The sequence below is a fragment of the Moschus berezovskii genome, chromosome 10, assembly GCF_049115385.1.
Source record: "Moschus berezovskii isolate FMDL1 chromosome 10, NW_MosBer_1.0, whole genome shotgun sequence".
NCBI classification, from domain to species: Eukaryota; Metazoa; Chordata; class Mammalia; order Artiodactyla; family Moschidae; genus Moschus; species Moschus berezovskii.
In genome coordinates this window covers 106,574,262-106,646,350 of record NC_142469.1, presented here as the reverse complement: position 1 = coordinate 106,646,350, position 72,089 = coordinate 106,574,262, and the positions used below count along the sequence as shown (strand labels likewise).

The following is a 72,089-nucleotide window of genomic DNA, read 5'->3' as shown; positions in this document are numbered from 1 at the left end:
AGATGCTACAGAGGAGATGCACCAAAAAGATGCAGAAAGCGACTTCTGATCCCCAGGTTCCAGCTTAGCATCCCATGTCCTAGGTGACAATACCACCCACTGCAGCGGCCGCAACTCTCATACCCCAGGGACTGTCTCTTCTTCCTCAAAGAGTTGGCTCCTGACTCTTGGTTCCCTGAGCACTTGTTTCCTGGTGACTTTGAAACTCACCTGGAAGATCCTTCCAACCTCTTAGATCTGTGATCCACTCTCAGATGACCTTCATTAGTACACTCTAGCCAACTTAGTTCCTTTGCCAACCCCCAGGCTTTGTCCTGACAGCAACAGCCATCTTTCTACATTCTAAATATCAAGCACCCTACTCCCCAGACACCCTCACGTTTTAAAATCAATCTCTACACCAGAGAGAGCCCTACCCGATGTGTTCACCTTTTCCAACCAAGACCCACAAGCCATCATTTTTATGTTCCCTCTTCCTCCCGCCCTTCTGCTTTTTTTCTGGCTCTTTCAGCTTTAATTTCATAAGCAATTATTATTGTTGTTCAGTTGCTTAGTTGTGTCCAACTTTTGAGACCCCATAAACTGCAATAAACCAGGCTCCCCTGTCCTTCACTGTCTTCTGAGTTTGCTCAAGTTCATGTCCACTGAGTCAGGGACGCCACCCAACCATCTCATCTTCTCTTGCAATTATTATAGTTCACCCTCAATCCCCTTCTTCTCTAGGTTAAACCCACCCTGTGCCCTACTGCACCCACGCATCGGCCATTGAATGCAGCTGCAGGAAAATATACCTCTACGCTGACTAATATTTGAAATCCATGATCACTAACCTCAGGTGTGCCCTTAATAAAGGCTGGTTGACCCTGATGCTGGGAGAGATTGAGGGCAGGAGGAGAAGGGGACGATGGAGGATGAGATGGCTGGATGGTATCGCTGACTCGATGGACATGAGTTTGGGTAAACTCTGGGAGTTGGTGATGGACAGGGAGGCCTGGCGTGCTGTGATTCATGGGGTCGCAAAGAGTCAGACATGACTGAGCGACAGAACTGAACTGAACTGAACTGATACCATTATATTCCATATCCACTCCCTTTTCCACTCTTCCAGATTATTGCTTCATATCTTACTGTGTCTCCTCGAATCTCACTGGCTCTCACACCCTCCTTCTAATCCAATAGTCTTAATTCTTGCTTCAGTGGGAAAATTGACTAAGAAGATTTCCACAGGCTCCACCATCGCACAGACCCATCTCTCTTCCCGGGAATCGTGCTATGCTGGTTGCAGGGTCCAGACTCAAGCTAACCTGCCTACTTCTATCCTGCCCCCGTCTGATAGGGAAGTCTTACTCCAAGTATTTAATTACTCTGCACCTAACTTCTCATTTGTAAAATGGAGAGAACAGTATCTTCTATTCAGGGGTTGGACAGGGAGAATTAACGCAGTTAATATGTGTAAAACACATAATAGCACCTGGCAGAGAGCACACAACGTTTGTATCTGCTGTGATTTTCTTTCCTGCATGCCTCACGTGTCCTCTGTCTCGGCCCCTGTTCTTGTGAAGGAGCAATCACCCTCCTCTGAGCACAGGGTGACCCCTCCCACTAAGCACGGGCTTTCACCCTCCCACCTACGTGAGGACAGTGCTCCCGCAATTCACTGCTTCCCACTGAATTCGCCCCCAAATACGTAAAATGCTGGTATTTTCCTATATCCAAATCCTTTGCAAGGGATGCAATGTCTGCCTGCCCCGGGGGTGCTGTGTTCACCAGGGCTCCCTTTCCGTTTACTCGCAACAGAGTGCCAAAGGGTCATGATTCATGCTTCATTCAAAGTCACATTTTTTTTTAATTTGCTTTTCTATATTGGAGTATATTTGACTTGGAATGCTGTGTCAGTTTCAGGTGAACAGAAGAATAATTTAGTTATGCATGCATGTACTTCTATCCTGTTTCAGACTCTTTTCCCGTATAGAGTATTGAGCACAGTTCCACATGCTGCACAGTAGGTCTCTGTTGATTATGTTGTATAGATAGGGTCTATATGTTACTCCCAAACTCCTTATTTATGCCTTCCCCCATCTTTCCCCTTTGATCACCATTATCTTGTTTTCTAAGTCTGTGAGTCTGTTTTGTAAGTAAGTTCACCCGTGTGAATTTTCAAAGATTCCATGTGTAACTGATATCATATGTCTTTCTGACTTACTTCACTTAGTACGGTCATCTCTCGATCCATCCATGTTGCTGCAAATGGCATGATTCCATCCTTATCTGTGGCTGAGTAATATTCCATTGAATATACGTACCACTACTTTATCCATTTATCAGTCAGCGGGCATTTAGGTTGCTTGCATGGCCTGGCTATTGTAAACTGCTGCAGTGAACATTGGGCTGCATGTATCTTGGAGTGTCTCACTTCTTAAAGCCCTCTCGTGGTTTCCTGTATCACTTGGGCCAAATGACAATGGCCTGTGAGATGCCACAATTTGGCTTCCACACATCTGACTTTGTTTCCCAGACCCTCCTTCTCACCGTATTTCTGAGGTGCTGTTCCCAGAACATGCAGGCATGTTTCTGACTCGGTGCTTTTCAAGGCTGCCCTCCCTGCCTGGGCTGTCCTTTCCAGGCGCCTGATGTCCAGCTGGCTCTGACTCTCCTCTTCACCCGCTTCAGGTATGTGTCACATATTTTCTTCTCATGGAGGGCTGTCTTGGATCTAAATGTAACCATTCGCCACCTCAATATTCTCTGCCTCCTCTCCCTTCTCTGTTTTTCCCTTTACTGACTAATGTGTACAGAGGTACAGTATATTTTTCCTACTTGACTTACTGTGTGTCTCCAGCAAAGTGGGCACTCCATGTGAGCTGGAACTTTGATTTGTTTATTGCTGTCTCTGCAGCCAGGTGAAAAGGACAAAGAAAGGCCTGGTCTTACCACCCAGTCCCTTGGTAGTAACCTCTAATCCCTTCCGAATTCTTGAGTGATAGAAATGTCTTAGTCATTCAGAGGGACCCCTTGGTCCACTACTTTATTTCACGCTAATAAGGTAGCTCCTGCTGGCCCCTCAGAGAGAGCAACCAAATGCTAGCTCTGCCTGCGTGCTCAGTTGTGTCTGACTCTTCATAACTCCATGGACTGTAGCCCACAAAGCTCCTCTGTCCATGGAAATCTCCAGGCAAGAATACTGGAGAGGCTTGCAGTTTCCTCCTCCAGGGGATCCTCCCAACACAGGGATCGAATCTGTGTCTTCTGTGTCTCTTGCACTGCAGGCAGATTCTTTCTTGGCTGAGCCATCGGGGAAGCTGATGCTGGCCCCTCAAACCTCCTCCAAAAAGGAGAGATGCTGGAGACTGAGTTTAATCATACCAGCAACTGATCAGTCAATCATGCGCACGTAATGAAGACCCATTGAAAACCCTGGACAGTAAAGCTCAGGTGGCTTTCCTGGTTGCCAGACTCCCAGGTATACTGTCACAAGTCCATGCAGGGAGTCACACATTCTGAGGACAATGGAAGCTTTGCATTTGGAACCTCACTAAACTGCTCTGTGCATCCCTTCCTTGCTGCTAAGTCACTTCAGTCGTGTCCGACTTTGTGTGACCCCATAGACGGAAGCCCACCTGGCTCCCCCATCCCTGGGGTTCTCCAGGCAAGAACACTGGAGTGGGTTGCCATTTCCTTCTCCAATGTGTGAAAGTGAAGTCGCTCAGTCGTGCCCGACTCCTAGCAACCCCATGGACTGCAGCCCACCAGGCTCCTCCATCCATGGGATTTTCCAGGCAAGAGTACTGGAGTGGCTTGGGCTGATTCCTTCCTTGGGCTGATTTTAACATACCCGTTCTTATAATAAACATCGCCATGAGCACAACAGGTTCCAATGAGTCCTGTGAATCTTTTCAAACTACTGAATGTGGGGGTGTTCTGGGGAACCCCAAATTTGCTGTTGGTTTCAGAAGTAGGCAAGACTTTTGTGAACTCTTACCCCTAACTTTTCGGTTGAAACTTCACTCCTTGCAGTTGGGTCAGAAGTTCTGGGCAGACTTGGCTGCAGCCTTAATCATGTTGTTGTTTAGTCACTAAGTTGTGTCCTGGTGAACTGTAGCCCACCAGGCTCCTCTGTCCATGGGACTTCTCAGGCAAGAATACTGGGGAGGGTTGTCATTTCCTTCTCCAGGGGATTTTTCTGACTCGGGGCTAGGACCCGTGTTTCTTGCATTGGCAGGTAGATTCTTCACCACTGCGCCACCTGGGAAGCCCACCCTTAGCCTTACGTGCTGGTTAATTCTGGGCTCCGGTACTGAGGCCTGCTGCTGCCACCCCACAGACATCCATAAACAGGTGCTGGATGAAGACAAGCATGGAACAATAACAAGACGAGCTATAACCAAGCTTCAAATTCGAAGCATTCAAAACATACGTTATTGAGCTCATCCCACATTCAGCACAGTTTTCTTCATGATTTCATTTGTTCCTTACCGCCTCCCCACCCCCATGGACTCTCAGGACCTGTGAGGCGAAATACTAACCTTCACCCTTGACATATAAAATTAAAAACTACATCTTTTTTATTCAAAATTGTCATGTGGTTATGGGCAACATATGGACTAAACAGTTTCAGGTATAAAAGGATTAATGCATGCGAGTGTGAAATCGAACAGGCCCAAGAATTGTAGCAGCGTCTTACTCTGTAAGACAGCGGCGCAGACGCGGGGGACGCCGGCCCCGGCGCAACGAACCACGCAAAGAGGCGCGGCCGTGAGGAGCTACCCCACGCCTGAGGCCAGGGCCAGCGGCCGAGAGGAGCTACCCCACGTCCAACAGGCGGTGGCTGTGCAGGCGCAGGAGGGCCGAGAGGAGCTACTCCTCGTTCAAGGTCAGGAGGGGCGGCCTTGAGGAGATACCCCTCGTCCAAGGTAAGGTACAGCGGCTGCACTTTGCTGGAGCAGCTGTGAAGAGATTTTCCACGACCAAGGTAAGAGAAACCCAAATAAGACGGTAGGTATTGCTAGGGGGCACCAGAGAGCAGACACACTGAAATCATAATCACAGAAAACTAGCCGATCTGATCACATGGACCACAGCCGAATGTGGTCCACTGGAGAAGGGAATGGCAACCACTTCAGTATACTTGCCTTGAGAACCCCATGAACAGTATCAAAGGGCAAAATGATAGGATACTGAGTGAGGAATTCCCCAGGTCGGTAGGTGCCCAGTATGCTGCTGGAGCTCAGTGGAGAAATAACTCTAGAAGGAATAAAGGGATGGAGCAAAAGCAAAACCAATACCCAGTTGTGGATGTGACCAGTGCTAGAAGCAAGGTCCGGTGCTGTAAAGAGCAATATTGCATAGGAACCTGGAATGTTAGGTCCATGAATCAAGGCAAATTGGAAGTGGTCAAACAGGAGATGGCAAGAGTGAACGTTGACATTCTAGGAATCAGTGAATTAAAATGGACTGGAATGGGTGAATTTAACTCGGATGACCATTATATCTACTACTGTGGGCAGGAATCCCTTAGAAGAAATGGAGTAGCCATCATGGTCAACAAGAGTCCGAAATGCAGTACTTGGATGCAATCTTAAAAACGACAGAATGATCTCTGTTCGTTTCCAAGGCAAACCATTCAATATTACAGTAATCCAGGCCTATGCCCCAACCAGTAATGCTGAAGAAGCCGAAGTTAATCGGTTCTATGAAGACCTACAAGACCTTTTAGAATGAACACCCAAAAAAGATGTCCTTTTCATTATAGGGGACTGGAATGCAAAAGTAGGAAGTCAAGAAACACCTGGAGTAACAGGCAAATTTGGCCTTGGAGCACGGAATGAAGCAGGGCAAAGGCTAATAGAGTTTTGTCAAGAGAATGCACTGGTCATAGCAAACACCCTCTTCCAACAACACAAGCGAAGACTCTACACATGGACATCACCAGATGGTCAACACCGAAATAAAGATTGATCATATTCTTTGCAATCAAAGATGGAGAAGCTGTATACAGTTAGCGAAAACAAGACCAGGAGCTGACTGGTCATGAACTCCTTATTGCGAAAAATACAGTTTTTCGCTAGCTGTATACAGTTAGCGAAAACAAGACCAGGAGCTCAGATCATGAACTGTGAAGCTATATACAGTTAGCGAAAACAAGATGGAGAAGCTGTATACAGTTAGCGAAAACAAGACCAGGAGCTGACTGGTCATGAACTCCTTATTGCGAAAAATACAGTTTTTCGCTAGCTGTATACAGTTAGCGAAAACAAGACCAGGAGCTCAGATCATGAACTCCTTATTGCGAAAAATACCTTCAATGTATAAATGCTATTAAGTTTTTAAAGGACTCTGGAGTATAAGTAAGTTTGTTTAAAGAAATTTAGTCTGTTCAAATTGCATCAGCTCTGTCAAACATTAATTAAAAGCCTCATTTAAAAAAAAAAATCTATACAGTGAAAAAAAATAAAAAAAATAAATTGTAAAAAAAAAAAAAGAAAGTAGGGAAAACCACTAGACCATTCAGATATGACCTAAATCAAATCCCTTATGATTATACAGTGGAAGTGAGAAATAGATTTAAGGGACTAGATCTGATTGATAGAACTCTGGACAGAGGTTCGTGACATTGTATAGGAGACAGGGACCAAGACCATCCCCATGGATAAGAAATGCAGAAGAGCGAAATGGCTGTCTGAGGAGGCCTTACAAATAGCTGTGAAAAGAAGAGAGGCGAAAAGCAAAGGAGAAAAGGAAAGATATAAGCAACTGAATGCAGAGTTCCAAAGAATAGCAAGGAGAGATAAGAAAGACTTCCTCAGCGATCAATGCAAAGAAATAGAGGAAAACAACAGAATAGGAAAAACAAGAGATCTCTTCAAGAAAATTAGAGATTCCAAGGGAACATTTCATGCAAAGATGGGCTCGATAAAGGACAGAAATGGTATGGACCTAACAGAAGCAGAAGATACTAAGAAGAGGTGGCAGGAATACACAGAAGAACTATACAAAAAAGATCTTCACGACCAAGATAGTCACGATAACGTGATCACTGACCTAGAGCCAGACATCTTGGAATGTGAAGTCAAGTGGGCCTTAGAAAGCATCACTACTAACAAAGCTAGTGGAGGTGATGGAATTCCAGTTGAGCTATTTCAAGTCTTGAAAGATGATGCTGTGAAAGTGCTGCACTCAATATGCCAGCAGATTTGGAAAACTCAGCAGTGGCCACAGGACTGGAAGAGGTCAGTCCTCATTCGAATCCCAAAGAAAGGCAATGCCAAAGAATGCTCAAACTACCGCACAATTGCACTCCTCTCACACGCTAGTAAAGTCATGCTCAAAATTCTCCAAGCCAGGCTTCAGCAGTATGTAAACCGTGAACTCCCAGATGTTCAAGCAGGTTTTAGAAAAGGCAGAGGCACCAGAGATCAAATTGCCAACATCCGCTGGATCATGGAGAAAGCAAGAGAGTTTCAGAAAAACATCTATTTCTCTTTCATTGACTATGCCAAAGCCTTTGACTGTGTGGATCACAATAAACTGTGGAACATTCTGAAAGAGATGGGAATCCCAGACCACCTGACCTGCCTCTTGAGAAACCTGGATGCAGGTCAGGAAGCAACAGTCAGAACTGGACATGGAACAACAGACTGGTTCCAAATAGGAAAAGGTGTACGTCAAGGTTGTATATTGTCACCTTGCTTATTTAACTTCTATACAGAGTACATCATGAGGAACGCTTGGCTGGAAGAAGCACAAGCTGGAATCAAGATTGGTGGGAGAAATATCAATAACCTCAGATATGCAGATGACACTACCCTTATGGCAGAAAGTGAAGAGGAACTCAAAAGCCTCTTGATGAAAGTGAAAGAGGAGAGTGAAAAGGTGGGCTTGTAGCTCAACATTCAGAAAACAAAGATCATGGCATCTGGTCCCATCACTTCATGGGAAATAGATGGAAAAACAGTGGAAACAGTGTCAGACTTTATTTTTTTGGGCTCCAAAATCACTGCAGATGCTGATTGCAGCCATGAAATTAAAAGACGCTTACTCCTTGGATGGAAAGTTATGACCAACCTTGATAGTATATTGAAAAGCAGAGACATTACTTTGCCAACCAAGGTCCGTCTAGTCAAGGCTATGGTTTTTCCTGTGGTCATGTATGGATGTGAGAGTTGGACTGTGAAGAAAGCTGATCGCCGAAGAATCGATGCTTTTGAACTGTGGTGTTGGAGAAGACTCTTGAGAGTCCCTTATACTGCAAGGAGATCCAACCAGTCCATTCTAAAGGAGATCAATCCTGGATGTTCATTGGAGAGACTGATGCTAAAGCTGAAACTGCAATACTTTGGCCACCTCATGCGATGAGTTGACTCACTGGAAAAGACTCTGATGCTGGGAAAGATTGGGGGCGGGAGGAGAAGGGGACGACAGAGAATGAGATGGCTGGATGGCATCACCGACTCTGTGGACATGAGTTTGAGTGTACTCCGGGAGTTGGTGATGGACAGGGAGGCCTGGCGTGCTGTGATTCATGAGGTCGCGGAGAGTCGGGCACGACTGAGCGACTGAACTGAACTGAACTACTCTGTAATGGGTATACACAAGGAAACAAATGTACAGGTAACCTAAGACACTACCAACACCAACACGAAAATACCAGTTCTAATTTTTAGCTTTCTTTTAAACCCGAATTACTCTAATCCCTTTGAATTATAAATTATAAATTATTGCTATCAATATATGCTATCTTTCCGTTTTATCTATTAAACCTTTATGTTCTTAGAGAAAATACATCTTAACCTCACACAGAGAGGAATACAAGAGGGTGACAATTTAAAAAAAAAATCATAATAAACCCTCTGTTCAAGTGTGGAGGGCTTGTAAGAATCGCATGAGACCTTCCAGTGAGAAGATGGCCTTTGCACTTTTAAAAAGGTTACAAAATGTTTATCTGCTGATTAAGAAAATGGAGTGAACTTCTTTTTAAACTAATGGCAAATAAAGTCTTCTGCTTCCACTCTGATTTGCCTTCTGCTTGACAATCCAGCAAGGAAACAAGGGGAGGGGAGTGACAGACCACCCAATTGGAGATTCAGTGCAAGTCGAGTAGGGATTTACAAGAATTTCTGGCAGAAGCTTGAAACACCATTTATACCCCATGTGATACAAGCACAGGCTCCATTGAAACTGTGGTGTCAGTAATCAACAGTGAAATATTAAATTATGGCTTGGGGCTGAACAGAGTCCCTTTATCAATTTTATTCCTTTGGGAAATGTACAGACACATTAATATTTTTCAAGTCCTTTCCCAAAACTGCCCAGCAATGAGAAATGCATTAAAATCAAAAACAACTTTGACACAGGGTATTTTGGGGTGACAGAATCTACAGGATCGGGTCTCTTTGAACTTACCATTCAGCATGGGTCATTCATCTACATTAGAAATATGAGCTGGGATAATGAGATATTCCCACCATGAGATGCGCGCTGAGTAAATCACATTCAAGATGTAATTTAAATTTAATGCCTGGTTCATAAAAGAAACAAAGCATCATAAAACGTTTAATGGTACACAGTGAATCAAGAAAATGCAAAATAGGGCCAGAAAACTTAAAACTCACCAAGAACCTTCCTCTGTTCACTGCAGCATGGTCTCAGCAGCACTGAGTTTGTCACGCCACCTCCATGCATCCCTCCAGCGTGGACTTTCTCTGAACTTGCTGGGCCGCTTTGAGCTGCTTTTTCTCATCAGTTTTAAAATCATTTTAGCAAGTATCCTTACTTTAGAGTTGACGCTTCCATCTTTATTGGGGAATCTGTCCACCCTGGGCACAAGGTCTGGGATTTCAAAATAAGGGAGTTTATTACTCAAGACAGAAATTCCTGAGGAACATTCTTATGCCCCCATTTGGACAGAGAAAAAGACGAAAATCCTCACTACCCCAGTTTGCTGAGGTGAACTACGAGGCTGGTTAGATCTGTTAATCATGGTGAAGGAATCTCACTCTTGAACCAAGCTACAGGTGCGTCTTCTTCTTCATATATATTTATAACAAATCATATATGCATGGATATGTATAATCGTGTATATATAATCATACAATCATATATATATATATATATGGCTTCCCTAGTGGCTCAAATGGTAAAGAATCTGCCTGCAATGTGAGAGACCTGGGTTCCATCATTGGGTCGGGAAGATCTCTAGAGAAGGAAATGGCAATCCACTCCAGTATTCTTGCCTGGAGAATCCCATGGACAGAGGAGCCTGGAGGATTATGGTTCATGGGGTTGCAAAGAGTCAGACAGGACAGTAACTAACACTGGCACCTTCACGTTCATATATAAATGAGCCCACAGCGTGTGGGCTTTTAAAATTGTGCCTGCCACCATGGACTCCCCTTGCAGAGGCAAGCCATGCAAACCCTAGGAACAAATGAGGTACAGGAACGTTCAGTGAGTACAGTATTGTAAGAAGCGGGGCAAGCTCTGGAATCCTAAGATTTGAATCTCAAGATTCAATCTGCTGCACACTAGATGGACAGGTGCAGGGTATATAAATTTTAGGGCTTCGGCTTTCTTGCCCCTGAATGGCAATTATAATATCTGCCCCCAGGCATGCTATGGGGCTTCCCTGGTGGCTCAGCGGTAAAGAATCCACCTGCCAATGCAGGAGATGCTGGTTTGATCCCTGGGTCAGGAAGAGCCCCTGGAGGAGGAAATGGCAACCCACTCCAGTATTCTTGCCTGGAGAATCCCATGGACAGAGGGGCCTGGTGGGCTACAGTCCCTGTGGGCCCAAAGAGTCAGACATGACTGAGCGACTGAGCATGCACGCACATGGCAATGCTACAGAGGTGAAAGGATATTATATTTAAAGGGTCAGAGCTGTGCCTGAAATGCAGTTCTCAACAAATGGTGAACAACTATGAGCATTAACATACACACAGGGCAAGTTCACATATTTCCAGTCATAACTTGGAAGTCAGTTGGGTGTGTGTATATCAGCTCATCTTTTAGAATTCAGGGATCATAAGAAATGTTAATAGCTATTCCAGCCTTTGCAAGTAAGAAGTGTTCACCAGATAGAAAACCTGAATCTCAGAGATGTAACTTTTCCAGTATCACAAAAGGAAGTCTTTTTTTAAAAAAGGTTTTACTGACATAAGGAGGTTCCAGGTAAAGTTAGAAAAACTGTAACTTCTCTCTCAACTGAGCAGACCCCCTGGGGTTGCAGCTTCCTCCACAGGGTCCTTGAGTCTGCTCTTTTGATGACAAGGCATCTTTCTGATTTGCTGAGATCCAAAACCTGCCAGGCTCTTTCCTGAAACAAAGTGGAGTAGCGGAGCCAGATTGTGAAAGAAAAATCACCAGGAGGCAACCTAACTCGATGGTCTATAAACGCACAAGCCCTAAACTCTTAGCTGAGAAAGTGGGGTTCCTTCTCTCAGATGAATGAATGTGCCTGCTTCATCGCAGTCTATTTTTCTATAAATTCGAGCAGGAGCGGGGGGTGTCTCGGGGGTCGGAAGTGTGGGGCCTCGGTGTGCCCCTGTTCTTCCCCTCGCTTCCTCTCTGGCTGGGTGCCCCCGGACCCGCGGAGGGGTGTCCTGGCTGCCTCCCACCTCCCTTCCCCCTGACGCTTCAGTGTTTCTGCTGAAATCCCTCTATTTAAAGGTAAGATAATCAGCTTTTGTTCCATTGGCTTGGATCAAAGACAAATCTCTGAGCTACAAAACAAAGCCTCGCTACGCTGGGGGCGGCCAGCTTGCTGGCAAAGCAGAGGACTGGGGTTTATTCCTTTTCCAGGACTGGAAATTCTCATGCCCTGGAAACCCCAGCAGGAGAACCCAAAGTGTTTCCCAAAGACAAACACCCCCATTATGCACGGGACTGGGCCTTGGCAGACACCTCCAGCCTCGGCGGGCACTCTGGCACCGGCCCCTCCGAGGGGAGCGGACGGTCCCCCGGTCCCGACCCTCCTTGGGGCGGGATTGGGCGCCACAGTACCGCCCCGGCGCTCGGTCAAAGCCTCCTTTCTCCATTTAGAGCTTTCCTCATTGTATTATCCGACTCCTCTAAGAAAGGGCCTGCCTGTGCGGTTCATCGCCCTGTGGAGCGCCAAGCTGCTCTGTGCCCGCCTGGCACATAATGGGAAGCACAAGGCCATCACCCCTCGGAGGTGCCTTGGCTGAAAGCAGCCCAAGGAGGTACAGGTACAGGGAGGAAGACAAGCAAAAGTAGATTTAACTTTACACGAAACCGCCGCAAAGGCGCGCATAAAATCTCCATGTGTGCCTGCAGACTAAGTCGCTGCAGTCGTATCCAACTCTTTGTGACCCTATGGACCATAGCCCACCAGGCTCTTCTGTCCATGGGATTCTCCAGGCAAGAAAACGTGGGTTGCCATAGCCTCCTCCAGAGGATCTTCTGGACCCAAGGATCAAACCTGTGTCTCAGGTCTCCTGCCCTCGCAGGCATGTTCTTTACCACCAGCGCCACCTGGGAAGCCCTAAAATGGCGATATTTTGCATATTCCCTAAAAATACAAATTGGGGAACCTGGTGAGGTGATGGCGGCCTTGGGCTCCGGTTTGAGGGCCAGACCACCTCCGCTTTGTCAGGTCCCGCCTGGAGTAAGGCCTGAGCTGCGCGGCTCCCTTTTGACTTCAGCGCAGTGGGAGTGTTAGTGGGGCAGTCGTGTCTGACTGTGACCTCATGGACTGCAGCCCTCCAGGCTCCTCTGTCCATGGGAGTCTCCAGGCAAGAGTACTGGAGTGGGCTGCCATTTCCTTCTCCAGGGATCTTCCCGACCCAGGGATGGAACCCTGGTCTCCTGCACCACAGGCAGATTCCTTACCGCTGAGCCACCTGGGAAGCCCTCTTCTGAGTTAAAAAGAGCACGAAAGCCCCAGCCCCGACCCAGTGAGCTTTGAGAGACCCCTGGCAGACGCCCACCCACCAGGTACCCCGGGCTTCCCCTGGAAAGACGGCATGGACATGTACAAGGCCAGTTTTTGAGAATTCCTCTCTTCTATGTCAAAGGGAAAGAGGAAGGAAGGTCTACAAAATTTCTTAAGAAAAGGACCATCTGAGTATTTTCATGTCTAAGCAGTATTCCGCAAACCCACTCACTGCTGATTAGCCCCTGAGGTGAGATTTTCTAAAAATCATTTACTGGCCCCAGATCCTCCTTCTCAGGCTAGCCTGGGTCCTGCTGATTACCAAGCAGGCTGAGGGTCCTCGTTCAGACCCTCCCCAGTCACCGAGTTCTCTGAGGCGCCCTGATTCTGCAGGCCAGCCCCTGCCACTGCAGGCTCTGATTTTCTTAAAACAAGCGCCCCATTCTGTGTTGTGCCTCATTTAAAAATAAGATTTAAAGGCTTCCTCTTCCGTTCAGCCCTGCGCTCTCATTCAGCTCCTGGCATCTGTTCCTTACTTCAGTCTGGGAACACAAAGATTGCCCTTTGCTCTCTGAGAATCCTTTCACATTTTCCCAAGTCAGCTGAAAACATCTGACATGTATACCACAGACAGACAGCCAGAGACAGCCAGAGAGAGCTCACTGAAAAGGTACAGATTTCTATAAGAAATAACGACCATATTTCTAATAGCTTAACCTTCCTGCTTTGCCAAATGCTCATTATATTTGCCAATTGATCATAAATGTCATATCTAATTAAACCTAAACAACAGCCCACAGGCTGTAGAGTAAGAATCTTATGGCTTTAGGGTTTTTTTTTTAATAAACATAAATCAATTTATTAAAATATTACTTTAAAATCATCTAAGTTGACTCTAGAATTGTATATACTCTTAATGAGTACCATGTTCTAAGTGTCATGATATCTACACTTTCTCAGAAATTTCTGGGTGGTTTTTAGTCAAAAAAAAGCAGATACAAGCAGCACCTTCACCAGTATCATTAAGTTAAGATGAACGATCTTGGAGGAAATTTTTAGCAGTCTGTAAAAAAATTTTTATGGCCCCTTAGAATACCTACAGCAATATATGGTTGGAAATCACCTCAGATCTTTCTATTTTACTGCCTTCTTTTCCCCTCATGGCAAACACAGGACCTGGCTGTTCTGTTTTTCATTTTCCTGCTGTAATCCAGGTGGGAACACGTTTGCTGAAATTTAATCACAACACGGGCTCTTTTGGCCATCACTACCCATCAGTTAGATGAATAAGAACATCTCATTGTCCCAGACGGTGAGAAGCGGATGCAGCCTGTGGACAAGTTATACTCATCCTCTGGGCTGTACTGGTCATTGTCCCAGAATAAATGTGCAGACAAACAGACGCATCCCTCTGCACCAATTCTTTTCTGTCAGTTATGACCTTGTCACAGATTCTCAGGAAGTAAAAATAGCAACATTCCTCAAAACTGAGTTATTTCTACTTTCTCGGAATATTCCAAGTACCACGAATAGACCTCAAGTACAATTCCATTTCTTCTCCATTACAGAAAATTCTTCTCTCTTCATAAACTTGTATCTGTGCAATTAATGGATGGACCAAAAAAAATCATTTTTAATTTGGAAAATTCAGAATAGATCGATGGACCAAGAGAACACACCCATGCACATGTCTGATTCTAAACAAAAGCACTTTTGTAGGGCAGTGAGGTGGGGAAAGTTCTCTCCAGCAAACAGTGCTGGGTTCCTGGGCTACCTGCACGAGAGACGAAATGGATTTGAACACCATCCACAAAACCCAATATCTGATAGATTTCACATCTCATTGGGAGAGATTAAAAAATAAAGCTTCTAGGGAAAATAAAGGGAGGTTTTGGTGATACTGAACTGGGAAAAAAAATTAAACAGTACATAAGTAATAACAATAGAAGAAAAAATGATAAGTGACTTCATGTTAAAATTAAGAAGCTGTATTCTTCAAAAGACAACATTATGAGAGTGAAAAGGCAAGGCACATTCATAGCACAAATGTCTGACAAAGGATTTATATCTAAAATACATAATGAGCTCCTGCAAGTCGATTGAAAAAGCAAAAAATACAGGCAGTCCAAGAGAAAAAAAATAAGTATAAAAATAAAACAAATTCGTCATAAAAGAGGACCTCCAAATGGCCAAAAAGCAACTGAAAAGGTAAGCAATTTTATCGGTGTCGACAAAAAGGTAATCAATAGTCAATCAAAGAAAGAAATGGAAATTTTTATGCCAGCCAAACTAAAGATTGTAACCTGAGAGACAGTCTCAGAGGTCTCTGAGGACTGTTGCCCAGAGGTAAGGTGGAGGCCAGCGTATATGTGATTTTGGTGAAGAGAGGAAGTGTGATCACGCACACACCTCAGTAGAAGGTTGCTGCTGGTCACAGGGACAGGCATTTTAGTAAATGGTTTTGGTGCTTTTGTAGGTATGGAAGATGTAAGAATCCAGGTTCATAGAATTCTTCTCCTAAGAATATCGAGCTGTAATCTGAGGTCTGCCTCTGCCAGTTCCCCCAGAGTCCAGGGGGCCTCATGTCCTTTGCCCTGGCTTCCTTTCAGGGTGCAGTGAAGGTCAGCAACTGCGGTGGCCAAAGACTTAATTCTTCTAGAACTGGATGGTGGGCAGCATTCTTTAGTTTGCAATCCATTCCCTTTTGATTTTGATCTCAACAGAGGTTTGGGAGGCCTTTCAGGACTCATTTGCCCCAAGGCAGTATGAATGCCCATCTCCAGGTCAGGTGAGGGTTTTGCTGAGAGGCTCTGCTGATAGCAGCCCAAAGCCTGTGGACCACCTGCCTTACTCATCTGCTATGGTCCAGGAAATATGGTCCAGCAGCCTCTTGCGGCTTCTTCCCTTATCTAGTGTTACACTGTTACAATCACTGATCTTATAAGGCTGTCATTGATCAGTCATTTCAGTCACCATAATCATCATTCGTTTTATCTGAGGCTCAGTCACCTAGTAGGTAATGCAGGAACCAATCATCTTGTGAAAGAGGCAGAAAACAAGCACTAATCAGGTCCTAAGCAAGTATTTCAGCTAAGAATTCCCGTTAGGTGGGACCCCAGGTCTACCCAGGTTGCCCAGCCCACATGCTCTGCACCAGTCACTATCTCTAAAGAAAGTGATGTATTGGCATTTGACATTAAAGCCCACCAAAAATGTCTGTAGGTACAAGGCTATTGGTGGGTGATAGTGACCCCTTATAGGACTGAGAAAGGCGTGTTATCTTCTATGGAGCCATATAGTTGATGCCAGAAAGATCAAAACTGATCCTGATGTTTGAGCAGGTATTTCTGCAATGGGGAGGTCTGGTTTTTTTCTTTCATCATCAGTCATCATGGAAATGAAAATTAAGGCCAAAATGCTATAGGCTGCATAACCAACAGAATGGCTAAAATGAGTCGATGTAAGCACCCACGTTCGCAAGGGCATGGAATAACCAGAACTCTCACACACTGCTCCCGTGAGGGTCCAGTGGCACAACTGTGTTGGAAAATCCTAGCAGTTTTAGGCAGACTAAGTTTACAGCTACACTCTAACCCAGCAACGGCACTCCTAGGTCTTTATATCCAACAGAAATTCTTGCACACACACTCACCAAAAGTCATGAATTAGAATTTTCACAACAGTATTTCTCATGATAAATCAAAACTGGCAGCTATCCAGGTAGTCATCAGTCAGAGACTAGGCAGAGAAATTGTGCGACATACACTTATTGGAACATTATACAGGACTGGAAATAAACAAGATTCAACTACATGCAACTCTATGAATAAAACATAACATTATAGAAAGAAGCCAGACACTAAAGAGTACACACAGTGCATCCATCTGTATAAAGCAATAAGTCAGGCCCCTCACTCTATGCCGATAGGGGTAAGAAGGGTGGGAGGGCCAGCAGAGACTGGAAGGGGGGACAGGGAAGTTTCTGGAATGAAGTTCATGGTTTCCTTATCTGGATGGTAGCTGCCCAGGTGTTTGATTTACGGATATCCATTGATGTGTATACTTTTCTTTATATTCATGTGTGATGCTTTTTAAAAGTAGAATGTACCCATTTACAGTAATCGCTCAGTCATGTCTGACTCTGCAACCCCATGGACTGTAGCCCACCAGGCTCCTCTGTCCGTGGGATTGCCCAGGCAAGAGTACTGGAGTGAACTGCCATTTCTTCCTCCAGGGGATCTTCTCAACCCAGAGATCAAAACCACATCTCCTGTGTCTCCTGCATTGCAGGCAGATTCTTTACCACTGAGCCACAGGGGAAGCCCCATTTACAGTAGCGTATTTAATAAAAAGAAACGACGCAGTCACAACATCAGTGATGAGCCTCATATGTCCAGAGCTTATGAAATAGGTATAACCACATTTCACTGCACTTTAAAATTTCACAATAGACGAAATTGAAGGGAAGGCCTTTCCAGGGGAATCTGCTATGACCCAGCTGGAGAGGTTTTCTTCTTAAAATGGGGTCAGGAGGTCATCCTCCCCTAGCCTCACCTTCTCTGTGCAAACGTCTTTCTGCCCCAGCCTCCGTCTGATGCTGAAGACACTGTGTCCACCCCTGGGACAGACCTAAGTTCCAGAGCACTAACCACTCTTGGGACCCATCCTCTAGATGACTGACCCAGCTTCCTGGTCCCTCACTTGAGCTTAGGGGTGGATGCCCACAAGGCTGCCTGCCTTCCTCACCTCACCTCCCCACACCCCTAGCAGGTAGCCATCATCTTCCCAAGCTCCTTCCTGTAACAGTCCTTGTCTGAGGATCTGCTTTCGGCAGCAACTCAAATTAGTACAATGTGACTGCAAACGAAGACTTCATCTATTTACACTCAAGGACTAACCAGATGTAAAAACGGTAGGAAGGGATGTCCAAGATGAAGAGGAAAATGGGTACATTGAGAATCTAAATGTGAATTATAGGCCAAATAAACAGCAGCTGGGAGCAAAACAGACTGGAGAACCCAGCTGAGGTTATGAGGGGATCTGTAAAGCTCTCTGACAGTTGCGGAAGAAAGAGAAGCGAGATTCCACTTAAGGATAAGAAGTGTTCCCAAGGAATTCAGGGCAATTTGGAAAAAGCAATAATCACATAAATTACTAAAGAAAATGCTTCAGAGATGCGAAAAGGCAAGAGGAATGGAGAAAAGTTTTGATCTTTATCTGAATTGAGAAGAAAGCTGTGTGTCTTCCTTTTCTGGCACATTTTATGGTTTAGAATTATGCAGAAAAAAAGTGTTACAAACACCCAAGAAAAAACAAACAAGCTTCTCTCCAAATGGAAAAGGAAAAGACATTTTTTACAAGATGAAATGCAATAAGAGATCTTCAGACTTGCCAGACAGAGGTTTCTCAGAAAAAGTTCATGATGTAGGAATGCTTTTAATTCTGCTGTTACCCAAGTGAAAAGGCAACAGAAAGCTTTTCCCTAGAAATGCATGGGGTCAGAAATATTCAACAAATATGCCCTTCCAAGATAATCTATTGAAGATAAGTTCCAGAAACCAGGTAAAAAAATGTTTGTTTGTTTGTTTTAATTGAAAACACAAAAACAGAGATGCCATTGAATAAAGTGGTGCTTGATTTTCTTGTTGAAGGTTCATTGTTTAATGAACAAGCTTTCATAAATGGCCATAGTGGAATTCCCCGCAATAAACCAGAAGATGCTGCAGGAAAATGGAAGGATTCCTATGGTCCTCGCATCCGGATAGACATTGAGCGTAAATTCTTTCTGGGGAAAGGAGACCTCTGGTTGTCTCTCAAAGCCACCCCCACAAGGACAGAGAAAGGAACTCAGTATGGCATACTGGTCTGCTAGGTCCAGGAAATGGCTCCCTCTTGCTGCTTTTTCCCACAGCTAGAGTTACACTATTACAATCATTGACCTTATAGGACTATATATTTGATCAACCATTTCAATTTGCCTAATCATCATTCATTTTACTGGAGGATCAGTCACACATTTGGTAACGCAAGAACCATTAAATTGTAACATGTGCAGAATTCAAGTAATACAGCTAGTATCACTAATACGATCATGAGTAAATAATCAAGCTAAGAAGCTCCAATCGGTGGGGCCCAGCCTCTCCCCGAGTTGTCTGACCCCTCTGCTCTGCACCAATCTCCATCTTTAAAGGGAGTGATGCATTGGCACTGGACATAAACTTCACCAAAAACGTCTGCAGATTCAAGGCTAGTGGCGGATGACCCCTTACAGGGTTGAGAAAGAAATGTTATCATCTAAGAAGTTATATGGCTGACACAGAAGGGGAAAAATTGATCTCTACGGCTGAGCCAGTATTTCTGGCCTTGGGGAGGTCTGGTTAATGCAAAATGCAGACACACAGTGCAAAATTGAGGGGAAGGTAGAGGCCCAAATGGGCAGAGAAGAATTGTATGCCTTGTCTTGCCTTAACATATGAGTTTTTATTTCATCAGCTTTTAGGTGATAATTAAAGCAAAGAAGATCGAAATGTTCCTATTTCCCATGGGATCTGTGAGGATACCACCTTGGTGATATTTTGCAAAACTTAGACGGAGTAGGATGAAGTCTTATTTTTTAGAAGTAATTTCCAAGCAGCCAATAATCTACATTAACGTATATTACTAAAAAACAAACCATGGAAAATAAAGTGATAAAATGCACATCAGAAGAGGACATTCCCATTTCAATATAGTCACATGAATCAGTTCCAAACAAGCAAAGCTTAGATATTTGAAAAGCTTCCACAAGTCCACTATCCATGCTAGAATTCTCACAAATTAAGCATATTGTAACTTTGTACAACTTTTGCTGTGAAATAATATCAAATACATATAAACTGTTGTTAAATTGTATCATGACATTTAATGTTAAATTTTATATCCTATAACTTCATTTCTCCTCCATATATTAAGTTTTGAGTTCATACCATATGTCCTTGAAACAAGTTACTTTTAAATGTTTCTTTTTTAATGTTTTTCGATCCTTTAGAAATATGATTCAACATTGAATATGATAAATTCAGTGAAATTATTCATTTATGATTTTTAAGAGGTATTATGTTGAAAAAAATCAGTTTAACTAGGTTTGAGTTTTTATTCATATTGTCTTAAAATTATTCTTAGAACATGGGCGCAAAAAAGAAATGGTTCATTTTCATTTTCATAAGTGCTCGCTCCCTGCAGAACTTACCAGCTAAGAATAGCTGTGTAAAACCCCTGAATTTAAGGGTGCCGTGTCTAGTACTGCACTCCTCAAGGACAGAGTTAAGAGATTTCCAAATGAAAGCTGCTTTGTGAAATTCTTGTCAATGAGGGTTATTAGTGTAAAGATAACTAGCTTTTTTGATCACCTATATTGACATTTCACCTTTGGAGAGGAAGAAAAATTCATTTACCTTATTTTGTTTTCAGTTTTACTTATGTTTAATGTTACTATGTCAATAGATACCTTTACAGAATATTGTGTTAAGAGGAGCAACAAAATGTGTCAGAAAATTTGCAGAGACTGAGAGATAAAAATGATAAAATTTGGAGATCACTGAAGTAGGGTCTAAAGTTAACCTTGAAATGCTTCCAAGAGAAAATAAACTCTAGCTTCCCCCACCCCCGGCCTTAATTAACTCATTTCTGCAACAGGAAAAAATCAAGACTTGCTTGAAAGACTTTACATGAAATGCAAGTCTAATGAGAGAAGAGGCACTGTTTTCTCCCAGGCTCTCCACACAGGATCGCAAGGTCAGCTTGCTCTTCCCCTTCACTTCACCACCTAATCACCACTAGACAGTCCTTGGAAAACGCTAAAGGAACCACTTGTCTTCAGGGCACCCTTACTTTCCCTCCCATGGCCTCTTGTTTTATTGTTTTGAGCCAGAGTAGACGAATCCAAATAACTCTCCTAGAGGAGTGAAACAAAGCGGGCCAGGGACTGCGCACAATGCCTAAGGCTTTGCCTCATTCATTCTCACACGTCACTGCGAGGCAGCGCCATTGCTGTTGGCAATGATTTTCCCGACCGTCTCCCAGCAAACCAGGTTTTGCTTGCTCTGCTCGTATCTGTGGATTTGCATGCGGTGTCTTGGAGAAACACTGGGATCATTATTGTTTCAATTTAGTGTCACGTGCCTACACTTCCTCTAACTCACCACCAGCTGACAACTGTTGATCCTTGGCGGCACAGACTAGTGCCAACTATTCTCAGATTTTCACTTGAGTCTGTGACTCTAAAGAAAATTAATTCTTTATCTTTTAAAATGGACTCTTATGACTAATTCTCAATCATTACTGAGACTTAAAATTCAGAGGCATTTTTCGAAGTATCTTTTAAATACCAATCTCAAATAAGAGCAGTTGGTTTTCAAACACTGTAATACACTTTCTGCTCTTTTGTCAAAGAATAGCTTTGACTTCAAATAAAATTGCTTTTCTTATCTGGAGCCTTCTGTGAAGCTTGAACATAGTATGTCAGTGTGTGCTTCTACCTGGAATGAAGACTTATACAGTTTGCCTTCAAATCATCCACCTATCAAAATCATAGCTTTACTTGGAATTCTTCAGATAAAAGCTATCCAATCAAGCTACTTCTGTCTGTCACAATTATTGATACAAACTAGATCCCCTGCTTCTGATGTTCATCTAAACAGCTCATTTCTTGGCTGTGTTATTTACCATCTTCACACTCCATAATACTATTTACCTTACCCAGCTTGGGGAAGAATTAAATAAATAACCGTGTAAAACTCTTAACCTGCATATACCAAGCCCTTAATAACCTCACTGCTCTCAATAGCATTATTAAAGCCATCACTACTGTGTGTATAATATAATCCCATGCCAAGAGATAGAAGGATTCTCTTTATTAATGTCATGATGACACAAAATGAAATGAAATTTGGGCAAAGATAAGATTTGCAATTTCACTCTAGAACCAGAATAGTGTAGTACAAATTTTTACGTTGCTTCTAAACTTCTACGAAATCTTTACTTCCCCCCCCTTTTTTTTTTGAGACAGGAAAATAAAAATGATAAAGCTTAAATGGTCTGATGAACTCTCATTTTAACATTTAATGGGTAGTCAATGAATGGAAAATAATTGTTTCAGTTTTAAGAAACTTGATGATGCTCCTCTGGCCTTCAGATCGCACACTAGCTCTGCCCGTACTTTGCTGCAATGACTCCCATTTTGTCTTCTTTTCGTGTGTTCTGTCTCCCCCAGATTTCCTTTCCTCTTCTTTAGCACCCAGAAGAATCAAAATATAGATAATGTCAAATTCTTTCCAGATCCAATTTGAAATTTTCCAAAAGTTATTCTTTTTAAATCATTGCAATGATTAACCAAAATATTTTCATAGCCCTCATCAGTCTGAAAAGATGTAAAAAGACAGAGTTTAGGGCTTAAGTTTTAACCCTGTGCGCCCATTGTAACTTCATCACAAGCCAGGTTCTGGCCGTAGCAAGCTGAACACTCTTCTGGCAGAACAAAATCTAGTTGCAAATGTCATGATGAAAGGCTGTGCCTTTGTCTCTTTTACTTAAGTCTGAATAACTTCATTCAACTTGGGTTGATTTTATGCTTGTCTCTCCTCCTTAACAAATTAAAAGTTAAGATTCTGCTTCTATTAAAGACATGGTTTTATAATCATAAGATGTAAGAGGCTTTCAGTCTTCATTCAGCTTTTGAGACCTGTAGCATCTAGCAAACTCCTTTAAGCCAATATACTAAGACGAAAATCTTTGAATATAGAAGTGGGTTTTGTTTCGCTTTGTTTTTGTTTAAAGGATGCCAAAAATTCCCATCAAGAAGAAGAAGAGAACATAGTGGTTAGGAATACAGAATGCAGGGCCGAGCTGCCCAGATAACTAGTGGGTGCATCTGTCCTTGCCTCAGTTTCCTTCTCTATAAAGTGGTGAACAGTATTCTTCCCTTCCTCATGGGTTTGCAGAAGAGCTGACATGTTAAAGTTGACATGAAGAGTTGACATGTTAAAGGTACTTAGAATAGTGCCTGATACATAATAAATACCATAGTAAGTGTTAGCCATTACTATTACTTAAAAGAACATATACTGTGCCACAAACCGATGTTGACGTTAAAAGGGTCTTACTTTTGAGTGTCTCAGCATGAGTGGTGATGATGGTTTAAGCACCAGGTCGTGTCCAACTCTATGACCCCGTGGACTGTAGCCCACCAGGCTCCTCTGTCCATGGGATTCTCCAGGCAAGAATACTGGAGTGGGTTGCCATTTTCTCCTCCAGGGGATCTTCCCCACCCGGGATGGGACCCTCAGTTCCCACATTGCAGGCAGATACTTTACCACTGAGTCACCAGAGAGGGGGCAAGCATAAAAGCACCCCAATCAGGCGGCAATAGGAACCAGATTCTGAGAGTTGCAGCTGCACTTTGGCTCCTTCTTGTGTGTTTCATGACACAGACTCCAGTACTTGTACAGACCTTTCAGCAGAGGCAAGTTGATTTTCTGGAGAGACTATTGAGCCTCCCTCAGGTACCTATAGGTGAAGGTGGGATTGACTTCCATCTGAACAGCATGCTTTTTTAAGAGAAAGGTATAATCTGTAGACCTACTTGTGGAATTGGCAATAATATTGGATCTTCAGACACATGAACGTGGCAGACTCCTTCATTTCTTAATTCCTTCTTAATTTCTCACAATCATTTTTAATTTTCACTATAGAGTTCTCGCATACCTTCCATTAGATATAATCATAATATGATTTTCTAAATGGCAATTTAAATAGTATCATTTAAAAACTTTCAGTGTTGCTGGTACATATACAAAAATGAACGTTGTATAGTGACATCCTATCCAGAAAATTTACTGAGTTCATTTTTAAATTTAAATGTATTAATTTTTAATTGGTTGGTGAATGCTTTACAATGTTGTGTTTGTTTTTGCCATATATCAACATGTGAATTCGTTTTCTAAAACTTCTAATAATTTAGAATTATTTAATTGTTTCATTTTTATGAGTTTCTCTTTTCTTACCTATTCCAATGTCTACAATCTCCAGTGCGATTTTATTAATAAATACAAGTAGGCCTGAAAATTTCTTTCCGGAAGGTTTTAAATCACATGTTCAACTTAATTAGTAGAAATGGAATTACTGAAGTTAAATTTTTATTTGTTTCTTTTTTAGCCTTGGTAATTTATATCTTCCAGGAATTTATTCACTTAAAGTTTACTGACATCAGTTCAATTGCTCTTTGTGACCCCATGGACTGCAGCATGCCAGGCTTCCCTGTCCATCACCAACTCCCAGAGCTTGCTCTAACTTACGGCCATGGGGTTGGTGATGCCATCTGACATAAACTTTATTACTGACATAAACTTTGTTTATTGCATCCTCTTAGCATTTTTAAAAATCTGAAGTATTTATACCATGTTTTATTCCTGACATGGGTAAATTATAAATTTATTAGTTTTTTTAAAAGTACAGGCTAGTACATTGTTTTGATCTTTTGCTTTGTTTATTTTCTCTATTGCGGTAAGATTTTCATTTTGTTATATTGTTCTTAAATTATTATTTTCTTCCCTCTATCTTATTTAGGTTTAATTTGCTGTTCTTCTCCTAATTTTTGAAGATGGATACTTATATTCAGATTTCCTTCTGATACATGTTTTAAGGATATAAAAATTTCTTTTAAGTACCACTTATCTGCATCCTACTAATTATTACGTCTTATTTTCCTCTCAAAAGACTTACAAATTTTCATTATTTTGCCTGTCACTTATTTAGCAATTTATTGTCTAATTTCAGGATTTTGAATTTTCTTATTTTATACTATTGCCTTATAACTTAATTTCAATGTGGTTGGAGAGCACATTCTGAATGAATTCAATACTCTGAAGTGTTTGATCATGCTTTATCACCCAATTATAGGTCAGTTTTGATAAATGTCCTTTCTCAGAAATTTTTGACATTTGAAGATTTAGTGTCACATATATGTTAATCTGTAGTTTGTTTACTATTTTGATCAGAACTTCTACATCTATACTGATCCTTTGTCAGGCATATAACCTGCTTTGAAAATGATATTTCTATTATGATTGTGGCTGTGTCTCTCTTGACTCTTCAGTTCAGTTCAGTTCAGTCGCTCAGTCGTGTCCGACTCTTTGCGACCCCATGAATCACAGCACACCAGGCTTCCCTGTCCATCACCAACTCCCAGAGTTCACTCAAACTCACCTCCATCGAGTCGGTGATGCCATCCAGTCATCTCATTTTCTGTCGTCCCCTTCTCCTCCTGCCCCCAATCCCTCCCAGCATCAGAGTCTTTTCCAGGGAGTCAACTCTTCGCATGAGGTGGCCAAAGTATTGGAGTTTCAACTTCAGCATCAGTCCTTCCAATGAACACCCAGGACTGATCTCCTTTAGAATGGACTGGTTGGATCTCCTTGCAGTCCAAGGGACTCTCAAGAGTCTTCTCCAACACCACAGTTCAAAAGCATCAATTCTTAGTTCTATCAATTTTTGCCCTCCATATTTTGCAACTATGTTTGGGGAGCATAGAAATGTACAATGCATATGTTTCCTTGATGGACTGATCCCACTGCAACCTGCAGTCATGGTTCTTGACTCAGATTTTCCTCTCTGATGGGTCTTGATGGCTAATTTTTATCTTCTGGAAAGCACAAAACCATTCCAGGTTTTAGAGATGCTGTCCTAAAATTCGTAGCCCTGACTTGGTGTGGCTTTATTCCAGGGGAGCACAGGTGAAGTGTCAGGCTCTCTGATCCTTTAGGCATCAGTTCAGTTCAGTCTCTCAGTCGTGTCTGACTCTTTGTGACCCCATGGACTGCAGCACGCCAGGCCTCCCTGCCCATTACCAACTCCCAGAGCTTGCTCAAACTCATGGCCATCGAGTCAGTGATGCCATCCAACCATCTCATCCTCTGTCATCCCCTTCTCCTCCTGCCTTCAATCTTTCCCTTTAGTCATAGTGGGATCCTGAAACCTTGCTTTGTGATTAGTTAGTTTTCTTTCAAACATCATAAAGTTGTCAGTCTCTGCTGACTTCTTTGTTTCCTATTTACCACCTTCTGCTGCAGCACTTTGGGTTCTCAGAAACATCCCTGACACTACAGTTGGCAGATACCTCAAGGAAGCCTCTGCTGTAAAATGCTGGCTTACTTCCTGGTAGTAACCTATAAGCCCTGGTTGATGCAGAAGCACTAAAATACCTTTGGGGGAGGATTTTATGTTTTAATTGATTTTTTTACTTGACAGTGAAAATTGTGGTCTACTTCAAGTCTCCCACCTGAGTCAGAAGCAAAATTCTTAAGACCCAAACTTTTTTGAAAATCTGGAACTTTTGTGGTGAAAAAAATGGGTTAGTTGCTCAGTCGTGTCTGACTCTTTGGGACCTTTTGGACTGTAGCCCACTGGGCTCCTCTGTCCATGAAATTCTGTAGTCTAGAATACTGCAGTGAGTAGCCATGCCCTTCTCCAGGGAATCTTCCCAACACGAGTCTCCTGCAAGGCAGGCAGGCAGATTCTTTACCATCTGAGCCAGGAAAACTCCTTTGGGCCATAAAAAGAGAACAGTGTCATTTCTACATGAGGATATCAGCAATCAAACATTCATTATAGTAAAAAAAAAAAAAATCATTGTGTGTTTCAGTTGAGTTCTCTTTTATCTTTGTTAAAGTTTCTGTCCATGCTAGAATACAGCTAAAGATGTAGAAGGTGTGAGTGCTGTTATAGGACTTGTCTCTTGTAGTTAATCTTCTCTCCACATAAATAGTATATGTAGTTCTGCCTTTATTAGATCGGTTGAATTTTAAATGTTTAACTCATTTTACAAAGTGTATTGCTTTCAGGAAATGAACACACATAATGGTGAACAAAACTCCCCAAAGTTATTAAATGAGCATCAAACTTCAAAGAAAAGTCGCAGGAATCAATGGATGTTAAATGAGAGAACTGAACTGGACCTAGGTTATGCATTATTTACAATAGAGCTAATTTCAAAAATGTGTATTTGAAACAGTGCATCAACTAGTCAAAACTAAAGGCTGAATGGGTGTAACATTGAAGAAGGATGTTTATGCATGGAGTTTGGGTTTTTCTCCAAGACGCTACCCAGACTCGAAGAAATTGCATTCAAGAGGATGTATCTTGATGAGAACACTCATAGAGATGGTTATTTGCAACGCAGTCCACAGCAGCACATGACTCATTTTCAATGTGCTGTAATTAGAAACAATACTAGTGTCCTGCACATTCCGTTAGTCACTGGAACTTTCTTTGGTCCCTGTTGAGGCAATCTCTTGTGACCAGAGGCCTGCACACCACTGCAGGAGACTTTTAATTAAAACTACAGATTGCAATAATTGTGAAATGAAATATTAGTGGAATGAAACCCCATGAATTCCCTGAGCATGCCCACTTTAATAAATGTAAACACAGTGATTTCTTAAGCAGTCTCATTCACCCTGGTCACGCTGCCAATCACGTATGTGTATGCTCAGTCACGTCAGTCATGTTTGACTCTTTGGGACCTCACAGACTATAGCCCACCAGGCTCCTTTGTCATGGGATTTTCCAGGCGAGAATACTGGAATGGGTTGCCACTCCCTTTTCTCCAGGGGATCCTCCTGATCCAAGGATCGAACCTGTGTCTCCTGCATTGGCAGGCAGGTTCTTTACCAGTAGCATCACCTGGGAAGCCACAGATGGGAGCCATTTATCTGGGATGGAGTGATGGCAGGAGAATATCCAGTCTCAGGAACTCCAGCAGCATCACAAAATACCTGCATTCATGGCACAGTGACAAGCAATTATCTGCATAGGAGACGTGCCCCTTGATGAAGAGAAAGCTTGCAGTCCACTGGGAGGAAGGCAGGCAGACGAGGAGAAAGGCCTCAAGTTCCTAGGAAAGTCTTAAGAATCAGTGCCCGAATGAAATGTGGGACACAAATGGAATTTTGAATTTTCATTAGCTGCACTAAGAAAGTAAAATATAGTAAAGTTAACTTCAGTAATGGCTCAATAAAGGACAGAAATGGACCTAACAGAAGCAGAAGATATTAAGACGAGGTGGCAAGAATACACATAAGAACTGAAGAAAAAAGATTTTCATGACCCAGATAATCATGATGGTGTGATCACTCACACTCACCTAGAGCCAGACATCCTGGAATGTGAAGTCAAGTGGGCATTAGGAAGCATCACTACAAACAAAGCTAGTGGAGGTGATGGAATTCCAGTTGAGCTATTTCAAATCCTAAAAGATGATGTTGTGAAAGTGCTGCACTAAGTATGTGGGAAATTTGGGAAACTCAGCAGTGGCCACAGGACTGGAAAAGGTCAGTCTTCATTCCAGTCCCAAAGAAAGGCAACACCAAAAAATGGTCAAACTACTGCACAATTGCACTCACACGCTAGCAAAGTAATGCTCAAAATTCTCCAAGCCAGGCTTCAGCAATACATGAACCGTGAACTTTCAGATGTTCAAGAAGGTTTTAGAAAAGGCAGAGGAACCAGAGATCAAATTGCCAACATCCACTGGGTCATAGAAAAAGCATGAGAGTTAAAGGAAAACTTCTACTTCTGCTTTATTGACTATGCCAAAGCCTTTGACTGTGTGGATCACAACAAACTGTGGAAAATTCTGAAAGAGCTGGGAATACCAGACCACCTGACCTGCCTCTTGAGGATTCTGTATGCAGGTCAGGAAGCAACAGTTAGAACTGGACATGGAACAACAGACTGATTCCAAATAGGAAAATGAGTACTGTATATTGTCACCCTGCTTATTTAACTTATATGCAGAGTACACCATGAGAAATGCTGGGTTGGAAGAAGCACAAGCTGGTGTCAAGATAGCTGGGAGAAATATCAATAACCTCAGATATGCAGATGTCACCACCCTTATGGCAGAGAGTGAAGAAGAACTAAAGAGCTTCTTCATGAAGGTGAAAGAGGAGAGTGAAAAAGTTGGCTTAAAGTTCAACATTCAGAAAACTAAGATCATGGCATGTGGTCACATCACTTTGTGGCAAATAGATGTGGAAACAGTGGGAACAGTGGCTGACTTTATTTTTGGGGGCTCTAAAATCACTGCAGATGGTAATTGCAGCCATGACATTAAAAGACGCTTACTCCTTGGAAGGAAAGTTATGACCAAGCTAGACAGCATATTAAAAAGCAGAGACATTACTTTGCCAACAAAGGTCCATCTAGTCAAGGCTATGGTTTTTCCAGTAGTCATGTATGGATGTGAGAGTTGGACTATAAAGAAAGCTGAACACCAAAGAATTGATACTTTTCAAGTGTGGTGTTGGAGAAGACTCTTGAGAGTCCCTTGGACTGCAAGGAGATCCATCCAGTCCATTCTAAAGGAGATCAGTCCTGGGTGTTCATTGGAAGGACTGATGCTGAAGCTGAAACTCCAATACTTTGGCTACCTCATGAGAAGAGCTGACTCATTTGAAAAGACTCTGATGCTGGGAGCAATTGGGGGCAGGAGGAAACGGGGACAACATAGGATGAGATGGCTGGATGGCATCACCGACTCGATAGACATGGCTTTGAGTCAACTCCGGGAGGCTTGGCATGCTGCAGTTCATGGGGTCGCAAAGAGTCGGACATGACTGAGTGACTGAACTGAACTGAACTAAATGTATTTTATTTAACCCAATATGTCAAAATGTTTTTATCTCAACATATAATCAATAAACCTTACTGACATATTTTATGTAATTTCTTTATGCTAAATTTTTACAATCTGGGATCAGTTACCCTGACAGCAGGTCTCATTTTGGATGAGCCACTTTTCAGGAGCTAAACGGCCACATTTGGTTAATATCTCCCGTCTCTGTGTGTGTGCATGCGTGTGTGTGTGTGTGTGTCTGTGTCTGTGTGTGCTCATTCACTCAGCCATGTCTGACTCTTTGCAACCCCATGGACTCTACCCTGCCAGGCCCCTCTGTCCATGGGATTCTCCAGGCAAGAACACTGGAGTGCCATTTCCGTTTCCTGGGGATCTTTCTGACTCAGTGATCGAGTCTGCATTTCCTGTATCTGGTGCAGTAGCAGGTGGATTCTTTACTCCTGAACTACCAGGGAAGCCCTAATATCTCCCATACTGAAAAGCATATATATAAAGCCACACAATTTCTTTTAAAAATTATAGATGTCAATAGATTGAAGTCTTTGGTAAAATAGCTAATGACTATATCCAGGAAACACAACTGAGAAATTATAAGTTATCCAACTTTTTATAATTTCAGCAAGCATGTTAATTTCCTGATTGCTAATACCTTTAACACATGAAGCATAGTAAGCATTCAAGTATGCACAATAACTCTATATACTGTTGATTACTAAGTGAAGTAAAGTCGCTCAGTCGTGTCCGACTCTTTGCGACCCCATGGATTGTAACCCACCAGGCTCCTCCGTGAATGGGATTTCCCAGGCAAGAATACTGGAGTGGGGTTGCCATTTCCTTCTCCATGGGATCTTCCCGACCCAGGGATTGAACCCAGGTCTCCCGCATTGTAGGCAGATGCTTTACCATCTGAGCCACCAGGAAGTTGATAACTAAACATATACTTAATTAAAGCTTGAAAATAGGAGCATGAAGAATACACAGAAATTTCAAAATAGAGTTAGTTCTAGGAAGAGAGGGAAACATATTATTTGAGAAGCAGAAACTGTAAAACTTTTAAAAGATCTTGTTTCAAAAGAAGCCATGTTGTATTTCACATTGCTTAATGTCATGCGTCTTACACATGAGTCCAGACAGCAAAATTTATTTCTTTTCCCCATGGAAATGCGTCTCTTATTAATGCATAAAGTAAAACACCAGAAAATTCACATTTATAAATTGCCTTACTGGTGGCTCAGATGGTAAAAAATCCATCTGCAATGCACGAGACCCAGGTTTGATCCCTGGGTCAGAAAGATCCCCTGGAAAAGGGATAGATAACCCACTCCAGAGTTCCTGCCTGGAGAATTCCACAGACTAGCCTGGCGGCTACAGTACATGGTGTCATAAAGAGTCGGACACAACAGAGTGACTAACACTTTCACTTTCTTAAAATATGAAAATCAGAAGCTTCAGAAGAAAGACTTCACGCATTCCATTAGGTGGACATATGGATTCTCAACAGAAACTGGAGAGTTCAAATACACTGACTGGAAGAGAAGAGCAAAGGGGCCTAGACTTGCCCTGGTGGCTGCAGATACGGCATCATGACACCGCCCTTCACAGAGACCTCATTGCACTGGGCTGCCTTGGCGCTTGTCAGTACAAATCCAGGATCATTTTCATCCTCAGGACCCAAACACATTCTTGATGGCCCTGGAATATTTTCATAGTCTGAACTAACTTAATTTGTCATATTTCCAAGTGTGTTGATGTTCCCCTCATGTGCAATTCATTCTCTGGGCAAAGTGTACTCCAAAAAGGCTGAGGAGTTTCTCAACACTAGCGTCTATTATCTGTTAAGTGACCACAAAACTACAGATAATAAAAGATTAAGAGAGGATCACAGCATTCCTCAAGGAGTGAGAATCCGGCTTTTAATGTCCACTGCCTTTGCTCTTATTCACAGATACAGACTTTCATGTGTGTAAGTTGCCTTTGCAAATCGTTCTCTTGGTGAGAATCTTTTTGTTTGTTTTTTGTTTTGGGGCCAGTGGACAGCTTGTGGTATCTTAGTTCCTGGACTAGGGTTCAAACTCAGGTTCCTGTCAGTGAAAGCATGAAGTCCTAACCACTGGACCACTAGGGAATTCCTGCTAAGCATCTTTTCAATATTATCAGGAATACCTGAGTAGATAACTAGCCATGTTTCCTTTATGAAAATCAATGCTGAATGCTCAGACTCGCTTTTTTCTCACCTCATCTTAGATAGGGGGCATCTTCCACACTTTTGGTACTGAAAACGTCTATAAAAGTTTACAAAGTCAAGCAGTAGATGGGAAGAAGGTGTTGTCATTAATTTTAAGAACTAAAGCCCTTAGGAATGTGGGCATTTATTTACTTATATTCAGAGACACTGAATAGTTATTCTGCTAAATGATTCTTTAATAGTGATCAAAATTTTCATGAATCAAGTAAATAAATTTTTCCTGCATTTTAGGTCTTTCGGCATCATAACCAACACTTCCCAATAACACTTTATGAGCTAAAGTATCCCTGTGTTGTCTCTCCTTATTATGACTGTCCATCAGGGGAGACAGGCTGAGTATCAGAAAAGAAAAGGTAACGGCAGACAGGACAAAAGGCGCAACGCTCAGATGGAGGGTGGAAGACACGTGCTGGTGAATTTCAGGATATCGCTGTGATTGCCTCTTCTCACCTTTTACCTGGGGAATTTATAATCTGTTCTGTGGAATAAAGTGAAACAATCAGATCACTGTGTGCAATTTCTGCTCAAGAAAAAGAAAACTCTCCTATTTTATTGCTTCTCTATCATCCGAGTCCCCTTCAGGAGGCATGAATAAAAATACCTACATTAACCACACGTACTTGCAAACTCAACAAAGCTATGAGCCATGTCAGGCAGGGTCACCCAAGATGGACAGGACCTAGTGAAGAGTTCTGACAAAACGTGGTCCACTGGAGGAGGGAAGGATTATCCACTCCAGTATTCCTGCTGCAAGAACTTCATGAGAGTATGAAAAGGCAAAAAGATCGTATTTCGGGAGATAGTGGAAGATGGAGAAGCCTGGCGAGCTGCAGTCCATGGGTTCACATAGAACATGACTTAGTGACTGAACAACAACAAGAAAACCACACAAGCAGGGGGATCTTGACTCTCTCAGAAGAAGCCCCTACTTTCCCAAAGAAATACTAACTCTAAACTCATTCCAAAAATGAAGAGAGAGAACAAAAGAAGGACAGAAGGAAGAAAACTGTGCATCACCTAAACGCAACACTTATCTTGGGACACCCTGGAAACCTAAGAAGGATAAACAAAACTAAACATGCCTGGAGTGGACCGAGTGAAGCCAGATGGAGCTCAAAATTCATAGGAGGAGCTGCTAGGGACATCGAAGGAAGAGCGTTTGAAATTAATATTGGAAATGTTTAATTGTCAATGAGATAGAGTTTATGGGGAGCAGTTTTCCAGGAATCAGTCAATCAGGATATGGTTCCTTTCATGGATCTGAGACATCAGTTTAGTTCAGTTCAGCGCTCAGTTATGTCTGGCTCTTCGCAACCCCATGGACTGCAGCATGCCAGGCTTCCCTGATGGACGGTCATAATAAGGAGTGAAAACACAAGGATACTTTAGTTCATAAATCGTTACTGGGAAAGATTGGTTATGATGCTGAAAGACCTAAAATGCAGGAAATTATTTACTTGATTTATGAAAACTATTATTGAATCATTAAGTTGTTTCAAAACCAGACAGCATCAGTATTTCCAAAACCAGACAGCACTGGGGCTAGATGAGGACTCATCCTTCTCCCCCACCTGGCTTGCCCCCATGGATCTCCAGGTAGAATTGATAAAGCCACCTTAGGGTACTTTATAACCAACGGCTAACGGCTGCACTCTCCCTTGTTGATTTTCATATCAGAGTTTCTTCTTCTTTGTTTTCTCAGCACCTCCCACGAGAATGGCCGATACAAGAATGACCTCCCATCGGGTGTTACCCATTCTATGTTCAGCTAAATGAACAGGAGGCACTGTTTGTCTCATTTCTTTTATTGCATTCAAAATTCACTTTTCAATTAAGGAGATGGAATGCGGAGGAAGGTTTCTTTTCAATTGGAGGTCAGTTAATGTTCCTATTTCAGAAGATTGCACAGTATTTTAGAAGAGAGCAAAGCCAGTATGATCAGTAATAAGACAGAAAACGATTAACTGGTACTCTAACAAACCAATAGTCACAGTGAGCTGCTTTTGTAGAAAGCTCGTGGAGATAATTGATTTAAGGAAAGGCAACTGTCAACAATTAAAACTGTGTGATTCTTTTGTCTGGGCTTCCAGCTGAGGAACAATTTACATCAACAAACTAATTGTTTTTTCTTGAATTTTTAACAAGTTTATCTATTAATTTATGGGTGTACTAAAAACCACCAAATATTGAAGCAAAAATATTGATCTCTGTTTTGAAGGCAGCAAGCGCACTCTGGGGATTGAGAATGAAAACAGTTCACAGCAATTGTCAGGAGCCTCCCAGGGTCAAGGCTCCGAGTGCAGTTCAGGGCCATTCTGGCTGTGAGAGATTTTCCACTTAGGTGCTATTAGGATTCCCTCATCTCTCAACATCGGAGGGTTGTAGAGAAATCCATCCCTCTCCCTAAAGATTAGACCTCTTGAAAGAAGACAGAAGAGTTCTGTTTGGTATGTGTCTGTCATGACACAAAGCATTATTTATGTCTGAAGCATGGTGTGTGTGTGTGTGTGTGTGTGTGTGTGTGTGTGTGTGTTAAAGACGTCTGGACAACAATTATTTATATGTTCAATGAGTAAAACAAAACAATTGGGTATAATCTCTGTGCCCCTCCCCACATTTCAGAAAGGCAGTGATGAACCAGTTGTTCCTTGTTCACTCTGTCATGTCCAACTCTCTGTGACCCCATGGACTGCAGCATGCCAGACTTCCCTTTCCTTCACTATCTCTAGGAGTTGGCTCAAACTCATGTCTATTGAGTTGGTGATGCCATCCAACCGTCTTATCCTTTGTCACTGCCTTCTCCTCCCGCCCCCTCAATCTTTCCTACATCAAGGTCTTTTTCAGTGAGTTGGTGCTTCACATCAGGTAGCCAAAGTATTGGAGCTTCAGCTTCAGCATCAGTCCTTCCAATGAATATTCAGGGTTGATTTCCTTTAGGATTGACTGGTTTGATATCCTTGCAGTCCAAGGGACTTCAAGAGTTTTGAAGTGAAGTGTCTTCTCCAGCACCACAATTTGAAAGCATCAACTCTTTAGCGCTCAGCCTTCTTTATGGTTCAACTCTCACATCCAGACTTGACTACTGGAAAAATCATAGCTTTGACTATATGGACTTTGGTCAGCAAAGTGATGTCACTGCTTTTTTTTTTTTTAAGGTAAACCATCCAAGCAGTTTTCATTCATTAATATTCATAAATACACACAGCAGCTTCATTAGAGATTTCTATTTTCCTCTTCAGTTTGAATGTGGAGTATTACGAGAGCCTTCTGCATGTCAGGGTGCAGGAAGCAGAGATCACCCCTGCACTGCTACCTACATTTACCTGCTAGAAGTAAAAAATTAGTTAAGTGGAAATGATTATCATATATATTTTTCTCTCTTCCTTTTTGAATGTACACAATGTAACAAGAGTGACAGACCTGAAATTGCAATCACCAAGCAAATGCAAGATAGTTGTCCACTTTCATTGGCAAATACAGCACAGAGGACATTGTCTGAGAATTGGGATGTCATCAAAGAGGAGGTGGTGGAGGCTCATTTCCTTTATTACTCTCTTTTAAATTTAGGTTTTCTCAGTGAAGAGGAACTCAAAAGCCTCTTGATGAAAGTGAAAGAGGAGAGTGAAAAGGTTGGCTTGAAGCTCAACATTCAGAAAACAAAGATCATGGCATCTGGTCCCATCACTTCATGGGAAATAGATGGAAAAACAGTGGAGACAGTGTCAGACTATTTTTTTGGGCTCCCAAATCACTGCAGATGCTGATTGCAGCCATGAAATTAAAAGACGCTTACTCCTTGGAATGAAAGTTATGACCAACCTTGATAGTATATTAAAAAGCAGAGACATTACTTTGCCAACCAAGGTCCGTCTAGTTAAGGCAATGGTTTTTCCCGTGGTCATGTATGGATGTGAGAGTTGGACTGTGAAGAAAGCTGATTGCCGAAGAATCGATGCTTTTGAACTGTGGTGTTGGAGAAGACTCTTGAGAGTCCCTTATACTGCAAGGAGATCCAACCAGTCTATTCTAAAGGAGATCAATCCTGGGTGTTCATTGGAGGGACTGATGCTAAAGCTGAAACTGCAATACTTTGGCCACCTCATGCGACGAGTTGACTCACTGGAAAAGACTGATGCTGGGAAAGGTTGGGGGCGGGAGGAGAAGGGGACGACGGAGAATGAGATGGCTGGATGGCATCACCGACTCTGTGGACATGAGTTTGAGTGTACTCCGGGAGTTGGTGATGGACAGGGAGGCCTGGCGTGCTGTAATTCATGGGGTCGCGGAGAGTCGGACACGACTGAGCGACTGAACTGAACTGAACTGAAAGCAACATCTAAAGGCATAATATCTACACAGCCCATAGCACCAAAACCTGCCATTTCCCCCGTTCACCCTCGTCTGAGGAAGAGCTCTCTTCGCGCACTAAAGTGGAGGAAGGAGCTCTTGGACGAAGAGGCTGCGGTCTGCGCGCTCGCTCTCCAGGGACTGGCGCTCTGTTTCAGACACTTTGGGATCACTCAGCCTTGTTAAAAGAAACTGGGAGCTCCGGATCGCTTGCTGACTGCTTTCTGTGTTGGCTGTGTGGGTTGCTGCTGTGGACTGCGTGATTGGAGTGGGGACACTGCTTGTGTTAGTGCGCCGGGTTGCATCGGGAGTGGTCTCCAGTTGTTGCCATGCCGCCTGGGCATGCTGCCGTTCGAGCTGCAGCTGCAGCTGCAATTGTTGTAACTGAGAAGCGGAAGGGCCAGAGGAGTTCAGCTGTTCTCCTGCAGAACGTCTCACTCCCGATAACTGAGATAAAAGCTCAGCTATAGGATCCATGGCTTCCCTATTGCTTGGAGAATATGAACTCTGAGAAGAAGTCCACCAGTAGAACTGCTAGTAAAGTGCATGTTTGATCTGTGCGCACGAGGACCTCCTAACCCCCGGGCAGGGTGAAACATTCTACGTACATGTCGGACACCGCTCGACTCATCTAAATCTCTAGGGGCTCTGTGTTCAAGTGTAAGATGAGCTGCAAAGACATCCATGACATGATTAGGATCACCTCCAGGTAATGCAGCACATATTGGACAAATCACTTCTGTTGATGTTTCTGCATGTTCAGAAGTAACATGTTTTTGAAGAGATGTTTCTGTATAGCCGATTTTTCCACAATCAGTTCAGTTCAGTCACTCAGTCGTGTCCGACTCTCCGCAACCCCATGAATCACAGCACGCCAAGCCTCCCTGTCCATCAGCAACTCCCAGAGTTCACACAAACTCATGTCCACAGAGTCGGTGATGCCATCCAGCCATCTCATTCTCCGTCGTCCCCTTCTCCTCCTGCCCCCAACCTTTCCCAGCATCACAGTATTTTCCAGTGAGTCAACTCGTCGCATGAGGTGGCCAAAGTATTGCAGTTTCAGCTTTAGCATCAGTCCTTCCAATGAACACCCAGGATTGATCTCCTCTAGAATGGACTGGTTGGATCTCCTTGCAGTCCAAGGGACTCTCAAGAGTCTTCTCCAGCACCACAGTTCAAAAGCATCAATTCTTCGGCAATCAGCTTTCTTCACAGTCCAACTCTCACATCCATACATGACCACGGGAAAAACCATTGCCTTGACTAGACGGACCTTGGTTGACCAAGTAATGTCTCTGCTTTTTAATATACTATCAAGGTTGGTCATAACTTTCCTTCCAAGGAGTAAGCGTCTTTTAATTTCATGGCTGCAATCAGCATCTGCAGTGATTTGGGAGCCCAAAAAAATAAAGTCTGACACTGTTTCCACTGTTTTTCCATCTATTTCCCATGAAGTGATGGGACCAGATGCCATGATCTTTGTTTTCTGAATGTTGAGCTTCAAGCCAACCTTTTCACTCTCCTCTTTCACTTTCATCAAGAGGCTCTTCAGTTCCTCTTCACTTTCTGCCATAAGGGTAGTGTCATCTGCATATCTGAGGTTATTGATATTTCTCCCGGCAATCTTGATTCCAGCTTGTGCTTCTTCCAGCCCAGTGTTCCTCATGATGTACTCTGCATATAAGTTAAATAAGCAAGGTGACAATATACAGCCTTGATGCACTCCTTTTCCTATTTGGAACCAGTCTGTTGTTCCATGTCCAGTTCTGACTGTTGCTTCCTGACCTGCATACAGGTTTCTCAGAGGCAGGTCAGGTGGTCTGGTATTCCCAGCTCTTTTAGAATTTTCCAGTTATTGTGATCCACACAGTTAAAGGCATTGGCATAGCCAATGAAGCAGAAATACATGTTTTTCTGGAATTCTCTTGCTTTCTCCATGATCCAGCGGATGTTGGCAATTTGATCTCTGGGTCCTCTGCCTTTTCTAAAACCTGCTTGAACATCTGGGAGTTCACGGTTCACATATTGCTGAAGCCTGGCTTGGAGAATTTTGAGCATGACTTTACTAGCGTGTGAGAGGAGTGCAATTGTGCAGTAGTCTGAGCATTCTTTGGCATTGCCTTTCTTTGGGATTGGAATGAAGACTGACCTTTTCCAGTCCTGTGGCCACTGCTGAGTTTTCCAAATTTGCTGGCATATTGAGTGCAGCACTTTCACAGCATCATCTTCCAGGATTTGAGATAGCTCAACTGGAATTCCATCACCTCCACTAGCTTTGTTCATAGTGATGCTTCCTAAGGCCCACTTGACTTCACATTCCAGGATGTCTGGCTCTAGGTGAGTGATCACACCATCATGATTATCTTGGTCGTGAAGATCTTTTTTGTACAGTTCTTCTGTGTATTCTTGCCACCTCTTCTTAATATCTTCTGCTTCTGTTAGGTCCATACCATTTCTGTCCTTTATCGAGCTCATCTTTGCATGAAATGTTCCCTTGGAATCTCTAATTTTCTTGAAAAGATCTCTTGTTTTTCCTATTCCGTTGTTTTCCTCTATTTCTTTGCATTGATCGCTGAGGAAGGCTTTCTTATCTCTCCTTGCTATTCTTTGGAACTCTGCATTCAGATGCTTATATCTTTCCTTTTCTCCTTTGCTTTTCGCTTCTCTTTTCACAGCTATTTGTAAGGCCTCCTCAGACTGCCATTTCCCTTTTTTGCATTTCTTTTCCATGGGGATGGTCTTGGTCCCTCTCTCCTGTTTAATGTCACGAACCTCCGTCCAGAGTTCATCAGGCACTCTATCAATCAGATCTAGTCCCTTAAATCTATTTCTCACTTCCACTGTATAATCATAAGGGATTTGATTTAGGTCATATCTGAATAGTGTAGTGCTTTTCCCTACTTTCTTCCATTTCAGTCTGAATTTGGCAATAAGGAGTTCATGATCTGAGCCACAGTCAGCTCCTGGTCTTGTTTTTGCTAACTGTTTACAGCTTCTCCATCTTTGGCTACAAAAAATATAATCAATCTGATTTCGGTGTTGACCATCTGGTGATGTCCATGTGTAGAGACTTCTCTTGTGTTGTTGGACGAGGGTGTTTGCTATGACCAGTGCGTTCTCTTGACAAAACTCTATTAGCCTTTGCCCTGCTTCATTCCGTGCTCCAAGGCCAAATTTGCCTGTTACTCCAGGTGTTTCTTGACTTCCTACTTTTGCATTCCAGTCCCCTATAATGAAAAGGACATCTTTTTTTGGGTGTTAGTTCTAAAAGGTCTTGTAGGTCTTCATAGAACCGTGCAACTTCGGCTTCTTCAGCATTACTGGTTGGGGCATAGGCCTGGATTACTGTAATATTGAATGGTTTGCCTTGGAAACGAACAGAGATCATTCTGTCGTTTTTAAGATTGCATCCAAGTACTGCATTTCGGACTCTTTTGTTGACCATGATGGCTATTCCATTTCTTCTAAGGGATTCCTGCCCACAGTAGTAGATATAATGGTCATCCGAGTTAAATTCACCCATTCCAGTCCATTTTAGTTCACTGATTCCTAGAATGTCGACGTTCACTCTTGCCATCTCCTGTTTGACCACTTCCAATTTGCCTTGATTCATGGACCTAACATTCCAGGTTCCTATGCAATATTGCTCTTTACAGCACTGGACCTTGCTTCTATCACTGGTCACATCCACAACTGGGTTTTGATTTTGCTTTTGCTGCATCCCTTTATTCCTTCTAGAGTTATTTCTCCACTGGTCTCCAGTAGCATACTGGGCACCTACCGACCTGGGGAATTCCTCACTCAGTATCCTATCATTTTGCCCTTTGATACTGCTCATGGGGTTCCCAAGGCAAATATACTGAAGTGGTTTGCCATTCCCTTCTCCAGTGGATCACGTTCGGCTGTGGTCCATGTGATCAGATCGACAAGTTTCCTGTGATTATGATTTCAGTGTGTCTGCCCTCTGATGCCCCCTCGCAATACCTACCGTCTTATTTGGGTTTCTCTTACCTTGGGCGTGGGATATCTCTTCACAGCTGCTCCAAGAAAGCGCAGCCGCTGCACCTTACCTTGGATGAGGGGGTATCTCCTCAAGGCCGCCCCTCCTTACCTTGAACGTGAAGTAGCTCCTCTTGGCCCTCCTGCGCCCGCGCAGCCACCGCCTGTTTCACGTGGGGCAGCTCCTCTCGGCCGCGCCTGTTTGCCTGGTCGGCTGCGCCGGGGCCGGCGTCTCTAGGGACAAGTAAAAGACTGTGGCTGCGCTACGGAGAAAGGTTCCCCACCATCAGTTCAGTTCAGTCGCTCAGTCGCGTCTGACTCTCCGCCACCCCATGAATCACAGCACACCAGGCCTCCCTGTCCATCACCAACTCCCGGAGTTCACTCAAACGCATGTCCATCGAGTCGGTGATGCCATCCAGCCGTCTCACTCTCTGTCGTCTCTTCCCCACCCTGGTACAAACCAGAATCTACCCTTGTTGACACGCACTGCACTGGTGGCCAGGTGTAGGGCTTGTTGTTGTTGCACCACTTTCATAACAGGATGCACAAAGACCGTAATGGTAGCAAATTAAACACTTGTATCTGCGACCCGAAAATTTCCTTTTGAACAGCATCACAGCTGACACCTTCATGTCGGCGGCGGCGCGGCCCCTCCCGGGCTCCGGCTGCAGATCCCCTGTGGGTCCCGGCGCTGCCTCTGGGCCGGCGGCTCGGCCGCGGGGGCCGGGTGGGCCGGGGAGGCTCCCGCGGCGGCGGCGGGAGTGGGGCCGGGCGGCCGGGGCTGAGCTCCTCCAGGAGGCGCGTCCGACGCCGCGGCTCTGCCGCGCCCGGCGTGACTCGGTCACTCTCCGGCCCACCGGCTCCCGGCTGCCGATGTCACTGCTTTTTAATAGACAGTCTAGGTTTGTCATAGCTTTTCTTTCAAGGAGAAAGTTTTTTTTAATTTCATGGTTTCAGTCACTGTCCATAGTGATTTTGGAGCCCAAGAAAATAAAATCTGCCACTGTTTTTGCTTTTCCCCCCCATCTATCTGCCATGAAGTGATGGGACCGGATGCCATGATCTTAATATTTTGAATGCTAAATTTTAAACCTGCTTTTTCACTCTCCTCTTTCACCCTCTTATGTCATTATTCGCAGTTTCAGTGGTTGGTTAACACAGGAAACCAATGCTAGTAGGAAGGAATATGTCAGATTTCCTTGGCTGCTCTTTTTCATAAAATGTCATTGCCGCCTTCTTTTATTTTTTTAACTCGTCAGATTGTATGCTTTTTTGTTTATTATTCGTTTTTTAAACTTTTCCGACTACAGTGAGTGGCATGTGGGCTTCATTCCTGACCAGGGATTGAACCCACGGTCTCTGTGTTGAAAGCGCAGTCTTAACCATGGATCCTCCAGGGAAATCCTCTCCATTGCCTTCCTTTTGTTTTCAAAACAAGTTCTGACTCAAAAGAAAAGCAGGGTTTTCTGGGAGCTGTCAGCGCTTCTTACACATTCACAGGCTCCATAGGCTGACCTGGTACTTACTCGGGTTCTCTCTGAACCCCCACCCATAGTGAGGCCACGGTAACTCTTCCACCGTGTGTAAAATTACAAATGCCATGTGAGACCGGAGGAGTGGGTCAGAAGGACACACATGTCTTGTACGCACTTCCTCTGTTCATACACAAAACACAAGTTCAAAGACAAAACTGTTAAGACTCTCAGACAGCAGCAGTGACACGCTTCTGAACATCTGTGGGGCAGGAGTGGCAGGGTCTGGGCTACTGCACACATCATGTACCCTCGAGGCCGGGCCTGCCCTCCCTACAGCGTGTGCAGGTGCGCTGTGTCTAAATTAGCTCCACAGAACTTAGAAATCCATGTGTCTTCAGCGCTGACTCAAACCCAATCTGCAGGAACAAAGTAAGCGACTGTGTCGGGGAAACAACATGTAAAGACCAGGTATGAGATCATTCTGCCGAGTCATTTCATAAACAGGTGCTAGTATGTCCTATCATATCAAAGTGTTAAAATATAATTAGGCTTAGAGTCACCTCTTTTGGGAAGAGACCCTAAATATCAAAGCCCACTGCTTTGGCAGATTAGGGAACTCAGGGTAATCAAAAGCTTCGCCCAAGGGCTAAGATCCATTAGCAATGAATGAGCAAAGCCCTCCTTCAATGACCTGGTCCACATCTCAGTTTCTACTTTAGGGACCCCCTGTATTCATGAAGTGAAGGGTTACAAGTGTTCTCAAGAAGGTGATAAATGTATGACAACAAAATGATCTTCGGCCTTTGGTTCTGTGAAAATGAAAGTTGAACTGTAAACCATGTAAACCACCCTGGAGAAGTAAACGACAGCCCCCCTCCAGTCTTCTTGGTGGGAAATTCCATGGACCGAGGAGCCTGGGGGGCTACAGCCCATGGGGTAGCAAAGAGTCAGACATGACTTGGCAAGTTAAACAGCATCAAATGTAAACCATCCAATTTAGAAATAAAGCAGTTCTCTTAAAATTAGCTGTGTGTGGTCATCTTAAAGGAAACTATGTGAAATTTGCTCCTTTAGTGTTTTAGTTTCATGATATTCTTTTAATATCTCATCTTTTATGATAATGTTTTATATTTACATTATTTTAGATTTTAAAAGGAAGTGCAGAAGGCAGACACAGTGAAATTTTTCTAGGAGAAAGTTTGTCAATAACTCTAGAAAGGAAGGAGTTTTGGTTTGTTTGTTGCTAATATAATCCTTTGTGTTGGGTCAAGAGATTTAGCCTAATAATTAAGAATCGAAAACTGGTTGAACTAAACAAATACTTGGCTAAAAAAAAGCCCATATGTATCTAAATATATACTGTCAGTTTGAAATCCATAGGGTACAGATTAAAATCTAAACATGAGCAAGAAGAAAGTTCAGAATCTCAATGCTCAAGATTGCAAAAAATAATAAACTTATGCAAAGGAATGTTAGAAAAAAAAAATCCTTTTCTGTTCCTGTACAATGAATCAAGTATTCTAAAACAAAGCAACTGTTAACTTGAATGGGAATAGCCCAGCAGAGTGAAATGGAGAATCAATCAGACTTAAGACTGAAGCTGTGTAGAATAAATCAAAAAGGTGATCCTGTAACAAACACACTGTTGGAACACAAGGAAATTTTGAAATAAGAAATCTGAGTGATTTTATTTTTTTCAGATAGCGATATGGCTTTTCCAGCTGTCTACTCCCACTCAACTCTACTGCAAAACATTTCCCTTCCACCTTTTCAAGAGGGTGAAGAAATCTTCCTGTCGAGGGAACATATGTTTCCTGAGATACTGGATCCCTGAGAACAGTGAGGAGCGGTGGGATGCTCCTGTTCTCAGGCAACAGACAGAAATGTCTTCTGATGACCCATGTGGTCTGTGTGAGCAGCAGCTGATGGAGCACTCATCTATGCAAGCCTGCTAAGTCACTTCAGTCGTGTCCAACTCTTTGCGACCCCGTGGACTGTAGCCCACCTGACTCCTCTGTCCATGGGGCTTTCCCAAACAAGAATACTGTAGTGGGTTGCTGTGCCAGCCTCCAGAGGATCTTCCAGATTCAGGGATCAAGTCTGTCTCTTACATCTCCTTCATTGGCACGTGGGCTCTTTGCCGGCAGTGCCACCTGCACAGCCCAATGGAGCACCACCTGCAAAGCCCATATTGGAGCAAATGGAAGACAAGCCAAAGCACTTCCTCCAAACATGTGGTGCTATGTGCCTATTTGAATGGCAAGTCAGAGTCTTACAGGCGTTGGCTTGGTTCCATTGGTGCTTTTTGTCACAAGAGTTCTTTGCATGCTAAACAGCATATTAAAAAGCAGAGACATTACTTTATCAACAAAGGTCCATCTAGTCAAGGCTATGGTTTTTCCAATGGTCACGTATGGATATGAGAATTGGACTGCAAAGAAAGCTGAGCACTGAAGAATTGATGCTTTTGAACTGTGGTGGTGGAGAAGACTCTTGAGAGTCCTTTGGACTGCAGGAAGATCCAACCAATCCATCCTAAAGGAGATCAGTCCTGGGTGTTCATTGGAAGGACTGATGCTGAAGCTGAAGCTCCAATACTTGGGCTACCTGATATGAAGAGCTGACTCATTGGAAAAGACCCTGATGCTGTGAAAGATTGAAGGCAGAAGGAGAAGGGGATGACAGAGAATGAGATGGTTGGATGGCATCACTGACTTGATGGACATGAGTTTGAGTATGCTCCAGGAGTTGGTGATGGACAGGGAAGCCTGGTGTGCTGCAGTCCATGGGGTTGCAAAGAGTCAGACACAACTGAGTGACTGTACTGTACTGGTAGCCATCTGCGCTCTGGGGAATGTTCCACACCATCTTCCTCAAGGTGGTACCTAACCCAATCACCTTCCCAAGCCAAAGAAGAGAGTGCAGGAGAATGCATGTACCAAGAGGTGAAATAAAATCAGGTGAGTGAGTGCAGAACTTCCCTGTTGTGGTAAGAACTCAGGCAGGGACCAGCCCTGAAATATGAGTGTGTGGTTTCCATGGCCCCACAGGAAAGTTAAATGCTCTTCTGTGTAACATTGTAATTGCACGCTATAAAATGAATAGTGAAATTCATGTTAATACTTTAAAATATTTTTTCACTTAGAATGTCATCAGATAGCGTATAAAAAAGCATCAAACATGTCGAGACTACAGAGTGAAGGAAAAAGTATTGCATTTTAGAACTTGCCCTGGTACATTTTCCTGAGTCTTAAATGGGAGTCTCCACAGATGGTCTGAGTGGTCCTGGTAGGAATCACTGATCAGATGCTGAGGCAGAAGAGGAGTCAGCCTCTTCTGGGGTATGTGGCTTAACGAACACACTGAAGCTGTGATGCGGCTGCTGGGAATAATGCAACAGCTCTAGAGCAGAGTCGCATGAAATAAACAGCACTGCAGGGAATGCAGCCCCGAGCTGATCAGGGAGGACCAGACGGTGGATCTCTGCAGCGATGCTCAGTGCCCTGTCCTGCTGGAGAGGGGAGATGGGAGATGGAGGAGAGTGTAGGAAAGGAGTGGGCTCACCGAGAAGGCTGTAATCACGTGACTCAGTGTTACAGCTTCAGCGTAGCCTGTAGAGGGGTAGGTGTGCACGGTGGGGGCCCTGTCCTACAAGGAAATAGAGGAGTCAAGCGTGTAGATGCTTCCTTAGACTGCAAATGAGGGTGAGAAAGGGTGTTTTCCTGTGAGCTCTGTGTCTTCTGAGGTCCACGGGCTAGAACCCAAGTGTGAGTGAAGACAGCGGCTGAAGGAAGCAGACTGATGGCCTATCGGGAACTCTCTAAAGGGTGATCTCCTCCCCAGACACGAACAAGTCCCCAGACCTGACTCACTGTGAGTCTTGCTCTAGAAGTCAGAGGTCCTTACAGAAATATGTCCAGAACCTTTCTAATTCCATGCAGTCCACTTATGCTCAGTTCAGTCAGTTCAGTCGCTCAGTCGTGTCTGACTCTTTGCGACCCCATGAATCACAGCACGCCAGGCCTCCCTGTCCATCACCAACTCCCGGGTTCACTCAAACCCACCTCCATCAAGTCAGTGATGCCATCCAGCCATCTCATTCTCTCTCGTCCCCTTCTCCTCCCACCCCCAATCCCTCCCAGCATCAGAGTCTTTTCCAGTGAGTCAACTCGTCGCATGAGGTGGCCAAAGTATTGGAGTTTCAGCTTTAGCATCACTTACGCTATGTTTGCCAACCAAGGTCCATCTAGTCAAGGCTATGGTTTTTCCAGTGGTCATGTATGGATGTGAGAGTTGGACTGTGAAGAAAGCTGATCGCCGAAGAATTGATGCTTTTGAACTGTGGTACTGGAGAAGACTCTTGAGAGTCCCTTGGACAGCAAGGAGATCCAACCAGTCCATTCTAAAGGAGATCAACCGTGGGTGTTCATTGGAGGGACTGATGCTAAAGCTGAAACTGCAATACTTTGGCCACCTCATGCGACGAGTTGACTCACTGGAAAAGACTCTGATGCTGGGAGGGGTTGGGGGCGGGAGGAGACGGGGACGACAGAGAATGAGATGGCTGGATGGCATCACCGACTCGATAGACATGAGTTTGAGTGAACTCCGGGAGTTGGTGATGGACAGGGAGGCCTGGCGTGCTGTGATTCATGGGGTCGCGGAGAGTCGGACACGACTGAGCGACTGAACTGAACTGAACTGATGTTTCGTGTCCCCAAAATTTCTTTGCCAACTCAAATTCTACGTTTGGTGGAGCTCACCCTTCACAGCTTCCACAAACCCTTACCATGGCTATTTCTTCTCGTTCTTCATTCTTCCAACCTTTCCACAGACGTCTCTATCTCTTTTATTTGAAATCCCCTCCACATGTAAGTGTATAGAATGAATTCTGAGGACAGATTATATCACCTTTGAAGTGAAAATGCGCTTTAGTCTGCAGTCACACTGTGGCCTCGTGTATAAAACAATTTGCAATACCCAACTTACATCTATGGATAGATCAACTAAACAGAAAATTAACAAGGAAACACAAACTTTAAATGATACAATAGACCAGTTAGACCTAATAGATATCTATAGGACATTTCACCCCAAAACAATGACTTTCACCTTTTTCTCAAGTGCACACGGAACCTTTTCCAGGATAGATCACATCCTGGGCCATAAATCTAGCCTTGGTAAATTCAAAAAAGTTGAAATCATTCCATGCATCTTTTCTGACCACAATGCAGTAAGATTAGATCTCAATTACGGGAGAAAAACTATTAAAAATGCCAACATATGGAGGCTGAACAACACGCTGCTGAATAATGAACAAATCATAGAAGAAATCAAAAGAGAAATCAAAATATGCACAGAAATGAATGAAAATGAAAACACAACAACCCCAAACCTCTGGGACACTGTGAAAGCAGTGCTAAGGGGGAAGTTCATAGCAATACACGCACACATCAAGAAACAAGAAAAAAGTCAACTAAATAACCTAACTCTACATCTAAAGCAACTAGAAAAGGAAGAAATGAAGAACCCCAGGGTCAGTAGAAGGAAAGAAATCGTAAAAATTAGGGCAGAGATAAATGCAAAAGAAACAAAAGAGACCATAGCAAAAATCAACAAAGCCAAAAGCTGGTTCTTTGAGAAGGTAAATAAAATTGACAAACCACTAGCCAGACTTATCAAGAAACAAAGGGAGAAGAACCAAATCAATAAAATTAGAAATGAAAATGGAGAGATCACTACTGACAACACAGAAATACAAAGGATTATTAGAGAATACTATCAGCAATTATATGGCAATAAAATGAATAACCTGGAAGAAATGGACAAATTCCTAGAAAAGTACAACTTTCCAAAACTGAACCAGGAAGAAATAGAAAATCTGAACAGACCCATCACAAGCACGGAACTAGAGGCTGTAATCAAGAATCTTCCAGCAAACAAAAGCCCAGGTCCAGACGGCTTCACAGCCAAATTCTACCAAAAATTTAGAGAAGAGCTAACACATATTCTACTCAAACTCTTCCAGAAAATTGCTGAGGAAGGGAAACTTCCAAACTCATTCTATGAGGCCACCATCACCCTAATCCCAAAACCTGGTAAAGACCCCACAAAAAAAGAAAACTACAGGCCAATATCACTGATGAACATAGATGCAAAAATCCTTAACAAAATTCTAGCAATCAGAATCCAACAACACATTAAGAAGATCATACATCATGACCAAGTGGGCTTTATCCCAGGAATGCAAGGATTCTTCAATATCCGCAAATCAATCAACGTAATACACCACAGTAACAAACTGAAAAATAAAAATCGTATGATTATCTCAATAGATGCAGAGAAAGCCTTCGACAAAATTCAACATCCATTTATGATAAAAACCCTCCAGAAAGTGGGAATAGAAGGGACATATCTCAACATAATAAAAGCTATATATGACAAACCCACAGCAAACATTATCCTCAATGGTGAAAAACTGAAAGCATTTCCCCTAAAGTCAGGAACAAGACAAGGGTGCCCACTCTCACCACTACTATTCAACATAGTTCTGGAAGTTTTGGCTACAGCAATCAGAGCAGAAAAAGACATAAAAGGAATCCAAATTGGAAAAGAAGAAGTAAAGCTTTCACTGTTTGCTGATGACATGATCCTCTACACAGAAAACCCTAGAGACTCTACCAGGAAACTCCTAGAGCTAATCAATGATTACAGTAACGTTGCAGGATATAAAATCAACACACAGAAATCCCTTGCATTCCTATACACTAATAATGAGAAAATAGAAAGAGAAATTAAGGAAACTATTCCATTCACTGTTGCAACGAAAAGAATTAAATACTTAGGAATATATCTACCTAAGGAAACAAAAGACTTGTACATAGAAAACTATAAAACACTACTGAAAGCAATCAAAGAGGACACTAATAGATGGAGAAATATTCCATGTTCATGGATTGGAAGAATAAATATTGTAAAAATGAGTATACTACCCAAAGTAATTTATACATTCAATGCAATCCCTATCAAGCTACCAACGATATTTTTCACAGAACTAGAACAAATAATCTCACAGTTTGTATGGAAATACAAAAAACCTCGAATAGCCAAAGCAATCTTGAGGAAGAAAAATGGAACTGGGGGAATCAACCTGCCGGACTTCAGGCTCTATTACAAAGCCACAATCATCAAGACAGTATGGTACTGGCATAAAGACAGAAATATAGATCAATGGAACAAAATAGAAAGCCCAGAGATAAATCCACGCATCTATGGACACCTCATCTTTGACAAAGGAGGCAAGAATATAAAATGGAGAAAAGACAGTCTCTTTAAGAAGTGGTGCTGGGAAATCTGGTCAGCCACCTGTAAAAGAATGAAACTAGAACACTTCCTAACACCATACACAAAAATAAATTCAAAATGGATTAGAGAGCTAAATGTAAGACCAGAAACTATAAAACTCCTAGAGGAGAACGTAGGCAAAACACTCTCCGACATAAATCACAGCAGGATCCTCCATGACCCACCTCCCAGAATATTAGAAATAAAAGCAAAAATAAACAAATGGGACCTAATTAAAATCAAAAGCTTCTGCACAGCAAAGGAAACTATTAGTAAGGTGAAAAGACAGCCTTCAGAATGGGAGAAAATAATAGCAAATGAAGCAACGGATAAAGGATTAATCTCCAAAATATACAAGCAGCTCCTGCAGCTCAATTCCAGAAAAATAAATGACCCAATCAAAAAATGGGCCAAAGAACTAAACAGACATTTCTCCAAAGAAGTCATAAAGATGGCTAACAAACACATGAAAAAATGCTCAACATCCCTCATAATCAGAGAGATGCAAATCAAAGCCACAATGAGATACCATTTCACACCAGTCAGAATGGCTGCTATCCAAAAGTCCACATGCAATAAATGCTGGAGAGGATGTGGAGAGAAAGGAACCCTCTTACACTGTTGGTGGGAATGCAAACTAGTACAGCCACTATGGAGAACAGTGTGGAGATTCCTCAATAAACTGTAAATAGAACTGCCATATGATCCAGCAATCGCACTCCTGGGCATACACACCGAGGAAACCAGAATTGAAAGAGACACATGTACTCTAATGTTCATTGAAGCACTGTTTATAATAGCCAGGACATGGAAGCAACCTAGATGTCCATCTGCAGACAAATGGATAAGAAAGCTTTGGTACATATACACAATGGAGTATTATTCAGCCATTAAAAAAAAATACATTTGAATCAGTTCTAATGAGGTGGATGAAACTGGAGCCTATTATACAGAGTGAAGTAAGCCAGAAAGAAAAACACCAATACAGTATACTAACGCATATATATGGAATTTAGAAAGATGCAAATGATAACCCTGTATACGAGACAGCAAAAGAGACTCAGATGTATAGAACAGTCTTTGGGACTCTATGGGAGAGGGTGAGGGTGGGAGGATTTGGGAGAATGACGTTGAAACACGTATGTTGTCATATGTGAAACGAATCACTAGTTCAGGGTCAATGCATGTTATAGGATGCTCGGGGCTGGCATGTGGGGATGACCCAGAGGGAGGATAAAGGGAGGAGGGAGGTGGGAGAGGGGTTCAGGAGGGGGAACTTATATAAACCCGGGGCGAATTCATGTCAATGTATGGCAAAACCAACCAATATAATATTGTAAAATAATTTGCCTCCAATAAAAAATAAATTAATTACCAAAAAAAAAAATAAAATAAAACAATTTGCAAAATCCCAGTTACACTCATTCGGTTGCTCATCCACTCACTGATTCACTCGTTTGGATCCTGCTTGAACATTCTGGTAAGCCATTTATTCATTTTCAAATAAACTTCATTGAATGATTACTATGACCTAATGTGTGAGAATATAAAAAAACAAGACAAAACTACTATCCTCAAGAAACTTGCAGCCTAGTGATAGTAACATGCAAGTTAACAGTTTCAATGCAATAGGCTGAGACACATGTTATAAAGTTTGCACTATTTCCAACATTGGTATCAACTTTTGACAACAGAGAGAAGCACTTATCAGTGACTCCATTTTGATGTAAACTCATCTAAATGTTGGTGTCGCTCTACACCCAACACAATTATGCATCAGTCAATAAAACCAACTCTGCTACCTTTAAGAAAAAATAAGTAACACAAAGATAATATAAAATTCAACCATACAATATGAGAAAGATATTATCATATAATAATATATTGGGCAACATAGTTCAAGATTATTTTTAATTTCTCAAGAGTGGATTAAAAATAAAATTTAGCACTTGAGCACTTCCCGGTAATTAAATTCCTCAAGGAGGTCATGGTCTCATTACTACTGTACGAAGCATTCCGTTCAGTCACGGCAGCCTTAATTGTGAGAATATCCTTCTTCCCTAGAGTGAATTGAAGTCAGTTCTCTATGACTTTCCCCACTGACACCAGTCCTGCCCTCTGGAACTCTCAGAATGTTTCTAATCCATCTTCCACGTGGCGGTCTTTTAAGTATCTCAGGGCAGTGGTCATTCCCTCCTTGTTCTTCTCAAAATCTCGTTACCACAATTGGTCCTGTGCCTCAATACGTTTAATTCATTGATCAAACAGAAACTTGGTCCTGAATATCCCTAACCCAACAATGTCCTATGAAGTGCTGCTCTTCACGCTACATCTGTTAAAGCAAATGGACCGTATCCCTCTTAGGTTAGGCAGCCTCATATCTCCATCAAGTCAGGACAGGGAACACTTCAATGCTCTATTACTCATCCTGCTCTTTGACCTCTGGGTTCCACAGCCAAGAGAATAAATGTCTATTTGTGAACTATACAATCTTTAGTGTTTTGTTAGAGGAGAAAAAGTTGGCTTGAAGCTCAACATTCAGAAAACTAAGATCATGGCATCTGGTCCCATCACTTCATGGGAAATAGATGGGGAAACAGTGGAAACAGTGTCAGACTTTAATTTTTGGGCTCCCAAATCACTGCAGATGCTGATTGCAGCCAGGAAATTAAAACACGCTTACTCCTTGGAAGGAAAGTTATGACCAACCTAGATAGCATATTAAAAAGCAGAGACATTACTTTGCCAACCAAGGTCTGTTTAGTCAAGGCTATGGTTTTTCCAGTGGTCATGTATGGATATGAGAGTTGGACTATGAAGAAAGCTGATCGCCAAAGAATTGATGCTTTTGAACTATGGTGTTGGAGAAGACTTGCAAGTCTCTTGGACTGCAAGGAGATCCAACCAGTCCATTCTAAAGGAGATCAGTCTTGGGTGTTCATTGGAAGGACCGATGCTGAAGCTGAAGCTCCAATACTTTGGCTACCTCATGTGACAAGTTGACTCACTGGAAAAGACTCTGATGCGGGGAGGGATTGGAGCAGGAGGAGAAGGGGATGACAGAGAATGAGATGGCTGGATGGCATCACCAACTCGATGGAGGTGGGTTTGAGTGAACTCCGGGAGTTGGTGATGGACAGGGAGGCCTGGCATGCTGTGATTCATGGGGTCGCAAAGAGTCGGACACAACTGAGCGACTGAACTGAACTGGAAGGGCTGAACTAAGAACTCAGATTTGAAGCTCCATCTTTGACATCAAAAGCACAAACTAAACAGGACAGTAAGTCTGCTCATTAACTTGAATTTTTTAAACGTTTCTCCCATTATTTAGTCTGCCTGCTTCAACTCATTTCAACTTTGCTTCCGTCATAACCTATTCTGGCCATTTTGAATTAGTTATAGTAGAAGGGCATGTCTGCACACACAAAAATTTGGTAATTTGACAAAAGAAAAGAAACCTTAAAGAATCAATCAAAAATGCATTACCTTCCACTTGGATGAGGGCTTTGGGATGACTATTCCTTCAGCTCAAATGAAATAAACATATCCATGATCAGTAAGCAACTGGCAGTTTCCAGAAAAAGAAGTGGGATCTCTGAGAAAAGTTATTCTACGGGGATGTATAAACGAATGATGTTGACAAATGGACTTGGGGCTTTTCCTGCACTTGAGATTTTCTCGTAATGGGAGAAATGAGACAGAGTCGCCTGAGGTGAAAAAGAACTGAGAAGAAGGCCAGTTCTCAACAGAGAAATGAAAAACCAAGAGAAAAGGAGAAAGGGCTTTGAGAAGAGACTGAACAGGAGGGAAAGAAAGAGCCCTGTGGTCTCTGCGTGGAGCAGGCCTTTCAGATTCTGAACCCAGACTATCCGAGCAGATGTGGTTAAGACGTCCCTGGGGATCACTTCCCCAAGAGTGTCTTCCTTTGATATAATAAATTGTGAGTAAGGAGAGCAAGAGACCTTAACCAAGAAGTTTTTGTGGTAGAAAACCAAGAATATCTGACCATTTAGTTTGTTTTCTGGCCTAGGGGGTGAAGAATAACATTCTCACAAGTAAAAACATAGGCAAATATCTCTCCAGACACCAATGCAAACAAGAAAATAACAGAAGAGCCCCAAGCTTAAGAACTAGACTTCATGGAAAAACTAAATAATGTATAAATCAAATGTGATATTTTTTCACCCATATCGCCTTAATTTTAAGAGACTCTGTAGCCTAATAGTGTTGCTTTGCAAGAACCAAAGACATGAAATAGGCTATTAATGGGTGCCTTGGGACTTTACATGAGTTTAAATCCTCCTTTCAAATTCCAACCCAACACAAAATAGCTTGTTACTGACTCTTCTTTTTCTAGATTATATCCCTCCCTTCTATGTTAGGGCTTCCCTGGAATCTCAGACAGCAAAGAATCTGCCTGCAGTTCAGGTTTGATCCCTGGGTTGGGAAGATCCCCTGAAGAAGAGAATGGCAATCCACTCCGGTAGTCTTATCTGGAGAATTCCATGGACAGAGGAACCCGGAGGGCCTCAGTCCATGCGGTCACAGAGAGTTGGACATGACGGAGTGACTAATACTGCAATGCTATTTTTTCAACAAACTGTTTAACAATTCATCTCTACTGACGCACAAACCACTGCAAGGAAATTAAGCAGTAATCAGGGCTTTGAATCATGAGTTAAGAAGATATTGCAACGATTTGAAAACATGCACCCCAATAAACACTATTAAATAGCAGTGCTTCTCACAATAACCAAGACATGGGAGCAACCTGTGTCCATCCACAGAGGAATGAGTAAATAAGATGTGGCAATATATAGAATGGAATATTATTCAACCATAAAAAGGATTGAAACAATGCCAACTGAAGCAACATAGGTGGACATAGAGATTATTATACTAAGTGAAATAAATCAAAGACAAACATCATGACATCACCTATAGGTTTATATATGTCAAATCTAGAAAGGTGATAACAATGAACTTATTTACAAAACAGAAACAGATTTAGACTTCTAAACAAACTTGTGGCACCAAAGGCAAAGGGGTAAATTAAGAGTTTTGGGTTAACATAGACACATTCAGTTCAGTTCAGTTCAGTAGCTCAGTCGTGTCCAACTCTTTGTGACCCCATGAATCATAGCACGCCAGGCCTCCCTGTCCATCACCAACTCCCAGAGTTCACTCAAACTCATGTCCATCGAGTCAGTGATGCCATCCAGCCATCTCATTCTCTGTCGTCCCCGTCTCCTCCCAACCCAATCCCTTCCAGCATCAGACTCTTTTCCAGTGAGTCAACTCGTCGCATGAGGTGGCCAAAGTATTGCAGTTTCAGCTTTAGCATCAGTCCTTCCAATGAACACCCAGGATTGATCTCCTTTAGAATGGACTGGTTGGATCTCCTTGCAGTCCAAGGGACTCTCAAGAGTCTTCTCCAGCACCACAGTTCAAAAGCATCAATTCTTCGGCGATCAGCTTTCTTCACAGTCCAACTCTCACACCCATACATGACCACGGGAAAAACCATAGCCTTGACTAGACAGACCTTTGTTGGCAAAGTAATGTCTCTGCTTTTTAATATACTATCAAGGTTGGTCATAACTTTCCTTCCAAGGAGTAAGCGTCTTTTAATTTCATGGCTGCAGTCAGCATCTGCAGTGATTTTGGAGCCCAAAAAAATAAAGTCTGACACTGTTTCCACTGTTTTTCCATGTAAAACCCTCCTATATCCCAAGATATAATCTATTTGATTGGCTAAAAAGTTTTTGTTTTTCAGGAACATTTTAGATTATATCTTGAATAAATATAGCAAATATGGCCCTACATACCTAAACGTTCATTTGGTGATCTCTACAAAGATTCTTGGTTATGTTTGTTTTATCCTGGCTCAACTTTTTCCTGGGTAACTAGAAGAACCACTTAACTGAGATCTCCTTTATTCCTTTCTTGACCCCAGAGTGAACTTCTTGGAGCAAAAATCCAATCAGGGGATAACTTCTCATAAAGTTTTTCGTTGTTGTAGTTGCTAAGACATGTCAGACTCTCTGTGACCCCATGAACTGCAGCATGCCAGGCTTCCCTGTACTTCACTATCTCCTGGAGTTTGCTCAGATTTGGGTCCATTGAGTTGGTGATGCCATCCAACCATCTCATCCTCTGTTGCCTCCTTTTCCTCCTGCCCTCAATCCTTCCCAGCATCCAGGTCTTTTCCAATGAGTCGGCTCTACAGGTCACGTGGCCAAAATATTGGGGCTTCAGGGTCAGCATCAATTCATCCAATGAATATTCAGGGTTGGTTTCCTTTAGGATTGACTGGTTTGTCAATCTCCTGGCTGTCCAAGGGACTCTCAAGAACCTTATCTAGCACCACAATTCAAAAGTATCAATTCTTTGGCACTCAGCCTTCTTTATGGTCCAACTCTCACTTCTGTACATGACTACTAGAAAAACCAACCATAGCCTTGACTCTATGGACCTTTAATGGCAAAGTGATGTCTTTGCTTTTTAATATGCTGCCTAGGTTTGTCATAGGTTTTTTTCCAAGAAGGCTGTAGTCTGTCATTGGCAGAGACTAAAATCCACACTGTGTGATCAGGAATCTGTGAAGATCATTAGCTGAGAAGTGGCCCCAAAAACCTACACCAGTTATGGACCGACCTCTTCATCCGACCCTTCAACCTCACTTTGGGCAACTTTCCACTGGCTGCCTCTTCTTGTTGGGTGGGTCTTTGAAAAGCCAGGTTGTGAATCCCATCAGGACTGTAGCCAGAACACTCTATCCCAGGTCTCACCAGAATCCAATCCAAATGTCACCTCCTCCACGAAGTCTTTCCTGATCATCCTATCCAAAGCAGTTCCCTGCTTATGGCTAGCGTCACTGGTGTAGGACCAGCCCAGGTGAGTGTGCCCTGGGGTTCAGAAGGCCCTGCACTCAGTTTTGTGCTCTGTCTGATCGTCTTCAAATCTGTCACAACTTTTGAACAAAGGCTCTACATTGCTTTTTATTTTAATATTGACTCTGCAAGCTTTGTTGCCAGCTCTTCCCTCACTCCAGACTGCATTGTCCCATTCGGGTTTTCTCCGTGGCACTTCCATTATTCAAAGTGATCTCTTTTGTTAATCTGTTTACTGACCTTTCCCCTCCGACGATGTGAGCTCCAGCAGAGCAGGAACCTCGCCAGCCTGGCTCACCACCGCGACTCTGGCCCCTGGAACAAGGCCAGGTGGAGGGGGAGTCTCAGAAGCACATGGTGAATTAATGACCAAGGAAGAGCACTAAAAATACAGCCAGGAGTGCAATACACAGAGAGGAGCTGATGGTAGCTGGGCTTCTTGCCATGGCTTCAGACTCATTTCCCCAACACCAGTTATCCTACCGAGGTGAGATACTTATTAATAAAAGATGCTCGTGTCATCCACCAGTAAATTCACCCTGCCAGGTCAAGAACCAAGATGAAACTTAACCGCTGAGTTCCAGCACGTCCTGCCAGGAGGCGCATCCCTGCGCTGCACTCTCCTCTCCTCCTCTCAGAATCCTGGGGTGTTCAGGATCCTTCCGCCTGCCTTCGGTGTTCCTCCGGGAAGTGACCTCAGCCCTGCTCCAGTGGTGGACCTGGCTGGCATGGCTACTACTGGGTTCACAGGTGGAATGTTAAGACAAAGGAGCCTCCACTGGGGATTCCAAGAATGTTCTTCCCCGAGCTTCCGGAAGGGCTTCTACAATAACTCCCTTCTCTGCTAAAGATGGCCTGCCCCCAGTGGGCCTCAGGACTACTCAATCTTTGCTCACCACCCACCCACGAATAAAACCCTCCATGGAAGGAGGGTAAGCCCAGAGCTGTGAGCTGTTGGAGCAGGAGTCTTCAGTTCAGTCCAGTTCAGTCTCTCAGTCGTGTCCGACTCTTTGCGACCCCATGAATCACAGCACACCAGGCCTCCCTGTCCATCGCCACCTCCCGGAGTTCACGCAAACTCATGTCCATCAAGTCGGTGATGGATGCCATCCAGCCCTCTCATTCTCTGTCATCCCCTTCTCCTCCTACCCCCAATCCCTCCCAGCATCAGAGTCTTTTCCAGGGAGTCAACTCTTCGCATGAGGTGGCCAGAGTATTGGAGTTTCAGCTTTAACATAGTCCTTGAGCAAATCTGAATCCCGCCAACTACACGTGGCTGATGACCTTCCTGTTGAAGCCAGTTTGGTACGGTTCTACGCAACTGAGCGGCTGGACTGAACTGAACTGAACTGAACTCTGATACTTGGAGGTAGCAACATCCTTACTGATTTGTAATGATCACTTCTGAAGAAAGAAAACATCAGTGAGCTAGATCTTCATTTGCATTTGCCATGCATGTATCTTCTCCTATGTTCCACAATAGGCAGTGTTTTAAAATAAACTTGACTTTTCCGAATATTTCACTATCCTCATGGTTGAAGATAGAGTTGTTGTTGTTGTTTAGTCCCTAAGTTATGTCTCTTTGTGACCCCATGGACTGTAGCCCATCAGGCTCCTCTGTCATGGAATTTCCCAGGCAAGAATACTGGAGTGGGTTGCCATTTCCTTCTCTAGGGAATCTTTCTGACCCAGGGATTGAACCCGCATCTCCTGCTTGGCAGGCAAGAGTCTTTACCACTAAGCCAAAAGGGAAACATTGAAAACAGAGACTTGAGCCTTTCATTGTAGTTTGCAGTTATAACCATTGAGACAGAAATTACGTCACAGAGTCTTTGTCAAGACGGCGGGACTGACTGACTGTAGTGAGAAAGCACTCCGTGTTTAGGATCACAGTCCGGGGTCCATGCCATCCTCAACTGGGACCAAGACAAAGGCCCTATGCTCTCCGAGTCTCCATGCCTCCTGCTGCCTGATAGCGTCCTCTGATCACTGTAAGGACGTTGACCTCAGAAGGTCATTTTGAGGGTGTGGTATGCTGATGCACACAGGAGCAGGGCCAGGGCCCCACAAGTAGTGAGAGGTCCACACGGATTCACGTGGACTACCTTGTCACTTTTGCACTAGCCAAGGAGGAATAAAGGTACATAGCCGGTCCCTGCTCATGAGAAATACTAATTTCCTTAGGGAGAGGGACTGAAGTTGCTTGCAAAAAGATAACAAGGTGCTAACTAAGATGAATTGCAAGTGCCAATGGTTTGAGGAAGAGGACGTGTCCACTAGGGCTAAGGCAGAAGGACCTTCTGGTTCACCAGAAGGGCGGAGGTGGGCAGGCAGAGGACCGGACCCAAGACCAGGTCTGATACCTCCCCGGGAAGCAGAACAGGAGGGAGAGAGGAAGGGAGAGTCCAGCTGGTGGCCACGGAGGGCAGACTCGGCTCCAACTTAGCAAAAGAGACTAAGAAACCCCCAGCAGAGGCAGAAATGGGTGTTTCATGAAGGGCTCCGCCTTCCAGCTACATCCAGAGGGCAGTTGTCAATATTCTCTGAAACAAAGCAATGATGAAAAACACACAAAGCTTTAAAGATAATTCGGCTTAATTTTAAGACACATAAGTAAATAAGGATGAGGGGGTAGAATCCTGAAGAGACCATTAAAGAGATGTTTTTCCAAGTCCAGGTTTGAGAGGATGTATGTGGCGTGATCGGGGGTCGGGGGGATGATGATGGTGATAAAAGTACCTCCACCATCTCTGTCTCTCTACCCAACTCATCTTCAAACTAAATAGATAACATTTTCCCTCTAGGGATTAGTAAGAAAGGTGAAAACAGAGAAAATGATAATAGTGTAGTTCTTAAAAAAGCGAAGAGGAAAAGGAAACAGTCTGGCCACAGCTCTTCCAACCACAAGAGGGTGCTGCTGGCTCCAGGAGCAGAGCAGAGACAGAGCCCGGGGAACTACAGGGGCGCTGCCCGGAGTCCCGGCTGAAAGGGGTCGCCTGGGCAGTGCAGAGTGGGGACCGCCCCTGGCCTTCACCCGTGGCCTGTGGCATCCATGTCATCCTGAGACCACGGAAGGTATAGAACCTTTATCACCCAAGTCCTCTCAGACTCATGCTTGGCACGTCAGGACGGGGACTTGTTTTAAAGGGACCAGTCACTGCGCAGGCAAGGCAGGGAGGTCCAGCCCCCCAAAACCGGCCATGTGATGGTCTCTGCCTGTGAGCTCCACTCAGAGAAGGATTTAGTCCCCCACGGCTCCCAGTGACACCATCCAGCCAAACTCCATTTCCCGACCCAGCAGACCAAGAGAATGCCCAGGCACCCAAGATTAAAAATAGGATGTTGCCACCGGGTGCCTGGCTGGCTGGCAGATGACACAGGACCTTGGGAGAACCTGGAGCCCTGCCAGGTGGCTGTCCTCGCGCTTGGCCACCCCCCGGGAATGGGGGTGGTGGTGGAGGTTTACAAGGAGTCCTGCCAGGAAAGGGCTGGGAGCAGGGGAAGGGTGGAGAAATGGTTTTCCTGTGAGTCAAGGGACAACAGCTGTCACCACGGAGGCAGAGGAGGTCGGAAAACTGGGGCCAACCCTTCAGTGGAGCTGTGGCAGCTGAGTCAAAACAAGCAGTCAGAAACCTGAGGCCCTTAAAAATACAGTAATTCATGCAACATCAAAGCAGTGATTAGCACAGCTTCCTGGCTGTCTCCCTCTGTTTATTTATGGCACATGACACATTCTAATGCTATTTTCATAAGGTGCTTCAGCTGCCGCCGTGCCATATTTGGGAGGCCAAGTGCCTGAGAAGTGCTACAGTTAATAGCACCCCAGGTCCAGCCACACAGGAGCCCGGTGTCAACCCCAATGACAACAGCCTCCCAAAAGGAGGCGTGGAAGAGAAAGTGTCCCCAAGACTCCCCGTGCCCTGTGACGCTGGCAGGACTACAGGATGGAAGCGGGCGCAGAGGAGAGGGGAGGGGAGGAGAGTGCAGCCGCCAAGTTCATCTGGATGAGTCCTGTAGGGAGGACGGTCAGTCCTCAAGCCTTTGAGCAGAGCCTGCTTTTGTTAGGGCACAGAACCTGATCCTTTGAGGGTGGAGTTGTTCACTGAACTCTGGAGTCCACCCCATCCCCCCTCCCCAAACTAGCTCTATTTTAAACGCAATTGAGTTTGTATCAATGTCAAGGATGGGAGGGAAGGAAAAGAGAATAGTCGCAGGAAACGTTCTCATTCCTCCCAGGAACTTACTTTCTTTGACCAAAGGTGGATCACTTAGGAAACAGAACCGCTCCATCTCATATCAAATAGACAAGATGCACTCTTCCTGAAGATAATTTTGTAGCAGTGTCTCCAAGTCTGACTGCGCTTTACGATTAGTTCCCTTGAAAAATGCAAGTGGGTGTATTTGTGCCATGGGGAAAATGTCATCTCCGCATCCAGAGATAAAGCAGGTGGGGAAAAATAATAGGGGGTCAGGAAAGCAAAGGGAAAAGACACGGCCCACACTGGCCCTGCGATGAACATGTGCCCCTGAACCATCCGGACCCAGCCATGTGGGAGCCCATGTTTCGAGAGGTTGTTTTCAGATGGATGGATATTCAACACCATGTCATCACGGCACCAAATTCAGGGTCACAGTTTCTACTGGAAGCATCAATCCCCTCATCAATGCATTTAGTGTTTATGAAATGTCAGCTATCGGCAAGCTTCCAAAATCATCAGGGTCTGTTTTTTTCCACCCAGCCATTGGCAACTGGCTTCCTCGCTTTTATGTCTGAGACCACGGCCCTTGTCCGGGTTGGGACATCTTTAGGACCCTTAGATCCATCTAAGGACTCCCACAAAAGTTTCTGAGACCACCCCCAACATTCTCGGATCACACCTGTCCTCTAGGAACTGGGCTTGAGCCCGAAATGCGGCTCACACAGGCCACTTAAGGGCCGTCCCAAGATAACTCGGGTCGGAATTTATCCAGCCCCCTACAAATAAAGCACATCGCATGACTCCACTGCGGAGGCATCCGCTGTTCCAGAGCCTCTTATTTCTAACAGTTGCATCAGCCGTAAACACGCACCGCAAGCTTGGTGAGTAAGATCTCAGTAGATAGCAATGTCTTTCTCTATAGTTCTAAAACTAAATCAGTTTGACTTTGGCACACTCTTGAAGCATTCCCTTCCCAAGACAAAAGCTCAGGGAAGTGTACATTTGCTGTGCTCTCCTAAACCTCCTAACAGCAGCTAATGTTCATGGAGTGTCAGGACGGACTGTTCCCGGCAGGGCCCCCGTCTTAGCTCAGTTAATTCTCAGAGATGCTCTCAGGTGAGTACATCACACAGATGCAGGCCCTGAGGGACAGTGATCCAGTAACTTGCTGAGCCCAGGCGGCACAAGAGCAGACACTGCCCGCCCTGTGTCCCCCACCCCCAGGCCCCTTAACCCAGCGGAGGGCCCAGAGGTCATCATGAGTGAGGGCACGTCCCTGCTTCTGTGATAAGAGCAACCGTGTTCAAGAGAAAAAATGAAAATAAGTCATTTCTGCTGCTGCTGCTAAGTCGCTTCAGTCGTGTCCGACTCTGTGCGACCCCATAGACGGCAGCCCACCAGGCTCCCCTGTCCCTGGGATTCTCCAGGCAAGAATACCAGAGTGGGCTGCCATTGCCTCCTCCAGAGTCATTTCTGATTCTCAGTAAAAGTAAGGCAGGTCTGGAGCTGTGGTATTCCTTGTTCAGTCCGGGGATTATTATGGTTGCTTCTGTCATCTTGGCCTGTTTCATTGGCAGCGCTGTTTCTTACGGTTGTTGGAGAGCTACAAGGGTGAAAATCTGTTCCCCGACATTGACGTTCAGATTCAAACCAAGATGTTAAAGACCAGAACCTGGAAGGGTATGGGTGCCCGTTCCAGCCCTGGAGTTAAGGCGTCTGTTCCTCACCTTCTGTGTCCAGACACCTCATCAAGCCAAGAAACACCGACCACAGTCTGGAAAACAAGAGACCAGGGTGAGCCCCCTGTCGGGAGGTCTGATGTGCAGACAGAGACAGAGAAGGCATTTTCTCACGGGCAACCCGGGCTCCTCGGCTGACGGGATGAAGGACGCCAGTGTGTGTTGGGGGCACCCTCGGACCCCTGCACTGTGGGGTCCTCGAGAAACCAGGATGATCTGCGGTCTTAAACACTGTCTGGTATTAGGAAGCCCAGTTCTGGATGGGGTTCCACCTGCCACCAGGGGGAGCCTGGGTTCTGGGTGTGCCCACGTTCTCAAGGTCCTGGGACGGAATGAACGGCCCCACAGCTGTCATCACACCCTCACACCTTCACACACGGCCAAGCCAACTCCGGATGATCTTTATGTGTCCTGGAGACAGATGTCCCCAGGAAGGATCCAGGCTCCATCTTGAATAAGGAGCGCTGCCCCCACCCTGGCGCAGGGTTGCCAGACGGACCCCCGCAGACTTGTTATAGCAGAAGCAGGTACCTCGGAAGTCACGTGGCTCAGCCCCTCCGGCTCCTGGCCTCAGTTTACTGCATTCTCTAAGGGAGCACTTCCTAAAGGGAGCACTTCCTTAATTATTATGTATTATAATGCATCATACCCACCTCTTCAGTCAAAGAAAAGCATAACGTAAACTGAAGACCCAGATTGACAGTATTGACCCATCACAGCCCCTAATGAGTCATGCTTCTGCCTGCTGATGTGACAGGAGCCCCCACCATCCCCAGTAAGAGAAAGACACAAATTCCCACTGTCCTCAACAGACAGCATCAATTTCTGGAGCCGGCAGATTCTTGCCTGGCAGATTTAGGACACCAAAGAAAACAAGGGCCCCTGTTAGTGCCTCGGGGGAATGGGGACGAGGGGGGACAAAACCCCTGCCCTCACCAGAGTTTTCATAACGGCATCTCTGCTTATGCTGTCCTGACCGCACTGGTCTACTGGGTCTGTATGTATGGACGATCGGCCGGAGCACACAACAGAAAAACAAGCCGGTTGTCCGCCCTTCCCCGCCCTCTGCAGGAATTTGGCTGGAGATGAAGGTTTGATCTTTTAGTAATAACATTCTCAGTGTCCAGCTGAGTGCAGCCAAGGGAAATAAACACATCAGCTTCTGAACCTGGTTGTGCCGTGGATTGACATGGCCGCTGACAAAGGATTAACCTCTTGTTGCCTCGGGGCCCTGCCCCACAGAAGATGACCCGTATTTTCAACCCAAGCAGCTTCTCTGTGTTAATACTTAATGGCCACAGAACACAGGGTAACCAAGGGAGTGTTTTGCCAAGGTCACACTCTTTCACAATCGGTGCTATTTTGGTTCTAAGTGTGCTTCCAGCCTGCACAGTTACATGGAAATTAAATACCCCTTGAAGGGGAAGTAAAAGAATGGTGTCTGCACAGAGGAAATCCAGTGTCACAGACCAGGCCTTCAGGGGGCCTTGGAGAGTCTAAGGAGGCAAATACTGTGAGCCATCATGCCAATGTACTGGTTTCTGCCTTCCGGCTAATGTACCCAGTTCTAGCCCAACAGTGCAATTACTATTGTAGTTCTGTTTAGGGTCACTTTTGGTCCTGTGGCCTCAGTCTTTCACCTAAATTATTTCATAAATAATTTAGGATTGAGTGTCTCCAGCACGGCCCCCAGACTATTGTTGTTGTTGAGTCACTAAGTCATGTCCAACTCTTTGCAACCCCATGGACCTGCCAGGACCTTTGCAACCCCATGCAACCTGCCAGGCTCCTCCGTCCTTGGGATTTCCCAGGCAAGAATACTGGAGTGGGTTGCTATTTCCTCCTCCAGGGTATCTTCCAGACCCAGAGATCGAACCTGCATCTCCTGAATTGGCAGGCAGGTTCTTTACCTTTGAGCCACCAGGAAAAGCCCCTCCAAATGATATGCTACCCTAGAAAATGACCCCGAGGCGAGTAGAGAGGAACAATTCACCTGCGGAGTCACTCTTTCCCCTGACGTCTTGGGAGAGTTTGATTAAAACTGCCCAGGACAGCAGCTCTTAAATAGGATTAGAATGAAACAGATTCATGGCCACTGGTCTGAGGGAAAATTATTATCTGAAAAAAGAAATTTCTAGAATTCCCATGTAGTCTGTATGTTCCAGAAATAACCCATATTGACTTTGCATCAGCCAGTTCTTTACGTCTGGAATAAAACTTAGTGGATACATTCCGTAGGGACAGACCAGCTGTTGTTAAAAAAAAATAAATATTCCCCCTAATTTCACTGGCTTAACACTGGCTTATGTATCAGTTCTTCCCAGGTGGCGCTAGTGGCAAAGGACCCACCTGCCAATGCAGGAAATGACACAGCTTCAATCCCTGGGTTGGGAAGATCCCCTGAAGGAGGGCATGGCAACCCACTCCAGTCTCCTTGCCTGGAGAATCCCATGGACAGAGGAGCCTAGCAGGCTACAGTCTATGGGGTCACAAAGAGTCAGACACGACTGAGTGACTAAGCACTCAAGCACGTATCAGTTCAACAGGTGAGTTCTTGGTCTGTGAGCAGATTTCAAGTCTCCTTCCCCTGACATTGAATGCTTCACTGGGGCCTTGCAGTCTTTAGCCTCCAGACCGCAGATGGAGAAAGAAAGGGATGAAGAAGACTTACTGGCTCCCTAACTGTTGCACAGAGTCGGACACGACTGAAGCGACTTAGCAGCAACAGCAGCAGCAACTGTTGTGGCGTGGAAATGACAAACATCGCTCCTGTTCACATTCCAGTGGTCAGTCAAAACTAGTCACAAGACTCCAAATAGATACAAAGGAGGCTGAGAGTTGGAGTCCCCAGCTGGACAGCTGTTTCTTGGTGACAAGTCTTGACTGTGGACAGGAGGGGCTACATTTTGGTGGCTGGCTAACAGTCTCTGCCACGTGGCCATCCAGTGCTGGGGTTGACCCCACGCCAGGACAGTTGCAGTAGCATACAAGACAAGGCCATCAGTCAGTGTCCTGGGAGCCCTGCCAGAGACCAAGAGCTCCCTACTTGGCAAGGAAATCTATTTAACTTTTTGGACGGCACTAACCAATGATAGAGCTTCCCTGGTGGCTCAGTGATAAAGAACCCACCTTCCAATTAAGGAGATGCAGCTTCCATCCCTGGGTTGGGTAACTGGAGAAGAAAATGGCAACCCACTCCAGTATCCTTGCCTGGAGAATCCCATGGACAGAGGAGCCTGGTGGGCTACAGTCCACAGGGTCACAAAAGTGTCAGACATGGCTTAGAAACTAAACAACAGTAACAACCAATGATAAGAAAGTGCTGATACTGAGTTATGATATTTCATCACACAGTTTCCATCTGCTGATTTTAGTTCTCCCCTTCTAGAATCTCACAGAACATCTACTTCTTCTACGTGACTGACCATCAGAGAGAAGATCCACCCCGTCTCCCTAAAGTGATTCATTATCTAAGCAAGCCCAGCTTGCTGATTTTCACTCCATTTATGACACTGGTCATCTTTCTTGGGATATTCACACAACTCTTCTTGGCCACCTTGAAATGTTTAGCTCAGAACTGAAAATGGTGCATCAGGTGAGCAGAAGGAAGTAGGATGGGCTCCACGAGAAGGACCCAATGTGTTTTATTCTGGCAAAACTTTCCTGGGCTGCTGTTTCTCCTCTCTCATCAGCTGGGTGGTGGACCAGGAGAGACAGTGACTCTAGCTCCTGGATATGAGTCTCATGGGGATGGAAGCCCTGCTGTTCACAGACGTCCCCCTCCTGTTCTTACACAATGAGAGAGTTTCACTGCGAAGGGCTTGCTTCAGATCAATGCTTTTTAAAGCTTAACAAGAAAAATATGGCTGAACTAAAACGATAATAAAGAAAGCTCAAGATAACGCAGCCTTTTATGCGAGCTTTATATCACATGAGCCACGCTTTAGAGCAATCCTGGAGGTGAGCATAAATTAGACACAGAATCTTTTAGTTTTTTAAAAAAATTAATAAAGTTTAGATTAAATATTAAAGAGAAAAGATGTAGTTCATTCTTCCTGGATGAAGCCCCAGAAAAATGAGGTTTGTTACTCTTCCTCCCTTGAGGCTGGCATGGCAAAAGAGTCTCTATAGAAATATTTTTTAAATTTTTAGAAAGTTTCTTAAATTAATTTTTACAATTAAAAAGTATATTATGGGAGAGACTATTTTACCCTGATTGGGCCATTTTGTAAAAAAATTGATCCAGAAAAGCAATTTGTCTCAATTATATTTTATTTTGCTCTATTTTGATAGGAAAAAGGAAGGGTGGAATTGCAAGCAGCCTTTTAGTGTAGCGTAGAGACTTCACGGGGAAAGGGCACCAATATTGTAATCACCAGTTTTCTTTTATCAGCTGCAGCCCTCTTTGTTGCTCCTGCTATTTAAAGCTACTGTTCACACACTGTGGCTAATTCCCTTTGTTAAATTTCACAGTGAATGCAGCTTCCTGAATATTTGTTATTGCAGTCCTATGGATGCAGGCTTCTCAGATAAAGGGGTGCATCCATCTGTAGGCAAATTAAAAATGAGTTTAACCCCATGGCTTCCGTGACCCGGTCCCCTTAGATAGAATGTGCCCTATGCTTTGGACTAACAAGATGTAAAATTGAACTAGCACGTGCTTTATTTTTAACAGTATTTGGTAGAACACCAGGATACATCTTTGATATGTCCCTATAGTCACACAAAGGGGATCTGGGGAGGGAATCCAAGAGGCAGGGCTGGAAAAGAGGGCTATGGGGTCTGGAGAACAAGAGAAAACAGTAAAATATTTTTTGAACAAAAAATGTCTATTTTTGTTATTCAAGTTATCGTTGTTGTTGTTCAGTTCCTAAGTCGTGTCTGCCTCTTTGCAGTCCCAGGGACTGCAGCACGCTAGGCTCCTCTCTCCTCTCCTATCTCCCAGAGTTTACTCAAACTCATGTCCATTGAGTCGGTGATGTCACCCAACTAGCTCATCTTCTGCTGCCCTCCTCTCCTTTTGCCCTCAATCTTTCCCTGTGTCAGGGTCTTTTGCAACGGGTCAGTTCTTTGCATCAGGTGGCCAAAGTAGTGGCATATCCCCTGACAAATGAAGACCTTATCTGCAACTGGATTGGAAGGTTTGAATCATGGTTAAATGAACTCCTGGAGGAGAGACTCAGGAAGGGAGGAAGTGGGGGGAGGGGCAGCCGAGGCAGGTTGGTCAGAGGGTTGCAGACCCCTTTGGGATATGGGGAGTCTCTTGCTGGTCTCTGGTCAGGCTTTTGTGATCATTATTCTCCACTTCTCTCCTTTCAACAGGATCGCCACTCACGGGCATCTGTCCTTAGGGACAGAATGTATATTTGGTTCTCTGCTGTCTATTCCTCCTCTTGTAATTTTCAATGAGAGAGAGAGAATAAGAAAGTAACTGACATGTCTTTCTGTCTTGATCAGTCTCATATTGGAAAGAGAGCAGAAGGAAGGGTCTGGAACAGACGAGAATAGACTTTGCATTGTCACTGGGGATGGCACCATCCATTTACTCATTCGCTGAGTATTTTGGAATGCCCGCCATGCGGCAGGCTCTACTCCAGGCCTGGGTAGGAGGAATGGACCAGTCAGAGAGGGTCTCAGCTTTCACAGAGCTATAGTCTGGTGAAGGGAGACTGTAAGAAACTTGAAAATAAATAAAAATGAGGCAGGGGAAGGGGATGAAGCGGGAAGAGGCAAGACGCTGGAGGAGCCCGTTTGGCTGGCACTGGAGTCTGGTCGGGGAAGGACAGTGATATCTGCTCAGAGCCCAGAAGGGTGTGAAGGGTCAGTCCCACGGAGAGCTGAAGAATCAGGTTCCAGGCTGAGCAAAAAGTAAGTTCAAAGGCCCTGAGACAGGAAGGACCACCCTCGCTTCTGTTGGAGAGGATCAAAGAAGCCATGGTGGGCTAAGGGCCCCTGGGGAGCCTACAGACGAGGACGGAGGAGTCCACAGAGCAGGTCGAGCACCTGACTTGGATTTTTATCCCAAGTGCAGGAGTAAACCACGGAGGGTTTTACTTACCTATATTCTGTTTGAAGCACATGGATGATCTTAAACATACTCAAAAGTGTAGAACAGAGAGTCATGGGTCTCAGACAGGCATCATCAGCTGCAACAGAAAACAACTCCCTCTTTTCTTATTCCCACCCTGTCTTCCCATCTTAACTAGGTTTTACTGAAACTTCCAGATATCCATGCATTTCTCTCATAAGTACAAGAGCATGCATCATGCCTGAACACTGAAGAATAATTCCTAAAGAGTGTCAAATAAATATCATCAGCTAACGTGTCCCTGTGTAACAGTTTATGTGTGTATAATTTTTGTTTTAGTTTTTTTTCAAATCAGGATCCAAATAAGGTTCATATATTGAAATTGGTTTGCTTGAATGTGTCACTCAAATCTCTTTAAAGTTACAGCTTTACTTTGAGGAGAGGATTTAAAGCCAGGGACTATCATGACTTGTCACTTTTTAAAAGATTTCTCTGGCTCCACAGGGAGTCCAGGTAGTAGGAGGGCAAGATGGAAGAAGAGGAAGTGGTCCAAGGAGAGATGATGGTTCTGAGGGTAATGCTGAGATGCAAAGTGTTTGGATGAACATTGGGCTTGCCAATTTTCTGTCTCGTCTTCCAGTTCAAGCTTACCGGATGTATTTTTTACATATGATGGTCTAATCGCTAAGTCATGTCCAACTCTTTATGACCCCTCAGACTGTAGCTCACCAGGCTCCTTTGCCCATGGGGCTTTTCAGGCAAGAATACTGGAGTGGATTGGCATTTCCTTTTCCAGGGGTTCTTCCTCACCCAGGGATGGAAACTGGGTCTCCTGCACTGCAGGCAGATTCTTTACCAACTGAGTCACCAGGGAAGCCCCTCCCCACCTTTGTTTTAATATAGTCAACTAAAATTTCAGAGTATGGATGCATGCATGTAGAAATGATGAAAAGTGAAAGTGTTAGTCATTCAGTTGTGTCCAACCCTCTGCGACTCCATGGACTATAGCCCACCAAGCTCTTCTGTCCATGGAATTTCCCATGCAAGAATACTGAAGCGGGCTGCCATTTCTTTCTCCAAGGGAACTTCCCAACCCAGGAATCAAACCTGCATCTCCTGTGTCTCCTGCATTGGAGGCTGATGTTATACCTGCTGAGCCACTAAGGAAGCCCCATACTGCTTAACAGTAAAAAATAATTGCTATTGCAAATGATGAGCATTTTGCTGTGTGTCAGCCACTGTGCTAAACTTTTAACATGAGTTCAGTTCAGTTCAGTTGCATCCGACTCTTTGTGACCCCATAAACTGCAGCACACCAGGCCTTCCTGTCCATCACCAACTCCCAGAGTCCACCCAAACCCATGTCCATTGAGTCGGTGATGCCATCCAACCATCTGATCCTCTGTCATCCCCTTCTCCTCCTGTCTTCAATCTTTCCCAGCATCAGGGTCTTTTCAAATAAGTCAGCTCTTCACTTGAAAGCCAAAGTATTGGACTTTCAGCTTTAACATCAGTCCTTCCAATGAACACCCAGGACTGATCTCCTTTAAGATGGACTGGTTGGACCTCCTTGAAGTCCAAGGGACTCTCAAGAGTCTTCTCCAACCACATAGTTCAAAAACATCAGTTCTTTGGTGCTCAGCTTTCTTTATGGTCCAACTCTCACATCCATACATGACCACTGGAAAAACCAGAGCCTTGACTAGACAGATGAGTTTCCTCACTTAATTCCTTCAACAACTGGTGAGATACGATCCCCATTTCCTGTAGGGGACATTTGCCATTAGGGAAGTTTAAATGACTTGCCCAAAGTCACTGAGCAGAATTATAGAAGAATGGGTCCCTCATGGCCTTTATTCTTCCATCATTCTGTCTTCTGGAAAATTAGACCCACTTTAAGCCTAGTAGTCCTAGCTTTTTGAGTGTGTTTGAAACTTCCTAAATCTCCTATATGTGTGTGCAGTGTGCGGTTTCTGTAGTGTGTGTGTGGTGTAGTTTGTGTGGTGTGTGTGGTGTGTGTGTGTGGTATGTGTTTGGAAGGTGTATCTTGTGTGTCTTTGTGTGATGTGTGTGCATTATGTGTGGTGTGTGTGTGGTGTGGTGTGTGTGGTGTGTGTGTGTGGTATGTGTTTGGAAGGTGTATCTTGTGTGTCTTTGTGTGATGTGTGTGCATTATGTGTGGTGTGTGTGTGGTGTGGTTTGTGTGGTGTGTGTGTGTGGTATGTGTATGGAAGGTGTATCCTGTGTGTCTTTGTGTGATGTGTGTGCATTATGTGTGGTGTGGGTGTGGTGTGGGTGGTGTGTGTGTGTGTGCAGTGTGTGTGTGGTATGTGGTGTGTGTGTGTGTGGTGTGTGGTTTCTGTGGTGTGTGTGGTGTGTTTGAGGCTGTGTGCTTGTCTGTGGTGTGTGTGGGGTGTGTGTGTGTGGTGTGTGCCGGAGACTTATTGCTTGATTGAGCTCACTTTCTTCTGTTGCATTTCCAACTCTACATAATAGCGTTTCCTCCTTCTAGAGGGAAGCAGAAGCTGGGAGAGACCAGAGGAAGCTCCTTCACGGAGCTTCCTGTTGAGGGAAGCAGGAAGTGCTGCAGAGTCACGAGGAAACCTGCCGGCAGAGATTTCTAGGGTTGAAAGGGCAGGGCTGGGGGCCCAGCATGGAGCCTGGAGCGTGGAGCTTAGAAGTTGATAGGAAAAGGATGCCTGAACGTCTGTGTTTCCCTTTCCTACAATCGTATCAAAAGCGACTCTTGGCAAATACTGAATGGCTGAAGTTTAGAGAAAGCCTGTGCTTGTTGGGCCATCTGCACCAACCCAGAGCAAAATGCCAGCTCACAGGTGATTCAAAGAGCAGTGAAGAAGCAGTCAAAAGTGGGTGAAAAATGCTCAGTCCTGTTCGAAGACTTCCACAGTGGCATTCACTGAGAGGGCTCTTTCTTTTTGAATGACATCCTTGAGCACAAAGGACCAGTTCGAATTAGTAAAGCTGAAGTTTTGTGGGAAAAAAGATAGAATGGAGCAGAATGATGCAAATGCAATATGCAAAACAGGTGGATTTCCTTGGTGGCTCAGTGGCAAAGAATCTGCCTCCCAATTCAGGAGACATCGATTTGATCCGATCGATCCCTGGGTTGGGAAGATCCCCTGGAGAAAGAAATGGCCACTCACTCCAGTGTTCTTGCCTGGAGAATCCCATGGACAGAGGAGCCTGGCGGGCCGCAGCCCATGGGGTCACAAAGCGTCAGACACCACTGAGCGATTAAACAACAACAAAATAAAAAGGAAAGGAAAATTTATATAGGATATGGAAGCGGAAGAGATCTATACAAGAAGTTAAAAGTCAGCCTGCAGGAACTTGTTTTAGTTAGTGAACAACCAGCTTCCATTGTTTTTTAAGCAGCCTGAGGAATTTCTGGCTAATAAACAAAAGATTGGAGAGTAGCACCCCCTCTCAGGGCGCCCTTGTCCAGAACAGACCTGTGTGCTTTAATATCGGCCAGTTTGGCACCCGTGACCCCTGGTCCTTGGCTTTCATCCCTCATTACAAGATCATCAGTGACACCTGAGTTCTTAAATGGGTCCTTTCTGCACCTTAAGGCGTTGGTTCCTCTGAAACATTTGCACTATTGGGATACAAGAACACTCTTGTATCATTCACCTGGTCTTCCTGAATTCCCTGTTTTCCTGGTTTTCCTCTACTCCTTTGGCTGCGTCTTCACTGCAGGCTTTTCTCTCCCTACCTGCTTATTGCATGGTTTTGGGGATGAGGGCTAGGATTGCATCTGAGCTATGTCTTTACTCACGGAGATACATGCACTCTTTTGACTTTAATTATTATTTATTGCAACTATTTTCCTGTGTAGAGCTTCAGCTCTATATGTCTAAAAACCTCCTAGAATCCTCTTAGAAATCTCAGCAGCGTTTCACACTTGTCAAGCTCAAAACAAAATTCTTTACCTCCTCTGATCCTCATAGTCCATCTCAGTGTGGCCTCATTATCCTCCATTTATCCAAGTGGTGAGTCATCTGCAAGTCCCTCTTCTTTTCCACACACTATAAATTATCGAGGGTTGTCTTCTCCTTTCTAAGTATCTCTAAAATCTGTTACCTTTTTCAAGCCTCCTATGAAGAGGTACTGTTAAGTAATCTTATTTGGTGACTAGATGGATCTGGAACTAAGATCAGATCATAAACCCCAGCTCAGTGCACCTTGGGGGTCCTGAGGCCACCGCCAAGTGATTCAGTTCCAGTCCCGGCATGGTT

General features: G+C 44.1%; 1 pseudogene; it reads right to left on the bottom strand.

Annotated features, from left to right (window-relative positions):
• Window positions 1–35,316: 35,316 nt before the first annotated feature.
• Window positions 35,317–58,923, bottom strand: LOC129560825 (E3 ubiquitin-protein ligase KCMF1-like; annotated as a pseudogene).
• Window positions 58,924–72,089: the final 13,166 nt, after the last annotated feature.